Genomic DNA, 65,857 nt, shown 5'->3' with positions numbered 1-65,857 from the left:
GGTAGTTATCGATATGTAAAAAGGTAGTACTTATGTTCTTTTATATTAATTGTCGTAAGAATCTAATGGAGAGTTTAAATATATATATATATATATATGTGTGTGTGTGTGTGTGTGTGTGTGTGTGTGTGTGTGTGTGTGTGTGTAAATATAAAAGAATAATGATTTCTTTATGAGATTTCAAAAATATATGGGGTAAAATTTTTTAAAGTAAATCAAAAAAGTCAAACTCCTTTGGTTTATATATATATATATATATATATATATATATATATATATATATATATATCTAAATATGAAATTTTATCATTTTTAATATTTTATATTATTTTTTCCAAATATGAATTTTGATACGGTAGTTATTAATACATAATTATGGTAATAAAAAAATTATGGCAATAATTCAATGGAGTGTTTATATATATATACATGAGAATAATGACATGTACATTTTTGAGACCTCAACTCATACAAAACCTCACTTTTAGTGGTAGTAAGAGCTTGATCTCTCTTTTTATTTCTCTCTCTAACATTTAATTGATGACATAATTATTGAAATTTGTGGTAGAAGGAGTTACACATGGGGTAACTTAAACAATGTTATACCATATAATAATAACATGTTATTAATTCAATGTTTTGAAAATTTCAAGAATCTTGTAACTCAAACTAGTTGGCCCCTCCTAATGTTTCCAAAGGAGACATCCAAAATTCACCCCAACTATCTAATTAAAAAAAAACACGCAAGTCAAATTTCATACAAATTAGATATTAGTTATCATTCAATCCATAAACCCATTTTTATTCTTAATTTTGAAATATAGAAACTTACATTTAAACATATTATAGATAAGATATTTATTGATCTTAAATTGTCTTGAAATTTTGCAAGTATAGAGAATATAAGAAAAAAAAAATGTAATACAACGATGGATATGTCAAAATTTTCATTCAATAAAAAGATATCTAGTGATATAATATTAATCAAAGTTACACCTAGTGTAGCTTGAATCCAACTTCTATATAATAATAATAATAATAATAATAACATGTGAATTTTTGAGATCTCAACCCGTGCAATGCATGGGAAAGTTTAATTAATTATAATTTTTTTTTCAAGAAAAATGATTCTCTCTCTCTCTCTCTCTCTCTCTCTCTCTCTCTCTCTCTCTTTTATTTTGTATATAAATTTGAAATTTGATAATGACAAAGTTTAACTATAAAATTAGTTGCAGCCTTTTAGCTACAAAAATGGTTGTAATCTTAAGTTACAACCTTACTCAATATTTTTTTATTAGAAGTGAATTTTGACAAATCCACCTGTAGACACTCGATTTTGCATCCATGTACCCAAATAAAATCATAATTACATCACATGCATCATTCTGTTCTTGCATCTCATGCATTAATTTGTCTTTGCATTACATGCATGATGCCATTCTTTACATATCATCATAATGATCTTGAGATTCTAACGTTCGCAATGGTGTTTCCGATTTCTAAATCGGACCATTGGATCAAAAGATACCGCATGATCAAGTTTGCTCGGTCTATATGCATTATATCTAAGAGGAGTCGACCACACACGATTAATTTAAATTAATTCTGATTGGTCAAACAATTAAAATTAATTAAATAATTTTGTGATTGGTTGATAATTAGTATTTAAGATAGAGATGCATGCATAGGAATAAAAGGAATGGTTGGATAACAATAAAATTGTGGATAATCTGAACTTTATCAGGATTTATTTTAAGGGATTTATCCACAAGATAATTGTTCAAGATAATGGTTCTTAAAAAGCCTGAATTATCCAAAAAAGATATATAAAATCATAAACAGATGATGAAAATGTGTCTAGACACAAGGATCGGCCAAAAAACCCTAGAAAAAGAGTGCAATTGGCACTTGAACAAGAAAGCGCGTTCCGATTCCAATAGCCAATTCGGCACTTTTGGAGTGCCAAATGGCACTTTGAAAGTGCTGAATTTTCATGGGTTGGGTTTTGGCCCAACGGCCTTCAAGTGACGATAAAACACACCCTTTTTGACCATTTCGCAAAATGATGTGTCCGGATTCAAACTCTAATCGTCCATACCTATTTTTTAGGGATTTCTGACCTTTATAAATAGAGGCTAAACTGATGGAAAAATGCATGTGCGCAGCAAAAAAATAACAGATTTACTTCATTCATAAAAGTTAACATGTACTACATAAGTTTCAGAATTTAAGAATAAGAGAGTGTACCTTGGAGCGGTGAATTTCAAAACCAAGGATCAGAATCGCTTGGGAACACTTTCAATCTTCACTCCAATTCTACTAACACCCAAGATGTGTGGTCTCTCAATCAGTTCCAAAAGGGAATGTCAAGGAATGTCTGACACTTTTTACACCACTTCACAACAATGTTCTAACTTGATTCTCTATAGAAAATTTTGTATGTTTCTCCCTTTGTGTCTAACCGATTATCTAATTGGGCTGGCCTTTTGGGCCTTTCCAAATGGGCTTAAGTGTGTGGCTTGGAGTGGGACCAAAAGGGAACAATAAGACACTAGCTCTAATGGGCCTTGGGCTTTTCTGTCAACTCTTGACAAGTCCAAAATTACAATTAACTATATTTAATACCACTATATAAATATAATTGTACTGTAGGCCTTATTTATAAATTATATCCTAAGACTTTATTGTACATGCAACCCTTTCATAAAATATTCATAGAACACAAAGTCATGAATGTAGACTGCCACTTTGTAAATTACTATATCTTATCCTTGAGTACCCGGTGTAATCCTTTAAGTTATTCATCATATATTTATGAAATTCAATTTCATAAATATATACTCTAGTAACTATTTACTAAAGTAGTTAAGCCTAACATTCTGAACAACAAACCCATTAAACTTATCTCAAGGGAATATTTTGTATCTCCGTTAAGAGACTATGAATTCCATCTTGAGAATATATATTCCATCAACACTAAATGTGATTGCCTAACATACTGAGATTTTAACCGTTACTCTAGATCTCACTCCTGATATATCAAAGTAACCTACACCTCATGATCAAGTCCATTATTCTCTCAAGATTAAGAGTTCATGCAAATATAAGTTGTGAGTTTATTATTCATTTGACAGTCATTGGAAGAATAATAAATCTCACACAGTCCAGTTCAATGTGTTTTAACTCTTAAAACATATCAACATACCAACTAGAAATCTCTATTTCCATGATCAAGACAAATCATCTTAGTTGATATGTTATAGTCTTCGCAGATGAAATGCCCAATTTTCATCACCGACTATGAACTACATTTTGAGTTTACAAGGAACTTGTAATTTACATCTGCTGTGACTAAATCACATACAATGCATCTCATGAACTATATGATAATGTCCCAATATTCATGTTACCATTATTTTTAGATAATAATAAAACAACTTTATTAAACACAACATTAAGTCATACATAATAAAATACATAATAAAATAGATAACATCATACAATATGATTTAAGGACACTAATCCTAACATGAACCTTATAATTCAGCACATTTATGCTACGCTCTGAGAGGCATACGTTTTAGGCTCTCAAATCACCCATATTTTTTTATCTCTCCTCTGAGTGTTGCTGCTTAAATTAGGGTTTTTAGGTTTCAAAGATAATTGAACAAATTTCTTTGAACCCTTAAACATCCTTTCAAGAACAAAGTGTGCTCATGCAAGAAGTTGTTCTCTAACCCCTTTGCTTTAATGCTTTTCTTTATCATGATGATACATGTTTAATTGTTTTAGATATTCATATGTTACCATGATCAATTTAATTCATGAAAATATGTTCTTGATTTCTTTATTATTGATACAATCTGTTTCTTAATTTTAAAGATCTACATGTAGTCAACCTTTTTTTTAAAAATAAAACGGATATGCATCTTTCTTAGATGCATATCTGAATTTTTCTTAAAATAAAACGGATTTGCATCTTTCTTAGATGTAGATTTGAATTTTTCTTAAAATAAAACGGATCTGCATCTTTCGTAAATGCAGATCTGAATTTTTCTTAAAATAAAACGGATCTGCATCTTTCTTAGATGTAGATCTGAATTTTTCTTCAAAATAAAAGGGAATCCACATATTCCTTAGATGCAGATTTAAATTTTTCAAATCAAAACTGATATGTATCTTTCTCAAGATACAAATCTGAATTTTTAATATATGCAGATCTTTAAAATAAAGGAAAAGATAAAACCTTATTATGTTTGTGTTTGTTGCATAAATTTAAATTATGAGTGAAACTCTCTTCTCAAAAAATCTTTTTCATTCTTATACAACATAAAAACATATCTAATTTTTTATCAAAAAATAGGCGTAAATGCACTTTTAGTCCCTATATTTTGAGTTTTTTCCATTTTGGTCCCTACATTTTATTTTTACCACTTTTAGTCCCTAAACCAATTAACTCATGATATTTAAATCATTTCTGTCATCCAACTAACGGGGAAAGCTGATGTGACTAACGAAGGAATTAAAATATTATTAAAACAGCCACATAAGATAAAATAATAAATTCTAACCTTCTTATTTTTTTAAAAAAAAATTTAAATTAATTTTGTCTCTTTTCTCTTTTTTTTTTTTTTTGAAGAACCCAGAAACTTCTAAGTTCTAACCCGTCAGTCTCTCCTACCTTCAAAGATTCAAAACACCTTCAAAAAACTCAAAATTCTTACACACCTTCATCCAAATTTACAGACGCAATTAGAATCTCTCATTCTCATTACAAACCTAAATTTACAGTCCTTTCATAGTCACATTCTCATTACAAACCCAAATTTACCCAAAATAACAATTGGAATCTCTGAAGCTCTCTCTACAGGCTGACTGAAGATGGGCTCTCTCTTTGAATCCATTGCTGGAACGACGAAGCCATTGGTGGTGAGGTTTGTGAAGTCTGGTGCGATGGGTTTGAGATAGAAAAAAGCTGAGATCGGCTTGATCTGGGTTAGAGAGATGCTGGATCTCCGCCATTCACTTGTACTTCTGTTTCGAGCCATCCTTGATCTTCGCTATCCACATGTACTTCCTGTCAACGCCTTTGACCAACTGATCAAACTGCGACTCCAGTTGGCTCACTCTATCGCTAAGGCTTTGCAAGTAGAGAGGCTCGGCTTCGTGCCCTTGCCTCTCCACCTTTTGGATTCTCCTGTACGATGAAAATGATGGCGTTTCATCAATTCGGACCAGATCAGTCACCGCGTCGAAGAACTCGAACAAACTCAAGCTCAAAAAATCGAGATCGAGATCCTCCTCTAGAAACAAAGGAAAAGTGAAGGTTTTTGGTGCAAAGATCGAGGTTTCTTGGATGAAGAGCAAAGGGGGAGAGTAGTAGCACGATGTAGAAACCCTAACACTCTCTCTCTCTCTCTCACCATCTCTCCTCCAACCCGAGCCTCCTTGGCCAACCATAGTCATCCTGATTCTCTCTCCTTGATCTGAACATACTCAGATCTATCCCCTTTCTCTATCTTCGATCTAGACGGTTAGATTGGGTTTTTGCTATTTGGGTTTGCTTGGGTCCGTAAATTTGGATTAAGGCATGTAAGGACTTTGAGTTTGTTGAAGGTATTTTCAATCCTTGAAGGTCTTTGTGTTTGTAATGGGAATATGAAAGAATGACAAAGTAATTTGTTGAATGTCTTTGTGTTTTGTAAATTTGTGGGCATGTCTTTGTATTTGTAAATCTGACTGATTTTATGAGTTTTGTTACTAAGGAAATACAAGAAAAGAGAAAAAAAAAATTGATTTTTTAAATTTCTAGGCAAGGTTTGCTGGGAAGAAAATGAAGAACATGATTGACGAGGAAGAACACATGTTCTAGATCCTTCATGTTCTTCCCAAAAAAAGAGAAACAAAATTAATTTAATTCTTTTCTTTTCTTTTCTTTTCTTTTTAAAAAAAATAAAAATGTTAGAAACTTTTTATGCTATTTTATCTGATGTGACTTTTTTAATAATATTTTAATTCTTCCGTCAGCCACATCAACTTTTCCTATTAGTTGGGTGATGGAAATGACTTAAATGTCACAGGTTAATTGGTTTAGGGACTAAAAGTGGTAAAAATAAAATATAGGGACCAAAATGGAAAAAAAAATCAAAATGTAGGGACTAAAAGTGCATTTACACTCAAAAAATATCATTTTTTATCATTACAAAACTTATCTGAATTTTATCTCCAAAAACCACTTTTTTATATGCTACAAAACAAATTTGATTTTTTCAAATAAAAATCCATTTTTTTTACCAACTAAAACAAATCTGATTCTTTTCAAAAGAAGAGACTTTACTCATAAATAAATTTGTGATTTATTTTATGTTTATCTTTCACATGTTCAACATAACACTCATGACATGCATAAATTGGTACATTGGTCACAAGAGTTTAGAAGACCAATTGAGAGGCAATTTTGAGAGGCAATTTTCCAGTCTCTCACACCACCATCAGATTACATCTTCTTTTTATATTTTTCATGCTTGTAAAATTTCTAGAAAATTAAAGATCAATAGCTTTGTCATCAATGAATTGTTTAAATTACAAGTTTTGTAGTTTAAAATTATGTATCAAATATAAGCTTACAGATCATATAGTAAATAATATCCAATTGACACAAAATTTGACATGTGTATTAAGAACATAAAGAACATGCAATTTAACTGTTAAATTTTAAAAATATATAGTAATATTTATTTCATCAAAGTTGTATTCTTCGGTTACAACTAATTTTGTAACTAAATTTTTTTCATTTGATAATTATGATAGTTTTTTATAGATATTTATTTTTATTGCATTTGTATGTGATATATTAAATATGATAATTATGGTAGTTATTAATAGGTATTTATAAATAATGATTGTGTTTTTATATTTAACTATTTCATATTAAAATATGGTATTTATTAATAGTATTATATTATTTTAAAAAGGAAGCAACTCATCTCTAGTTTAGAAATCTCATATTTTCTCCCATTTTTAAATAGAGGGTTTGGCTTACCTCTGGTACTTTTTTAACTAGATCAGATATCTCATTTTATTTTAAATACGCAATGGAAAGTGGTAGTGAGTTTTAACTAGAATGTGGCAATTTCTCATTAAAATAAATGGAGATTTCAGTTAAAAAAGTACTGGAAGTAAGCTAAACCCTTAAATAAATGAGAGACACGTGAAAAACAAAAAAAACAAAAAAAGCGACCCATCACTTAGAAAAATGAGCAACGTATGCTTTCAAAAATAAAAGCAAACCTCTTTTGCGATAAAAAGTGGAGGAAGAAGCAAGGACTCCGTCAGACTCGGGCCAACAGTCGACTATGGTAGAAAATTAACCATCATAGCCATCACTAGCGAACAATACCTTACTGAGGCAACGATGGATTTGAGACAGATCTTCATAGCCATTGCCTTGCTCTTCTGTAGATCACCTCTCTCTATTCTCTACACCGCATTTCCCATCGATAATCAACATCGAAGGAACGATGGCCAGAGGCAACCCAAGGCAGGACCAAAAGCTTTGGTCTTTGGTTGAATGGTGGTTTTTCATGTCTAGGTAAGGGTTGCAGACTTGGCGGAATCATGGGTCACAATGGTGGATTTGTGATGTTGGTAATGATTTGTGTTGTGTGGTGGATTTCTGGTCGGTGGCGGTAGGGTGGTTTTAGGTGAAGTTGCAGATCAGTTTGGCTTAAGAGAGGGTAAAGGGAGAGGCAAGAGAGATGAGAAATTTTTGGCTTTTTCTAACTGTTGGATCACTTTCTTTCCACACTTCACTCATCTATTTAAAAATGGGAGGAAACATGAGATTTTTAAACTGGAGGTGAGACGACCCCTTTAGAGAAAACATGATGTATCAAGATTCTAATTGTGATTTTAAATATATAGAATTATTTTGTTAAATATAATAAAATTTTAGTTTATGACATCTATTTCATGATGGTTGCTCTTTATCATCAGGTCAAAACACCAATCAATATTTGGTGTAGGCAGGGTTCGAACTCCAAACCAACGATAAGAAATTTACTAGTTGAGTTAAGTGAAACTCACGTATAGAATAGAGTTTAAACTCAATAAAAAAAAATATACTTATTGGAATATTAACGTGTAAAATTCTAAAACTTCAAAAACTTATGTGAGAAAATATCATTACTTCAATCAAAAGTAATTAATATAATATAATTTTTATCCCCCTTTTATTTATATTTTTCTTTTGTTTAAATATGAAAATTTATAGTTGTAGGGGTATTGGGCCCAATAGTATATGAAGGATGGCCCAACGAAGTATTTTGGGCTGGAAACCCAAATCCGAAGACATTAGAATGATCGTGGACTATTTAAGTATCCAAATACGTCCGAGGAGTAGATTTGTCCTCGGATTACTAGGCCAAGGACATAGGAAGAGAAGTTTAGTATCCCTGGGTTATATTATAAAGAGTCCTACCATTATGGGGATACATGGTATACGTGGAGGATGATAGAAAGAACGGTGAAATGTCTAAAAATAAAGCTGCTACCACCGCCCATACATTAAAAGCTCTGTAAATTGATACGCTGGCTGTTTAGATGGAAGGATGGGACCTGAGCATAGAGCTTGGAACTTGGTCCCTAATCCCAGCGGGCTTTAGGGAAGAATGGATGGGACAAGTATCCAAAAATGAGGATTGCAACGAGAAAGTGGAAGGTGAGGAAGGGAAAGAGAAGGATATAAATAGAGGGGAAGACATACGAAGAAAAGGAGACTGGAGGAGGAGAAGAGATAGAGTCAATAGTAAATGAGAATCAACACTTGTATCCAAACTTGAGAAATATTATAAACCATCCTCGGAAATAATCCGAGGACGATTTCTAAGTCTTACTCTTTGCAAACGATTCTTTGTTTTGTTCCATTAGGGCCCAAAGCCCGTTCTTTTTGTAATTGTCTAAACCATCCTTGAAATCTAAATTACAAACCCACCCTCTACAAATTCATTGTGAAGAAAGGCCTTTCAAGCCCATCTTTCTCCCAGTCGTGGTTTGGGAATTTGAATTGTGTCCTTACAATTGGCGCCGTCTGTGGGAATTTAGTCTTTAGGGAAGTTTAGGACATCATGGTAGGATCAGAACCACAACGCAGCATGGAGTCCGTGGGCTCCCAGCGTGAGGATCACTCCTTGCATCCTGATCATGGAGAGAACCGAGAAGGAAGTATACATACTACACACACCATCAGAAGTGCAAGTCATTCGCAAGGAGGAAGCAGAGTTCCTTACGAAAGAAATGCCAGGGCCATGCAGAAGGAGATTGACGGCCTAAGGAGGAGATTGCGTCACGAGAGGAGAAGGAGAACTCCTCCGGTCTCTGACCCCTCTTCGGAGGGATCCGAGGATGACAATTACAGGCGGAGATCCAAAACTCCCCCAGGTGAACATGTCTCTTCCGAGGAAGACAATCTGCATGGAGGGCGTGGCAGAGACTACCCCCCTAGGAGCTTGGGAAATGACGCAATGGGAAGGGCGTTACACCAAATCTCCAGGTCACCCTTCGCGCGCAGATTGGAAGAAGGGAGGTTACCTCGGCGCTTCACACAACCGGCCTTCACTCTTTACAATGGTCGGACGGATCCTGTGGAGCACGTAAGCCATTTCAGCCAGAGAATGGCAGTGCATTCCAGGAACGAAACTTTGTTATGCAAGATTTTTCCTTCTAGCCTAGGGCCCGTAGCCATGAGATGGTTTGACGGCTTAAGGGCAGGCTCTATTGATTCTTTCAAAGAGCTTACTAGGGCATTTGGTTCTCGCTTCATCACGTGCAGTAGAGTTCCTCGTCCATTGGATTCTTTATTATCCATGGCCATGAGGGAAGGGGAAACCACGAAAACATATTCGACCGGTATTGGGAAATGTTCAACGAAATTGACGGAGACTTTGACGATGTAGCAATAAGGACCTTCAAGGTCGGCCTACCAATGGAGCATGACTTGAGGAAATCCTTAACGAAGAAACTGTCGAAGCGTACGTCGGCCGATGGATCGCATCGATGAGTATAAAAGGGTTGAGGAAGATCGGCCGGCGGGGAAAGGGCAAGGCGAAGGTTATCCCACAAGAAAGGAGGGATTTCGGAGTCGGACCGATACAACAACGGTAGGCTGGCGCGGGATTTTTCCGGGCGGGCGGGTCACATACCCCCACAAGTGGTCAACACCGTTTTCGGGAGCCGGTGCGGCGAGTTGGAGAAAATAAGGCATGAGCCTTTTTTCAAATGGCCAAATAAGATGGCGGGGGACCCTTTGAGACGCAACCAAAATCTCCCTTGCCATTATCACCGGGGAGAGAGGTCATACCACCGAGGAGCCGCACTTTGTGGTATCATACGGAACATTGGTTAAAGAGGAAAGGCCGAAGCCGGTTCGTACCAACCCAACGGGCGGGGAAACCAATCAGGAGTGGCGAACCATGACGGTCCTTCATCCAGACCACCTTAGGTACTATCGAATGTCATTTTTGCGCACCTCGGTAGGATCGGCTCGGCTCCTTTCGGGGTAATGTCGGTTGCTCGAACATTGGCCGAGGAGTCACGGGATCGGCCAAAGAGGATTAAGGCAAGTGTCCCGCGTCTAAGTTTCTGCGAAGAGGACAAGGTGGGGACCATCCAGCCTCGTGATGATGCCTTAGTGGTAACCCTCGGGATAGGGAACTATGATGTAAAGAGGGTAATGGTTGATCAAGGTAGTGGTGCGGATATCATGTACCCCGACCTATTTAGAGGCTTGAAGTTAAAGGTTGAAGATCTTATGCCATATGACTCACCCTTGATAAGCTTCGAAGGGAGAGCTCGTTCCGAAGGGACGATTAGGCTACTGTGCAGGGTCGGAGGTGGTAGACGTAGATTTCATCGTGGTCGATGCTTATTCTCCCTATACGGCTATTATGGCGGAGACCTTGGCTGCATGCGTTAGGGGCTGTTTCCTCAACCTTGCATGTCAAAATCAAGTTTCATTCGGACGGGTGGTGGAGTTACTTGGGAGTCACCGTGGCTCGACGGTGTGTCACGGCCGCCGTCTGCGTCGACCAGAACCAGATTCCCCGGCCTCGGCTAACGGTGAAACATAGCAATCAAAGCCTCTTCCCATAGCCGAGGTAGATGAAGCAGTATGTGAAGAATTGGAGAAAATTATCATAGACAATGATCCTGAGAAGTTCTTCCAGGTTGGAGTTCAATTGCCGCAGGAAGAGAAGACAGAGCTGATTTTATTTTTAAAGAAAAATATGGATGTATTTTCTTGGAACGCGTATGAGGCCCCTGGGGTTGATCCGAACTTCATATGTCATCATTTAAAGGTCAATCCAACTGCAGTGCCGAGGAGGCAACCACCTCGGAGGTCCTCAAAAGAACATTCCGAAGCCGTAAAAGAGGAAGTGCTCAAACTCAAAGAGGCAGGGGCTATCAAAGAAGTGTTTTATCCTGAATGGTTAGCCCATACGGTGGTGGTGAAAAAGAAGAATGGGAAGTGGAGAGTTTGTGTAGACTTCACAGATTTAAACAAAACTTGCCCAAAGGACTCATTCCCGATGCCTCGGATTGATTAATTGGTTGACACTACTGTTGGACATCCTCGGATGAGTTTTCTTGATGCATTCCAAGGTTATCACCAGATACCTTTGGCCGTTGAAGACCAGGAGAAGACTGCATTCGTCACTCCTACGGGAAATTATCATTATAAGGTAATGCCTTTTGGTTTGAAAAACGCAGGGGCTACCTACCAAAGGATGATGACAAGGATGTTTGAGGCACAGCTAGGAAAAACTATTGAGGTATACGTGGACGACATGGTGGTAAAGAGTAAAGAAGTTTCTTCACATCTGGAAGATCTGAGCAACACTTTTCAGAAGCTAAGAGAGTATAAATTGCGGCTCAATGCCTCTAAATGCTCTTTCGGTGTGGGATCGGGCAAGTTTCTAGGATATATGGTGACTCACCGGGGAATTGAAGTGAATCCTGCTCAGGTAAAGGCAATAAATAGCTTACACCCACCTCGGAATCCTAAAGAAGTGCAAAGGCTAACAGGTATGACTGCTGCTCTCAACCGATTTATATCTCGGTCCGCGGACAGATGCGAGCCTTTCTTTCAATTATTAAATAAATGGAAGGGTTTTGAATGGACCGAGGAGTGCGCGGTAGCTTTCCAACAGCCTAAAAGAATATCTCTCCCGACCACCGGTTATGTCTCGACAGAGGTTGATGAGATTCATTTTGCATATATTGCGGTGGCTAACCATCTTGTTAGTTTGGTTCTTATCCGAGATGACAACAACATCCAAGACCGGTTTATTATGTAAGCAAATCTCTGCATGAGGCCGAGCCGAGTTATTTGCCACTAGAAAAAGCTATTTTGGCGGTGGTACATGCTACACGAAGACTTCCCCATTACTTCCAGTCTCATACGGTTGTTGTTCTTACACAACTCCTCTCTTAAATCAATTACGCGAAGTGCAGATTATATGGGAAGAATTGCCAAATGGGGAACTGTCCTAGGAGCTTTCGATATCAAGTATATGCCTCGCACCTCTATAAAGGGACGGGTCATCGCGGACCTTGTGGCGGACTTGGCGAGCCTTCGTTAGAAGACTATCAAGAAGGCATGGGTAAAAAATCAGTAGGCATGATTTCGTGTGAAGGGCCTCCATAATGGAAAGTCCATGTTGATGGAGCGACGAAATCGAGAAGGGATCGGGTATCGGACTAGTTTTAATATCCCCGGAGAGGGAATTACTTTTGAAAAATCTTTGAGATTGGGATTCTCGGCCACCAACAACGGCGAGTATGAAGCCGTCCTCGCGAGGGATGAACATGGTTCATAAAATGGGAGGAAAGACGATGCAGATGTTCTCGGATTCACTATTGGTGGTAGGCCAAGTAGAAGGGAAGCTAGAAGCAAGGGATTCCGAGAATGCGAGAATACCTAACCTGAGTCGGTATATGCAATCTAAATTTGAGTCTTTTCTACTATTGCATGTATCCAGATGTGGCAATACCCATGCCGACTCATTAGCCACGCTCGCGACGTCCTCGGCACAATGTCTACCACGAGTTATCCTCATTGAAGATCTGTTAAAACCCACTGGGACGGATGGTAACTCCACTCAAATTCTTCAAATTAGGACAGGGCCTAGTTGGATGGATCAAATAGTAACATTTCTCAGAAATGACATCCTACACGGAGAAAGTGAAGCGAGATAAGGTTCGCAGAAAAGCCACTCGTTTCTGGTTATCCGAGGACCAAAAATTGTACAAACATTCCTTTTCGGGACCATATTTGCTATGCATCCACCCCGAGGCAACGGAGCTACTTTTGGAAGAGTTACACGAAGGGATTTGCGGAAGTCACATAGGAGGAAGGTCTTTAGCTCACCGGGCCCTTACTTAGGGCTATTGGTGGCCAAATATGCAGAGAGAAGCGCAAGATTATGCAAAGAAATGTGACCAATGTCAAAGGTTCGCTCCAAATATACATCAACCAGGTGGAGTCCTGAATCCCCTATCTAGCCCATGGCCTTTTGCCCAATGGGGCTTGGACATTGTTGGACCCTTCCCCAAAGCAACGGGAAACAGACGGTGGCTTCTCGTGGGAACAGATTACTTCACCAAATGGGTTGAAGCTGAGCCATTGTCAAACATCAGAGACACGGAAGCAAAAAAGTTTGTATGGAAGAATATCGTTACGAGGTTCGGCATCCCTCATACTCTCATTTCAGATAACGGTTTACAATTTGATAGCAAAGCCTTTCGGAAATACTGCTATGATCTGGGCATTACGAATAGATATTCCACTCCGGCTTATCCCCAAGGAAATGGGCAAGCCAAGGCTGTCAACAAAGTAATAGTGAGTGGACTCAAAAAGAGGTTGGGTGACGCCAAGGGGAGGTGGTTGGAAGAACTGCCACATGTATTGTGGACATATAGAACTACACCACGAAGATCCACATGTGAAACACCCTTCGCCATGACTTATGGAGCCGAGTCAGTTATCCCCTTAGAAGCTCGGGTTCCCAACCCCGAAGAAAAGCTCCTTTATTTCAGATAGCAATGATGATCTATTAATGAGAAACTTAGACTTAGTTGAGGAACGGCGAGAAAGCGCCATGGTTCAACTAGCTTATTATCAACATAAGCTCAAGCAGGGATATGATTCTCATGTGAAACTTAGACCTCTTGGACCAAGTGACTTAGTATTAAGGAAAGTTTTGGGCACGATGAAGAATCCTGCGTGGGGAAAATTGGGGCCCAACTGGGAAAGACCTTACCGTATTACTTCGGTCGCAGGAATAGGGGCCTACAATCTGGAAGATTTGGACGAAAATGTTGTACAACGTCCCTGGAATGTAAATAACCTACGAAGGTACTATTACTAAATAAAAGGCACTTCGGCCGTTCTTTGTTGTAAACTACATTATATTCGTTATCTTCATTCGTCTAAGTATCAAACTGAAACTTGGTATGCCTGGATCCTCGGACCACATACCTCGTCTAAATTGATACTCTTTACTAAGTGTTAAACAGATTCTAAGTTACGTCTGGTCCTCAGATCATCTACTTTGGGAAAATTAACATTTTAAATTTATTCGTCTAAGTATCAAGCTGAAACTTGGTATGCCTGGATCCTCGGACCACATACCTCGTCTAAATTGATACTCTTTACTAAGTGTTAAACAGAACCTAAGTTACGTCTGGTCCTCGGATCATCTACTTTGGGAAAATTAACATTTTAAATTTATTCGTCTAAGTATCAAGCTGAAACTTGGGAAGCAGTGAAACTCGGACCACATACCTCGTCTAAATTGATACTCTTTACTAAGTGTTAAGCAGAACCTAAGTTACGTATGGTCCTCGGATCATCTACTTTGGGAAAATTAACATTTTTAAATTTATTCGTCTAAGTATCAAGCTGAAACTTGGTATGCCTGGATCCTCGGACCACATACCTCGTCTAAATTGATACTCTTTACTAAGTGTTAAACAGAACCTAAGTTACGTCTGGTCCTCGGATCATCTACTTTGGGAAAATTAACATTTTTAAATTTATTCGTCTAAGTATCAAGCTGAAACTTGGTATGCCTGGATCCTCGGACCACATACCTCGTCTAAATTGATACTCTTTACTAAGTGTTAAACAGAACCTAAGTTACGTCTGGTCCTCGGATCATCTACTTTGGGAAAATTAACATTTTTAAATTTATTCGTCTAAGTATCAAGCTGAAACTTGGTATGCCTGGATCCTCGGACCACATACCTCATCTAAATTGATACTCTTTACTAAGTGTTAAACAGAACCTAAGTTATGCCTGGATCCTCAGATCATCTACTTTGGGAAAATTAACATTTCGAATTTATTTATCTAAGTACCAAGCTGAAGCTTGGTATGCCTGGATCCTCGGATCATTCACTTGGGAAAAATTAATACTTCTTTTCTTTTTTTTCAAAAACATCAGATATTTGCATAAACCATATGCCTTATCTTTACATAGTTCAAACTAGAGATCCAAAATGAAGAGTCAAATACTCAAAATGCATCACTTAATGCAGTTCCCGGCATAATTAAGCCTTCCTGGAGTATCAATTTTAATTCATGTTGTTGCCAATAACTTGGGTAAAAGACAAAAAGATGATATTTATGGAATGATATGATCAACATAAAACAAAAAATATATATATATATAAAAGTCATCTAAAAACAAACATTCATTCTTATATTAAATTCCAAAATAGTACTTTGGCACCTATACTTAGGTATTACACTTAGAGACAAAATAAATTAAAGATAAAGAAAGGAAAGACAACAAGCAAGTCATTGTTTCAGCTTAATCTTCAGAGGGCCTTTGGGGTCTTGAGGAGATGGAAGCTGAGCCAAGGGCTCAACGGCAATTCCTTTGCCTTTTGGATCATCTATCAAGGTTATTGGGTTAGCTTGATCACCCAACTCATCCTTTGAAGATTCCCGATGATCACTTGAAGGCTGTACGTCTACGAGTGCCTTTTCTTGTGCAGGGTCAAGTTGTTCAGGGGCACCTTCAGGAAGAGTTGAGTCTTCAGCCAAATCACCCCCTTATCCTCGGATGATCCCTGGGCAGCTTCTTGTGCAGCGTCAGGAATGGAAGAAGCGCGGATTGCAGGAGGATAGTAGACACTCTCTGCTTTCCAAAGAGTGGAAGAGGCATCAACCCCAGCTTGGGAAAGTGCCTCATTCCACACTTGGAGGCGCAGTGCCTACATACCTCGGGAACCTGAGCCTTGAAGGTTTCAGTGACCTCCTTCACGCCTATATCATAACCGTCTTGTTCGGCTTGGTCCCTCGAGTTCTCGGCCTCTTCTTTTGCTTTCTCAGCCCTTTTCTTCTCTTCAATGGCTTCTTCTTTGCCCCTGATGGCTTCCTCTTTGGCCTTCTCAGACTCGTTCAGATCTTTCTTAAGGTCCTCTACGAGCCTTCGTGCTACTAAGAGGTTATCCTCAGCTTGGCGAAGCATTAGGCACTGATCCTTGGCCTGTTTAGTCGTCGTTTTCAGATCAGCCTCTAAACCCGCCATAGCACTCTCGGCCCTTAGCCAAATTTGCTGTGACCTCCTGCAGTTTCTTCTTATGAAGGTCCGAGATCTTTTGAGCAGTTTCACGCCTGGACTCCTCGGCCCTCAGAGACTTGTAGGAATTGATGGCAATCTCTTCTGCCCTGTGGGCAGATTGAACAGCCTATGAACAAAACATATAAAACTTAGACATATAGATATATATAGGAAATAAAAATAAAAGTCAAGGTTTTAGAGAAAACTCACCATTGCAAGCTCCTTCTTCAAAGTCATGAAGACGGTGTGGTCCCTTTTCTTTCTCAGCTCAATCATATCCTCGGGGAGTAACGATTCGCTCTAAAGCATACGCGACGCATGCCGCCGTCCCTTCATCGGAATTTCTAATGGACGCATCCACGGTAATGACCTCGTCGTCCATAGAAAGGTCGAGGGAAGCCATACGGGCGCGTACGGCCGCCCGTTGGCTCGGTTCTTCTTTCCGACCTAGTCCGTATGGTGCGGGCCTCGCTTTGCACCCTTTTCCACCTCGGGCTCCTTGGAAACGTAACCCTTTCCTACCTCCACAACTTCCTTCCCTTTCGGCTGATCCCTTTTTCTTTTGAGATCGCCTATGTTGGTGCGTTGAGTTTGGGAGGATGGAGCAGAGGAGGAAGCCTAGCTTCGTGGCGTTTGTCAAGACTTTTCTTGAGTCCGAGGGCGCACCTCTTTTGGAGGTTCTTGGACTCTAGGGTCCTTGTCGCCGCCCTCAAGGACATCTTTCGAGCCGGGCTTAATCTTTCGTTGAATGCCCATAACGTCAAGTTCTTCGCAATAACCTTTGAGATTCGGGGTAGAAGTGCCGAGGGATGGAAGTTGAATCTTCGGGAGAGCAGAGTTGATTAAAAACCTCAAACTCGTCCTCGAATTCGGTACCTCAACTTCTTCTTCTTCTTCTTCCTTTACAAGAAGGTAAGAAGATGCGGCTTCACCCGAGGTTAAATTTGTGGAGAGAGGAATCGCTGGGAATCCCAACCGGAACGAATGGTGGCGGTTGGATTGGTTGGGTGACCAAAGTACCTTGAGGAATGGTAGTCCCCCCGGTAGCAAAAACCCTCCACGGCAACGCTAATCCGAGGAAGACGAGGATCGCGGGCTTTAATCACGCACTTCGGCGCCCGAAAGGCTTTAGATATTGGAGTGTAGCCGAGGATCGACGAGCCGCACGGAGTTGGCCGTCGGTGTGCACGAAGATCTCGGCTTGTAGGATCCTATCCAACCGCCCGAAATCCACAAGGTTAGGGATGACGATCCGCCGCGTGTGGATCCGCAAAGTTATCCAAGTAAAAATGGGTAAGAGTAAGTAAAAGACGAAAGATAATAGTATGTAAAAGAAACTTCACTGAGTCCCTTCCCTTGTCGGACGGGGAGGCCGTCGTGCCAGCTTTCCCGATATGATCGGAAGTCATTTTTTAGGCTCCTTATTTGATTCAAAGCGTACATTGAATTAGCTCGACTTCGGGTGTCTAGACTTTAGGTAATATTCATCTTTTTTGCTTAGGTGATGGAGGTTATAAACCAGTTCACGTCGTGGTGAGCGAGCCACAAGTTCATCTTCTCGTTTAAAGCATCTATGGAACCTAGGATCCTAAAGACATTTGGGGCACATTGGGTGGGAGCCAATCTAAAAGCCCTAAAATAATCCCTAGTCACAGCTTCCTAATGGGATTTTCATTCCCCCTTCGATGAACGCAATCATCGGGATTACAACTTCCCCCGTTTTTTCTTTTTGTATAATACTCTTCCTCGTTACAAGATACCTAATCGATACATCCGAGGGAATTTTGTACTTAACCTTAAACCGCTCTATTTTTTCGTTTGAATCCACCAGACGCAAATCTACCCATTCTTTTTGAAAAAAGGGGGTGTGGAGAGGACTAACTATGCCGAGGATGAAAGACACAAGAAAAGAGAAGATGGGAAAGAAAAGAAACAAAAGAAACAAAAAGCCGATAAGGAGGGGAAGAGTATTGAAGAACTTACTTTTAAAAAGAAGAAAGCACGGTCACCTCGGACGGTGGTACTTGATAGACGAGAGAGAGAGTACGGGGGAGATGAAAAGTGTGGCGGTGTACGTTATGTGGTTTCGTAGTGTGAATAATTTTGAAGAAAATTAGTATTTATATGTCGAAGGTGTTTTCAAGCGGGGGAATTCCCGCCTCAACCCAGGAATCGCTCTCGACCGTTGGATATGTGTCATATTAATAAAACGTGGGGGACATAGAAGCGCCAATAATTAATTCGGGGGCGTTTCGCATACCGAAGCATCGGGAACACGCGATGGGTGATTCAGGAGGTATTTCTGTCAACAATATTGTCAAGATTCTGCAGGGTAAATGGGTCTTTTTAAGTCGAGATTCTATTTTTTCTACCGAGGTGAAAAAATAAAGAAACTCGAGGGGCTTAGTGTAGGTATTGGGCCCAATAGTATATGAAGGATGGCCCAACGAAGTATTTTGGGCTGGAAACCCAAATCCGAAGACATTAGAATGATCATGGACTATTTAAGTATCCAAATACGTCCGAGGAGTAGATTTGTCCTCGGATTACTAGGCCGAGGACATAGGAAGAGAAGTTTAGTATCCCTGGGTTATATTATAAAGAGTCCTACCATTATGGGGATACATGGTATACGTGGAGGACGATAGAAAGAACGGTGGAATGTCTAAAAATAAAGCTGCTACCACCGCCCATACATTAAAAGCTCTGTAAATTGATACGCTGGCTGTTTAGATGGAAGGATGGGACCTGAGCATAGAGCTTGGAACTTGGTCCCTAATCCCAGCGGGCTTTAGGGAAGAATGGATGGGACAAGTATCCAAAAATGAGGATTGCAACGAGAAAGTGGAAGGTGAGGAAGGGAAAGAGAAGGATATAAATAGAGGGGAAGACATACGAAGAAAAGGAGACTGGAGGAGGAGAAGAGATAGAGTCAATAGTAAATGAGAATCAACACTTGTATCCAAACTTGAGAAATATTATAAACCATCCTCAGAAACAATCCGATGACGATTTCTAAGTCTTACTCTTTGCAAACGATTCTTTGTTTTGTTCCATTAGGGCCCAAAGCCCGTTCTTTTTGTAATTGTCTAAACCATCCTTGAAATCTAAATTACAAACCCACCCTCTACAAATTCATTGTGAAGAAAGGCCTTTCAAGCCCATCTTTCTCCCAGTCGTGGTTTGGGAATTTGAATTGTGTCATTACAATAGTTATGATAATTATTAATAGAAATTTATTATTAATAAGTGTGTATATAGAAGTATATATTTTAGCGTACATATATAATCTTTGCTCATGGGGCAATGACACCCATGAGGTTCTAACTAAGATGCATCTATTGCTTGCTGTAAAAACTATATATAGTATATATTAGACATTTATTATGATTTTTTAACATGGAATTATATACATTTCCCACTCCACCTTTCTTTCAGCCTTATCCACCTTTGTTCATATCAAACTATATATATAGCATTAGACATTTTTTATTACAATTTTTTTTTTAACATGGAATAATAAACATTTCCCACTCCACCTTTCTTTCAGCTTTATTTGCCAAGTTTGTTCATGGGTTGTACAAGCTGTTGCAAAACAGTATTTCTAGTTTAAAATGAGTGTTTAAAAAAAAAAAAAAAATTATGAGGAGTTGTTGCAAAATAAAGTTTTGGTTTAAAATTAATGTCCGTAAAAAAAAGTTAACAGAAGTTACAGTTGCAAAACAAAATTTTGAGTTTTAAAAACACGCTTTTAAGTTACCAAAATGCCTAACCAAAACACTATAAATCCCCGCTATTCCAGACTCTAAAATTTTGATACATTATTACAATGGCATCACCTTTCATTCAACTCTCTCTCTCTTTTCTCTTGCTTCTTCTCACTTCACCATTCTCATGTGCAAAACATGCAAACAACCACCATCACTTAGCAGAAAAGCTCATAAGAAGCCTCAACTTGTTCCCTACAGACTCCATTAACATTGCATCCCCTGACCCTTCATTTGTTGCCCCAAAGATTGTAGAGAAATCGTTTTGTTTTCCTTCTCTGAATAATTCTGGCGTTTCAGTTGAAGATCTTGGTCACCATGCTGGTTACTATAGTCTTCCACATTCCAAAGCAGCAAGGTGGGCCTTAAAATGTTGTCCATATAAATTAGTTCCTTGATTGTTATTATATTGGGAATATACATAGTTCCAATATATTTTTTTTTTTAATAATGATTTCGAGGGGTTATTTAATATATGCAGGATGTTTTATTTGTTCTTCGAATCACGGAACAAGAAGAAAGACCCTGTTGTCATATGGTTGACTGGAGGGCCAGGGTGTGGCAGTGAATTGGCTTTGTTCTTTGAAAATGGTCCTTTCCACATTACAAACAACTTGTCTCTAGAGTGGAATAACTATGGCTGGGACATGGTATGTACTGAATATACAATTCAATAAGCAAGAAAATCAGCTAGTATTTTCTTTTGCAGCATAATTTGTACCCGCATTTTGCATAATTTCCTTACAAGTTACAAGAATCTCTTAGACTCATACCATGAAATGTTCCTGGATAGATTTCTGGAAATAAAATATTATTGGAATGTTCTTTAAGCTTTCAGGCAATAGTGAGGAAAAAAGAAAGAAAGAAAGAAAGAAATGGTCTTTATAAGGATCTAATTGATTGGAGTGAAAATAGAAAAAGAAGAGTTAAAATATGAAAGAAAATGGGGCTCTGCCGCTCTGATGGTAATTTCCATTCTGCCCCCACTCCTTCCCCCAGTGTTTAACATTAACTCTCTCTTTCTATATTTTTGTTTCACTTGAGTTAACGTCTGGTATGATTTTTTATACCCAACTCAAGTTTTTTTTCCTAATAAAATATTTATATAAAAAATTATTCAATAAGGAAATGAGAATAAATTTCTACAAACAATATTTTCTATCATAACAAAAGAGTTTTTCATTCTTGCACTTTCCACCTTGGTTCAAACCAAACCCCATGAAAGAAAACTAAAATCTCTTCTAACCCTCTCCTATTTTTTTCCTCTCCCTCATTTTCTATTCTCTTACTTTTCTAACTCTAAAGTCATAAGTATGTTACATCATTATTTTAGTTAAAACAAATCCCAAGCAACAAAGGATAGAAAAAGTTGGAGGAAAGCATGACAACTGATAAAACCATACATGTTTACATTTTGTTATATGACTTATTTAATGAGTTATGTAACTTGTTTAAAATATATATATATATATATATATATATATATATATAATTTTATGAGACAATGCGTAATGTATTGATAAAAAACTTTTTCCCAAAAGGATTATTCTAAAATTAAAAAAAAATAGAATCATCGATCTTTTAAAAGAGAAATTATAGGCCAATTGCACACGCGTGCACATGTATATACATATATTGCAATTATTAGTTGCTACTATATGATGATAGCAAAACTTTGATAAAATTTAAGAATATACTGAAAATTTATAGTCTTTTTATTCAACAAAGTTGATTTAGAGGCTTTCTTAACAATATTTTATTTGGGCAAACGAAAACATCAATTGCTTCATAGCATATTAAAACTTTAAATTTTAACTGACTGGCACTTTTTAGTTTTTCCAATAAAAATACTCAAAGGTTCAAATTCCTCCAACTTCTTGTTAATTTGTAACTAAAAAAAAAAAACTTTAAATTTCATGGTAGTATAACACCTATAGATTCTATACAGTCAGCTTTGTACAAAGCGGGCTTAACATTATGTCAAAACCTTTCCTGATGTACATACTTTTCAAGCTACTCAATAAAATAATAAAAAATTTATTCTCTTTTCTCAGGCATCAAACATTATGTTTGTAGACCAGCCTACAGGAACTGGATTCAGTTACACTGCTAATAATACGAGTGATATTCGCAGTGATGAAGTCGAAATTAGCAATGACTTGTATGACTTTTTGCAGGTCTGTTTTCTTTCCCATGTGTATGTGTGTTTCTTCATGAAAAAAGAAACATGAATCATGCATTCATGCTAGATTACATGTGACTGGAATTTGTCAGGATAGGTTTCTGAGATTAAGATTCACAAAATTTTCTACATTGTTTCAGACATTTTTCAAGGAGCATCCTCAATTTGCTAAAAATAAATTCTACATAACAGGAGAATCATATGCTGGGCACTTCATTCCAGCATTAGCTACTCGGATTCACCAAGGAAACAAAGCGAAGGAAGGAATTCATATAAAGTTGAAGGTAGCTCTCAGATTTAACCAGAGTTACTTGCTTTAGCCCCACTTGATTAGATATTTAACTCATACGCTTCAACAGGGATTTGCTATTGGTAATGGGCTAACCAATCCTGAAATCCAGTACAGATCATACACTGACTATGCACTGGAAATGAAGTTACTTAATAATGATGATTACAATTGGGTTAACAAGATGAAATTGCCACAATGTGAACAGGCGGTAAAAGAGTGTGGTAATTTTTCTAATTCTTAATTTCTAATTACTTCCCATTCTTATTTTCATGTAGATACAACATCATATGACTTTCAAAGATTACTGATTTCTGTAACTTTTATGACCTACAAGCAGATTTAATTAATTTGCAACTACTCTATCATTATCCATTGATCAATCATATGGAACTGCATTGTCAGGCACTTATGGCGGAAAAGCTTGTAATACTTCATTTGACAATTGCGAAGAATTATTGAATCAGATTTTAAGAATCAGCGCTGGTATAAATGTAAGAAGACAAAAAACAACTATCATTTTGTAGCTGTTACGAAATCATTACATTGTGAAAAAAAATATGCATTTTCAACTTTGATGAAAAACTTGTTAAATCTTTGATCTGCAGCCCTATGACATTAGAAAGAAATGCATCGCAACCAATGACGATTGTTATGATTTCCCGACCATGGTGAAATTCCTGAACATGGAGTTAGTTAAGAATGCTCTAGGGGTTGGGAACATAACATTCGTTTCATGCAGTGGTCCAGTATATGAAGCCATGAGAACTGACTGGGCGAAGAATCTTGCAGTAGGTATTCCTGCTCTTCTGGAGGATGGAATCAAGGTGCTTGTGTATGCTGGGGAGTATGACCTCATGTGCAATTGGCTGGGTAAGCCTCTTTGGCTCAACAGAAGTAGGAACTTGAAATAAACACCTCAAGGAATGTAGTGCTTGTTTTTCTTAGTATATCTTATTGATTCCTTTCTCTCTCAACAGGGAATTCGCAATGGGTTCAAGCCCTTGAATGGTCAGGACAGAAACAGTATGAGGCATCCCCAACTGTTCCATTTGTAGTTGATGGTGCAGAAGCAGGATTGCTCAAGAGCCATGGGCCTCTCACTTTCCTCAAGGTCTCTCTCTCTCTCTCTCTCTCTCTCTCTCTCCCTCTCCCTCTCCCTCTCCTAATTTGCCAATCTTGGTTCCATGTTGCAACACATAGGCCCGTGATGCTGGTCATTTGGTTCCGATGGATCAGCCTAATGTATCACTACAAATGCTGAGGAGGTGGATGAAAGGGAAACTAACCAAGTCTAAGGCAAAACATAGGGGTTCTCCCAAGTGATGGCCTCAATGAACCTGGCATACTCTTTCTGAGCTTGTGCCTATGTTTATGGGTTTCTGGAATGGTGTCTGGGTAGGACTAGTAGTGATATGCTTGTCCTCCAGAGACCACAAGGTTGTTATTTTCAACAACTCCTTAAAATATTTTATTGCTAGAATGGAACATAAAGATTCTTTTACACATATGAACGTTCAGTGAATACACGTTTACCAACATATGCTGTATATTAATTTGGGCTATAAATACTGTCATATTCATAATGGGCATAGTTTGCACAAAATGATAACGATTGCTTGATTTTGTGAGATCGTTACGTGGCTATAAAATAAGAGCTTGGAAATTCTGGTGTTATTGGAAGACACATACAATCTGCAACATCAACTTATAGCAGGACCTGTTATAAACAACCTATAGCAGAATTTCAGTTACAATTGATCAAAATTATAAGAAAAATAATAGATGATGCCAAGAGAAAGCCCTTGATTCCATATGGCACAATTATGAATTTGTAGGCATTTAAAAAATGCAAGTTCTCAACTTCAACAAATTGGGAAGAAGACGCCATGGTTCTAGTCATTGATTTACTCTGGCATCTACATTAACAAAAACTCAGTTGAACATGAAATATGGTCTTTGATTGTAATTTGTACAAAGACTGGATCTCATAGGGAGGGGAGAAAATTGTAGTTTTATCATATATGTTTGTATCTCGTCATGATTTGCATCCCAAAGATGAGGTCTCATACATTAGAAACTAATTTGATCACAAAATCATCAACAATCCCAGTCTAAATACCTGTGAGAAACAGGAACTGAGTAAATCTTGCTTCTTTTTTGTTTCTGGCTTTTGTTTTTCTTAAATCCCTCTAAAACTGAGACAATGCATCTAAACCAGCCCTCCCAAGTATAAGACAAAATGACAGAGTCCTTCAACGTTAGATAGGTACATAGAAGTCCCAGTGATAGATACAATAAGCGAAAACAGTTAACAACCAACTCGTTTTCCATATAATTTTCTTAATGTCTCAATTGCTGGCTGAAAACCTGTTCTCAATGGAACAACGGAAACAACTCGCAGATGTTGTGCATTACCATTCCTTGGTTTGGACAGTGTCATTTTAAACATCTCTCCCTCAAGAATTCTACTAGCAGATACAGCTGCATAAAACATTCAAAAAAAAAATTCTGGACATGGTCATGTTTGGTGCACCCCAACTATCAAATAATTCTACCAAGATGGGGCATATGCTAAGGAGGTTAAATCTCATGGAGACTTTTATGGAAGACTAAACTTCTAAAGTGCACAAATGAATTCCAGGTGATGATAGCAAAGCAACTTGCTTGAATATACAGCAAAATATGATCCATGGGAAAACTAAAAACCAATTGTCCAAGACACCGCAACTAAGTAATTTACTGATTCTTTGAAACACTAAGCCTGCATCTCCTCACTTAAACAAGACTAGGCTTTTGTGGCTATATTAGGAACCCAATTTACCTTCGATTTCAACAAGCTATCTACCAACACCCAAGGCACTTACTGCAAAAAGACCAAAACAGAAAAAGAAAAATATACAAAATAAAGGCATTATATGTTTCACCATGATTTCATAAACATGTACTAGATAAAACTATTCATGCGGCTACTTGCTAGTTGCTAAATAGTGAAGACATTATTTTATCTTAAAATTGCTTTAATGATGAACATTTCAGTGAGGAAATGAGGTTACCAGCAAAAGGATGAAGCTTGGCAAAGTCAAAGAACTCATCAGCAGAGCACCCAAAAATAACTTTAGCCATTCTGTCAAAGCATATCACCGTGAACACCTTTGTATCTGATGCTATTGACATCTACCAAACCAATCCAACAAAACCCAACATTTTGTTATTAAAAAAAGGAAATTCTTGAAACCCCATTTCCAAAAATTGAAATTTTTTCCAAGAAAGCATTAAATCGATATATTTTATTCTGTAGAAACAAACACAATTCTCTTGGAACCCCATTTCCACAAAATAGAAACTAATTTTCTGGAGAAAGTAATTTCAATGGAAACAAGGAGGAAATTGGTTTGGGAAGTGACTTACAAGGACACGGAAGAGGCGTTTGGAAGCAGAGGAGACGGAGTTGAAGGCATTGAAGTTGCAGAATTTGCACAGAGAAGTGGGATCGTTGTCAGGGAGAGTCCTCTCACAGACAGCGCAGACACTGTAGCATAAGTTAGTGTGGTTTATGGCTAACACTGTGCACACTAGCGTTTTTGGTTTCTCACCTTCCATTGCTTCTTTTTTTGGATGGGTTTCTACCTCTCAAACTCAAAGGATTTGTTGAAACTTGAAACTTGGAACTCTCTATGGAAAACGAACAAGGAAATATGGACTGGTACTAGGTTTGGGCCTCTTGTCTTGGCCATTAGAAGTAACCATTTCTTACCAAAAAATAAAAAGGTAACCCATTTATTTTTCCCGCCTCTTTTATTCCAAACATACACGACTCCACTCGTATAAATTGTTCATTTTTGGTGCTTTAAAAGTTCTGAAATTTTTTTCATTTTAGGTTATCAAGTCTGATTTTTTTTTTTCTTTTAAAGAAAGTTTGATTTTATTTTTAAATTGGTCTTTCTATCCGTCTATGCAATTGATCTAACCGTTAAGTGCCAACAAAACAACGTTATTGCTCTTTCTTAACTGTCCTGTCAGTCATAGTCATGGACATAAATAGAATTACAACTTTAAAAACATAATCAAACTTGGTGAACCAAAATAAAAAATCTAAACTTAAGAGATCAAAATCAAAACAATCATAAACTTTAGGGATCAAATATTTAATTAGTCTGCTTTTATGGTAATAAACAACAAGATTAAAGGATTTTTTTTTTAAAAAAAAATTAAACTCTTTGTTTGATGAATGATGATACTCAACTTGTGATTTACACAATAAAACAATTATATAATAGAAGAATGGTAAAATTTGGGTACATTACTTATTTATTATTCCTTAGATTCCCTTCTTAAAATTTAGCCATGTGGCTGTACTTAACTAAAAATGCACTTTCCATCATATAAGAAAAAAGCCACATCGCTAATTTTTTTTTTTTTAATCAAGGTTGAATTTTAATAACATGACCTAAGGATCACCACCTAAATACTGTACCTAAATTTTGTCCATAAAAAAAATATATTTTGTTAATGAAGTTACATTTAGACCCCTTACATACAGCTTACGAATAGTGATGGTGAACTAAAATAATCTGACTATCTTCAATTCGTCCATAGTGTCGTCCAGAGGCAAAAATATTAACCCAATGTAAGAAGGTCGTCCACACTCAGGAGGTCGTCCATGAGTATGAAAGTCACCTATTAAGGAAGCCATTAATGGACGACCCCTCGACACTTAGAAATTTTCGAAATAAGTTTATATCTAAAAACTTATAATTTAGACCCCATTCTACTATTCTGAATTATAAGCGGAATCCTCATTTATCGCTATAACTTCCTACTAACTACTTAGCTTCCAATGGCAGTTACAGAAGATAAGATTGAACATTCTAACTTCTATAGCAGTTGTGGAAGTTAAGTCTGAACTTTCTAACTTCTACAAATATCGGGAAAGTTACTAAACAAGTAACCACTCCAAAACTCACCATAAAAAGACTTATCCACATCAAATGAAAGTAAGTTTTCACTATTCCTAAAAAGTTGAAATTCTTGAGTTCTAGAGAAAAAACTAATTTCAGCATTGGAGAGTTCTTGGCCGGCTCAACCCGGTCTCCTTTGATCTTGTGTCTTTTTCTTTTCAGGTCTTCCAAGCAATCACTAGCCCATTGAAGTCTGGGGCATTCAGCCTACTGATTTTCTGTGCATCATAAGTTGGCACTGTTTGTGGGAAAGTTAAATTCGTACTTCACAATTTATCTTTCTTAGACAAAAGGTTGTATGGTTCAGACAAGGTCAATGGCCACTAGTCCAGGCCATCAGGAAAGTGGAAACGCTTCTAGTCATCCTAACCGTGATCGCCAGTCAGCGCCTGTCATACAACCGTCTTCCATTCAACAAATGCAATCCATGGCAGCTGTCGTGGCGAAGTTAACCCACCAGAATCAGGAGTTAACTAGGGAGATTAATCTGAGACAACGACATGAAAGATGCGTGGAAGAACAAACCCAAAGTCAAGGAGTTAGGGAAGGAGAAAATGTTGAGCATGAGAGTCACTCAAGGGGTACTGCTTCACGAAGGGTGCCACGCTTGGAAAGGGAAATGGATCAAATAAGGAAGTTCATGGATAGATAAGGGAGAATTTGAGAAGAGTGAATCATGTAAAAGACTTGGTTCATCAAACTGATTCCCTCTTCATAGCTTCCATCAACAGTCATCCTTTGCCTTTCAAGTTCAAGATGCCTTCTTTAGACTCTTATAATGGAACGCACGATCCATGTGACCACATTGCAACTTTCAAGACCACAATGCATCTTCAAGGAGTTCCTGATGAGATAATGTGTAAGGCCTTCCCAACCACCCTTAAGGGGCCAGCACGAGTGTGATTCAGCAAAATACCTCTGAATACTGTTGGTTCTTTTGAGGAGTTGAGTAAGTTGTTCATCAACAACTTTATCAGAGGACAAAGGCATAAACGCTCCTTGTCTAGCCTGTTGACCATAGAGTAAGGGGACAATGAAAGCTTGTGGTCCTTCATTACTTGTTTCAACAGGGAAGCCTTGACGGTAGATGAAATGGACGACAAGCTGTTATTAGCAGCCTTCTACAATGGAGTTAGTGCAAACTTATTCATTCACAAGCTTTATGAACAAGAACCACAAACTATGGCTGAACTCGTCCATTTAGCCTAAAGCTTTATGAATGTAGAAGACGCAATCATCGCCAAGAAGAGGAAGAAAGAAAGCAAAACGAATGGAAGCAGAGTTCCCTCCTTATCCGAAACAAGGCCTTCGTCCAAAGAAGGCCAAGATGGGAGAGAAAAAAGATTGAGATAATAAGAAGGTAGGATCATCCTTAAGAAGGAATCAGCATTATACGCCCCTTGATACGCCACTTGATCAAGTACTTATGCAAATCAAGGATGAATCACTCTTGAAATGGCCAAAGAAGATGAAAGGAGACCCCAATAAGCGTAATAAGAATAAGTATTGTCGCTTCCATAGAGATCATAGGCACGATACAGACGAGTGTTATGACTTAAAGTAGCAAATAAAGAATCTTATTAGACAAGGAAAGTTGAGACATTTTGTTGGACGAGACCATAAAGACAAGAAGTTGAAAGAAAAGGTAGAAGAGCCATCACGACCCCCACTTGGAGAAATAAGAGTTATTATAGGTGGAACTTCAACAGGGAAGTCTTCCAAGTCAAGGAAGACTTACTTGAAAGTGGTGCAGAACATACAACTCTCTGGACGGGTTCCAAGGATGAGGGGGGCAGATGAGCAAGTCATTACTTTCACAGACAAAGACGTTGGTATGGTCCATTATCCACATGACGGTGCAATCGTCATTACTTTACTCATTGTAGATTACACGACTAGAAGGGTGTTGGTAGATAATGGGAGTTCAACAGATATTCTATATTACCCCGCCTTCCAACAGATGAAACTTGGACAAGATCAACTTCGTCCAGTGAATTCACCCTTAGTTAGATTTGGTGGAATGAAGGTACAACCTGTGGGTACTATTACATTACCTATAGTGATGGGAGTATATCCACAATAGATAACCAAGGAAGTGAATTTCCTCATGTTGGACTGTTCGTCTTCCTATAATGCCATCATTGGAAGACCAACTTTAAACAGTTGGAAGGTATTAACATATACCTACCATCTATCTGTCAAATTCCCAACAAACTATGGGATAGGACAAGTGCAAGGAGATCAATTAGCCACTAGAGAATGCTACCTAGCCATGTTGGCTGTGGACGAACATGTGCAAACCATGAGCATAGAGGAGAGAAAAGTTGTTGCATAGCCCATTGAAGTTCTAGAAGACATCCTTCTAAAAGAGAGTAATCCTAAGGAGTTCACTAAAATTGGAACAAGTATGAAGGAAAAGACGAAGCAAGATCTTGTCCAATTCTTAAAGAAGAGCGTTGATGTTTTTGCATAGAGTCATGATTGAATGTGCACCCATCTTCCAAGCCTGTTTATTAGAAGAAAAGGGTTTTCACTCCAAAACGAGACAATGCAATTAAAGAAGAGGTTCAGAAGTTAACCACGGCAAAATTTATTTGGGAAGTTTATTACCCGGATTGGTTAGCTAACGTGGTGGTGGTCAAGAAGGCAAATGGCAAGTAGAGGATGTGTGTAGACTTCACTGATTTGAAGAAAGCTTACCCCAAGGATAGTTATCCTTTGCCATGCATTGATTAGTTGGTGGATTCAACAGTAGGTCATCAGTTACTAAGCTTCATGGACACCTTCTTAGAGTATAATCAGATAAACATGGACAAGGCAAATCAAAAGAAAACATCCTTTATTACCAGTCAAGGTTTATTTTGCTATAAGGTGATGCCCTTTAGTTTAAAGAATGCAGGGGCAACGTATCAGAGGTTAGTTAATCACATGTTTCGTCCACAAGTAGGACGGAATATAAAGGTTTATGTGGATGATATGCTGGTAAAGAGCTTGGACTAGGAGAAACATCTGAACGACCTACGAGAGACCTTTGACATACTTAGACAATATAATATGAAGCTGAATCTAAGTAAGTGTGCCTTCGGAGTTTCATTAGGAAAGTTTCTAGGATTCATGGTTTCACAAAGGGGAATTGAACTGAATATTGATAAGATCCAAGCCATACTGAACATGGAGCCACCAAAGAATGTCAAGGAAGTCCAATCCCTTACTAAATGAGTTGCAGCTCTAAACAAGTTTGTTTCAAAAGCTATAGATAAATGTTTACCCTTTTTCAAATTTCTCAGGAAGGCATTTGAATGGACGAACGAGTACCAAAAGGGTTTCCAGGATCTTAAAGTCTATCTTACCACCACTCCCCTGCTAAGTCCATCCATACCAAGTGAGGAGTTATATTTATACTTAGCAGTATCCCCACATGTGGTAAGTTCAGCATTAATCAGAGAAGAAGGGAAGGTGCAAAAGCCTATGTATTATACAAACCTAGCGCTGAAGGGAGTAAAAGGACGAGATCCAATGATGGAAAAGTTGGCTTTTGCATTAGGCTTCCAAAAAACTGAGGCATTACTTCCAAGCTCATGTCATTAATGTCATGATAGATCATCCGCTAAAGAAGGTGATGAAAAAGTTGGAAGCTGTAGGACAACTGATCCAATGGGCCTTTGAACTTAGTGAGTTTGATATCAGGTACCAATCAAGAAATGCAAGAAAAGCTCAAGCTCTAGCAGATTTCATTGTAGAATTCACTCTAAGTCATGGTGATTTAGACAGGGTGGAAGAGGTTAAAAAATAGGTCGCCCATATGGATGGGTCGTCTACACTATATGCAGGAGGAATAGGAATTGTGTTGCAGTCTCCAAAAGGAGATAAGTTAAAGTATAAGATTTTTTTATAGTATCAAACAAGCAACAATGAAGTTGGGTATGAAGCCCTTCTTAAAGGGCTAGAATTGGTTAAGTCCTTAGAGGTAGAGTCAATAGTCGTCTAGGGAGACTCTCAGTTGGTTATAGGTCAAGTGCATGGAATATGTGAAGCTAAAGAAGAACGGATGAAGAAATATTTTAATGAGGTGAGACACCTTGTTAAGAAATTTAAGGATGCTAGTTTCATTCAAGTCCCAAGGGAAGAAAACATAGAAGTGGACACCTTAGCCAAGGAAGCATCGGCAGATGGAACGGTCGACGAGTTTGATGAAGTCCAATACATGCTAAGCATAGATCTTCTAGAAGTACAGCAGATAGAAGATGAAGGAAATTGGATGACCTCAATAGTCACCTACCTAAAAGATGGAAGGCTTCTAGAAGAAAGGGACAAGGTCGAGAAGCTAAGGATCAGATCAACAAAGTACGTCCTTATAGATGGGGTGCTATACAAAAGAGGCTTCTCTCAACCTTACCTAAGGTGTTTAGCTCCAGACGAAGCAAACTATGTATTGAGAGAAGTCCATGAGGGAGCATGTGGCAACCATTTGGGAGCAAGAGTACTCATGCACAAGGTCGTCCGTGCAGGCTATTACTGGCCAACCATTCAAGCAGATGCTAAGGCTTATGTGAAGGTGTGAGATCAATATTAGCGATTCAGTAACATCCCTAAACAACCGTCAGAATACCTTACCTCAATAATGGTCCCATGGCCTTTTGCATAATAGGGATTGCATATTTTGGGTCATTTTCTAATTGGAACCAAGTAGATGAAGTTTTTGGTGGTGAAGATTGATTATTTCACTAAGTGGGTGAAAGCTACTTGGCAAAAATTACACAAAAAAATGTCAAAAATTTTGTCTGGAAGAGCATTGTATGCAGGTTTGGGGTACCTAGAATACTAATTTCAGACAATGGACGATAGTTTGATAACACGTCCTTTAGAGAATTTTGTGAGCAACTAAAAATCAAGAATCATTATTCCTCACCCTCCCACCCACAAGCAAATGGACAAGCCGAAGTAACAAACCGATTCTTATTAAAGATCATTAAGACTCAGCTTGAGGGGGTAAACGGAGTATGGCTAGGCAAGCTACCAGGTGTACTATAGGCTTATAGGACGATCATGAGAACCCCCACAGGGGAAACTCCTTTCAAGTTAGCCTATGGGAGTGAAGTAGTCATACCAACGGAAGTGCACATGGCCAACCACAAGCTTATGAGGTATCAGAACAAGGAGAATGAAGAACAACTTTGTCTTAACCTTGATCTTATAAATGAGGTAAGGATGGACGCAGAGCAAAGGACGACGAGATACAAGAGTCTTATGGTTAGGCAATATGATGTAATGGTAAAACCTAGGCACTTCAACATTGGGGACCTCGTCCTTAAAAGAGTCTCCTTGGCAACCAGAAATCCAGCCCATGGAAAGGTAGGACCTAATTGGGAAGGACCTTATAGGGTAATCAACTACAAAAGGCAAGAGTCATACTACTTAGAAGCCTTAGATGTATGGAAGCTAGAACACCCTTGGAATGTTGAGCATCTAAGAAGATACTATCAATGAAGGGTCAGCCTGGACGAGCATCATGGACGAAGTTAAAGTTATGTGTTGTTTTCCTCATATTTGCTTATGTTTATTACTATTACTACATGTTTTTAAATATTTTGATTCCCTAAAAGTGTATTAGTTTCTAACTTTTGCGCTATCTATGGACGAATTTGTGATGGATGAAGTTATGTACTTAGTCTATCTGTTTGTATATAAGTATTTTTCATCCCCTAAGACATTAGCTTCTAAGCATGTGTCATGCTTATGGACGATGTTGATGTTATATATTTACAGTTTGGATTCCCAATATATATAATGTTGTGTGAATTTTTAATTCTCATGTTATCTTCATTCAAACTAGTCCATAAGATGGTTAAAGGCTTAAGATGAGTAAAATCTCTGGACGCAGGGATATAACGTCTATAAGTTTTCCTTAAAATAAGGATGAAGCAAAGAAAAACAACCAAGGTATATTCGTCTAAGCACTAGATGAGGTAAAACCTAAGTCATATTTGTCTAATCAATTGACGAGGAAAAACGTGCACGTAAAAATATTTCAAAGTCCATGAATGAATTTAACCAGCCAAATAGTCCAGTCTTTGGATGAGTAAATGCTGGAAATGTCTTGACTAAAAGATGAATAAAGGATCGTCCAACTTATGGACGAAGAATAATGCAGGCTATAAGTCAGATATATGGACGAATAAAGCTAGCAAAAGGAACACCATTCACAAACAAGTTATACTTGTGAAATTTAAGGAATGGTAAAAGTGTTGAACATAAAAATGTTATTCTAACATGGATGAGCTAAATGCCTTCATGAGTGGACAGACCTCATTTAAAAACCATAGAAATAATATGGACGATGTAAACAAAATTCGTTCATTAAGCATATAATATGTTCAACACCAAGTGAGAAATAAAAGCAGACATTCATTCATAAAATTAAAGAAAGGTAGACGACCACTGTCCAAAAACCCTTGAGTTATGTAAAGCCAAAGAAGGCAATTATATTTGTTCCCCGTCCATAAACTTGGACAAGAGAATTGTACTTAAAATAATTTTGAAATGAAACCTAAAACAATGGGCATCCTTAACAAATGAAAATAAACAAATTTTCTAAAAAAGTAATGAATTACTGGGATAAACCACTAGAAGCATCACCCCTAGACTTTGGGTCGTCCTTGTTGGTAGCAGAGGCGTCCTTGGCAGGCTCTGTTGAAATGTCATCTACAATATTGACATCCTCAGAGCTCGTTGGAAGTAAAGAACTCTTAGTGGCAGTGGGAATCTTGAAGGAGTCAAAATCAATCTCAGGGTAAGTCTCCTTGGCATCAGCACGGAAGTCCTCATAGCTAGCAGCATAGTAGCGGTCTAGACGAGTGGTAAAGTCATTTGACTTCATGAAGGCTGCAATGACTTCCTCCTTAGCCTTCTTTAGAGACGAGGTAAGTTCTTGGACTTTCACCTCAAGATGACCTATATGAGACTCCTTCTCAACACAATCTGCCTTGAGCTCTTCCACCTCATTTTTTTAGTTTCGTCTCAACTGTCTACCTGATTACCTCCCCCTTCTTCAAGAGGATCTCATTAGATAGCTCCTTATTCTTCTCCTTAGCAGCCTTAGCATCAGCACAAAGCTCCTTGGCTTAGGAGGACCAGTGTAAAACTTCGACATGGCCTGAAAAGTGGATAAACAAGGGAGAGTTAGAAATTTTCTCTAAATTTCTTAGAAAAGGAACTAAAGATAATGAAAAGCTACTTACCTTAAAAAGGTCATGGATGGTAGAATGTTCAAAGTCCTTCACTGACATGTTGTAACAAGAGTTCACCTCATTTTCAGTGACGAGTCCTTTGAACGACCTCTAGGCATAACCCTCGTCCAACACCAAGTTAGAAGGACGCTTCGCTAGTTCTGAAGGATGAGTCATATGAGGAGCTTTGGTTGAAGGAGGAGAAAGGTTTTCAAACTGGACGTGTGGAGCGGTCTGGATAGACACCACGTTCGTTGTCGGGTCGTCTTGGTCTACCATCAAGGGAGTAAAATTTGGAACCTTGGGAGGAGTCTTGTGAAACTTTTGCTTCTTGGAGCCTCGACGACTTGGAAAGTCACCAAGGTCCACTAAGCTAGATATGCCTTCCTCTTCCCCGCCTGGACGACGGTCTTTTAAATAGCAGGAGTAGTATTGTCCTGAACCTAGATGTCCTCATCACCACTTATAATAGTCTTCTCTCTGTTCTCCTTCACGGTAGCCAACCCTATGACGAAGAAAACAAAATTAGTTAAAAAAAAGGGAGGATGGATGATACTTACTTCAACGAGTGGTCTTCTCGTGTGCAAGGTTCTCTACAAATGGCTCTGGACCAAGCCCCCAAGCAGCTAGACGACTGAAAGTTACTAAGCTATGGAAAGATCTCTTAGGGAAGGCACGAACTTGGTCAATACGGTTCAAATAGAATTTGTCCAAACGTGGATGAGCAACAGCTACACCAATACAAAAAGAAGGTTAGACGAGTAAAAAAGAGTTAGAAAAAATAAAATAAAAAATGGAAGGAAGATATACCCTCAGGATGGAAACGACCTAGGGGCCGGTAAAAGGAGGAAAGGGGGCACTATTCACCTTAACTAGGTCGCTAACCCAATTTTTAGAAATAATAAAAAATTCTTTCTTTCAAAGCCTGTCAAAATAACTACGTCACCTAATCAAACTAAATTGGGGACCCCTGGATGAGAACTGGTAAAAACCAACAGATTATTTAATCTCTGAGGGCTTATAGCAATAAAGGAACTCATCCACTATGATTGGACGATTCCCTTCAAGCGCCTCACACCATAAAACTTGCATGGCTACTATTGTCCTCCATCCATTAGGATTGAGTTGGTTTGGTCTAATATCCACCCTATGAAGAAGACCTTTATAAAAAGAATTTAAAGGAAACCTAAGACCTGCTGGGAGATAGGAGGTATAAACACCAAGACCAGAAGAAGGAGAACAACACCATTCCCCCTCTTCTGTTAGATGAGGTCTAGATTCATTAGGAATTTGGTATCTACCTACAAAGGTCTTCAACCTACTTGCATCCAGAGTAGACGCTACTTCGGGGGCACAACTATAAAATATATTTTCTTCCTCCTCTTCTTCCTCCCCTTCGTCTTGAAGAGGACTAGAAGATCTTTTGGGCGAGCTAGCCCCTTTCCCAGAAGCCATCCTATGTTGCATTTCCTGGAATTCCTCTAAAGAAAAACCAGGAACCTTAGACGAGTAATGCTCGTCTGAGGAACTACTATCACTACTATTGCTGGTACTACCCTTACCACTCTCATAACTACTACCACCACTTCCACAGGACACGTCCTGGTACTCGTCTATCTCACTTTCTAGACTACTACTAGATGCAGACATAATTGGAAGAAAGAATAAAGACGGAAGCCTAAGAGAGGAAGGAAATACCTAACGAAACTAGAAGACAAGGAGGACTAGACGAGGCTCTTGGACGAGATGGCAAAAAAGAATTATGAGAAAAGTGAAGAGTAAGAGAGAGAATGCACATATTTATTGGGCCCAAAGCTCACTATAAAAGGGCTCATTCACATAAAATGAAAGTAAGTTTTCACTACTCCTAAAAAGTTGGAATTCTTGAGTTTTAGAGAAAAAAAAACTAACTTAAGCATTGGAGGGTTCTTGGCTGGTTCAATCTGGTCTCCTTGGATCTTGTGTCTTTTTCTTTTCAGGCCTTCCAAGAAATCGCTAGCCCAATGAAGCCCGGAGCATTTAACTTACTGATTTTTTGTGCATCATCAACTAGTATTATCAAATTCGCAATCAGTTATACAAGTAGTTATCATGCATGATATGGACAAACGATAAATCGGAATCAAACCACAACTCATGTGTCTAAACATGATGAATTGTTTATAAAGCAAAAATCTAAACGGGAAAAACACTTTAAGGCCACGCTCAATTGGCCAAATCCACTAAAAAGATAATTGTGTGTGATACAATACAAATTACAAAACCTCTTGTATAGGTATTACACTTGTATCTAAGCTCCTTGATCATGCTACAACAACGCTACACAAGCCGATTCTCTTCAAAGCAATCTAATGCCATAGGTCTATCGCCAACTGCAAAGCCTATCTCTTTGCTTCTTGAAGATTTGTAATTGCCTCTATGGTTTCTAGCAATAATCCAATACACAATTAATGATCAAGGTGTTTTGATGGAATCTCCTCTCAAGAGTGAATCAAATTGGAAAGGTTTAAGGTAAGCAAGTTACGTAGGTTTTCTCTCAATGGAAATAGATAGTCTTAGCCTCTATAATGATTTTAGGTTTTTGATTTTGTTCATTTAAGTGTCACAATTGAGGCTTGATTGACTATAAATTAATTGTGAAAACGATAGAAATAGACTTCCCTTAACATACTTGGCCGACGGAGTTCCATACAAAACTTTGTGTACTTGATTTTTGGCATCTATCAAACTCTCTTGATAGCTTGTTTGACAAGGCAAACTCACTCAATTGAAATTCATTTTTTTAAGCACTTTGGAGAGCTTTTAGCTGAACATTATCCTTAATAACACCGTACAATTACAATTGAAATCGAAATATTATTACAATGACATTATTCAATTACAACTAAAAATTATTATACGGAATTTAGCCTAACACTAAACATCCTAACAGTCATGATCTAGTTAGCTAAACTAAATTTTGACTTTCTAATCCAAAAACATTGGCCTAACTTGTAACTAGCCAAAACAATTGCTAGTTACAGCGACAAAGGTGACTCTAACTACCATATAGCTTAGCAAAATGAGTTTTTTTTTTTTTTCCTCTCATAATCGTTGTTTAATCCAACAATTTTTTTTTTGGGAGGGGGGGTTTGCATTATGCACTTTGTCTCAATGTCTTTCTCTCTTACCAGAGCAACACAAGGATCAATGGATTGTTGTCATTATTGAGCGGCCGAGATTAGGCGTGGGGTGGTCGATTTGGTTGTTTAGTGACCAACTTTAATTGCTTGGGCATTGAGTGGTTGATCTAAGTTTTGGGGTGACTAATCTTATAATTATAAATGAACTAAGTTTTTTATAATTAGCTTGGACTCAATATGGGGAAAAAAAATGTTTTTATCCATTTATTTAGTAAAATAGTCAAATTCAAATATAATAACATTTTCCTAATCAATCTCATGAGCATAAGGCTTGATTTAAAAATCTATAATATTATGTGTTCATATTTATAAAAATGTACTCAAATAAATTTAATTTGGATTGCATAAATTTGTAAATAAATAAATAAGATATTAGATCAATATTCCTACATTATTGATAATACAAAAAATGCATTTTGAAGTAAAAATTATATAATTTTTTAAAATACAAGTTTGGTGAACCTGACATTCATAAGTTCATAAATAAATGAAAATTACTCTATCATTTTAACATTAATAAGGATATAATTTTAATTATAAGTAAAAATAAATTAATTTAATAGCTCATAAACCAACCTGAGCTGATTTGGCGAGAAAACTAACAAATATATCCGTTAAATATAATACATAAAAAATAAAAAATAAAAAAGAAGGAGGAGAATGGGGTGGATGTGAAAAATAGGCTAGTTAAAAAAATTAATTAAAATGAAAAACAGGGCAATTTAAAAAAAAAAAAAGTATTTTAATTAAACTTTACCTAAAATTTTAAAGAGACCCATTTTTCATTTTACAATTTAGCGACTTATTTACACACCCTTTCCTGCTCTGTGAGAAGGTGGCAAGCACAATCTCCCACAGAGTTTATTCAGACCCATTTCAGGTTAGCTCTTAAGCTATTCGTTTTTCATTTTTCTTTCTATACTCTAATCTTCTTCTTCTTCTTCTTCTTCTTCTTCTCGTTTCATTACTTCTTTTTGTTAAATGGGTAAAGATTAATTCTTTTTCTTGTTAATTTCGTTTTCTAAGTCGATTTAATTTGTGGGTATTTTTTGTTTTTTGTTGGAGTGTAGGTGTGTTTGAAATCTAACTATTGAGGTGTATGCACCTTGTGACTTGGGGTTGGATCAATGAATAAAATTGCAGTATATTCTTTGATCTTTGTAATTTGGATTTTGGTGTGCATTTTTTATTTTTCTAACTGATTAACGAATGCAAGTTTTACTTTTTATCTGAATATAGAATATTCTTAGTGTTTCTTATGTGCTATGGTCTGAATGTAACACAGTACAGACAAGAATGATGCTTATTGTCGGTGTGTGGATTAAGGTTTGAGGATTAATTACTTAATTAAAAATAAATAAAAACTAGAAGTAGCATTAATATGCTATAAGTAAAGATAACTGTAAGCAGCAATAGGATTTTTTCTTGAAGGGAAAAGTAGAGGCACTGTGTGAGTTTAAAATAATAATAAAAAACCCATTAATGATGGAAATTGATGGGTCCAGTTGTGTCAATTTATTTTGACAATTCAATAGTTACAATGATGAGGAGGAGGGATTCAGATACCGGTTCTTCTTATAAAGGAGAGTAGGCAATGCCACTGAGATACACTGCCCTTAGTTGATTTAATCTTTAGAATTAGCTATAGGGTGAATGAAGTATTATGCAAGTAAAATACAACTTTGCAGTGGAGTAAAGTACCTTCTTCTATTATGCTCCAATAATTGAGTAGAAAATGTTCTATGCCAATCTACTTTAGCTACTTTGCGCTTTGGGGTATGTATGTTTGTGAGTGATTTTGCATGCATGATCACGTGTCTGGAATTTGTTTTAGTTTTTACATTGAAAAAAATGATGTGGATTTTGAGTGATTAATATTGGGTAGATTGCATCCAGGTTGTAAGCGATTAATATTGAATATTTGAACGAACGTTTATTTTCAAGATATGTTTACATCTTCTATGTAAATGCCATAGCCTTGTTTACTGCTTTAACTGATGTGTTTGGGTTATACACACTTGCAGCCACATATATGTGTGTTTTGGGAGTTTCTTTTCTTAGGAAAACATAACACATGGACTCAAAAGAAAAAATTCACATAACATTTGCAATCAGATGATCACAAATTATTGATATTGCATCTCTATTCAAGCATCAACATTGTCAACAAGTATAAATTCTACTCACTATATTCTAATGCCTCTAGTTATGGCTGTTGATGAATATTTGATATAATTATTTTATTTGTTCTGCATTTCTCTACTTAATTTACCCTCTTTCTGTCTCTCATGTTACAGCAAATTAGCTCAGATCAAGAGGTTTCCTTAGCATTTAAGGCTTTTTGAGTCTAGTACAGTATTAATCTCAGTTTGCTTCAAGGAACAGCATTCAAATGGAGCCTGACAGGTATTTTACATATTTTGTTCCAGTTAGTAATATTTAAAGGAGAATGATATTCAACTCTTCACGGTCAAATTGCAACCTGATTCTATGTTTATGTGCAAGTAATAATTTTTTGCTTTAAAAGATTATCTACTTCATCAGTTGTCCTCTCCCCTCCACCCCTGCTGCGGCGGGGGTGGGTTGCTGTGTTAGGACTTAGTACGCAGACTAAGTTCCTTTAGATCTAAATTAAGGTCTTCCATTTTTGTTTGCTCACTAGTTTCTGATGTCATCCCACCCATTTTCTCCAATTTGCTGCCTCAGGCTAAACAAATATTCTATTAGATCTGATTTCTTGGAGAGACAGAATAGAGATGTGTTGTTCTAAGTTCTTCAGCACTTCAATGGTTGTTTGATTCTTATTCTGTCTCTAAGTTATATATATACCTATGTTAAAAATCACATGAGGTTTTTGCTTCTAAGATTTAGGATTTGTGATGAAAATACTGCTTCTCAAGTTTAAATGATGAATTAATCAGGCATTTTATCGTAGACTGCTAGCTTTTAAGAAAATTTTCCAGACATTTAATCTGGCCTAAGCAATTACAGGTATTGACTTACCCCCAAAATGTGTAAACAATTGTACCAAAACTGTAATAATTTTTTAAGGGTGGGGGGGAGGGGCTACTTTCTTAAACCTCCAACATTGGCGTTGCTAATATTTTTGGTCTTTGAAGTTCCAAGTTAAGAAAACTCGAGCCTCTGACATTGCTAGAGCTCATAAACCAACCCCAAGGTTAGAGTATTGCAAATGTAGTTTGACCTCCTAAAAAATTGTGGAAAGTGCTTTTATTTCTCAATATCAATTTATCTGGTCAAGATCCTAATCATCCTATATATACTTATTAGGGACTCTTGATTATTTTCCTTCACATATAAGATGAGTCTTTGAACTTTGACTTCTCTTATTTGACACATGAGACATATTTCCATGTGTCAACATAGTTCTTTATGTTTTGTGACTAAAGAAAATCTGCTGTATTTAGAAAATTTTAAACTCATCATCTATAGAGTTGTTCTGTCTACAGTATGAAGCCTTCCTGAGTTTTACAACTTTTACTCTCTACTCTATGTTGAATCATTCCTTCCCATGTCTACATATCATACAATAAGGTTATGATTTTTATTAAGTCTGACAACCTTTGTGTTTCACTCCTTTCTAACATGATGAAATACTGCTATGGCCTCTGGGTATGACTGAGTGGTAGTGTGGTGAATATTGACACTATATATGGACTGTGGATACATATGATATCATGTGACCATACTTGGTTGATTTTGTGCAACGTCTTACATCACATATTTCTTTGAAGAATGGTTTTAATGCTGTATGATTTTCTTCATCAGGTTAAATTCTCCAGCGACTTTTTCAATGCCACTTGAGGTTTTAGGCCATGAATTGCAGTTCTTGCAGGTATGGATTTTGCTTTTATGTTATTTGTTATATGCAGAACATTTTTCTCTTTTTTGAGAAAAGGGGGGGGGGGGGGGGGCTAGAGTAGAGTATTGACCTTTGCAATTTCATGCCTTCTGAAATTCAACTTACAATACACCACATGAAGGATTGCCTATGAGGCGATAATAAACTAGTTTTTTATTTGTCTTTGTAAGAGAGATTTTAAAGTACGCATTTCCCTAAAGTTTGGAAAGCACGGAAAACTAGTCAATTCAGTATTTGCTAATAACAGATTGGAGAATATTCATTTCATGAATCTATTTTTACAAGAGAAATTTTTGTTTCTTATTTGCAATCTGATTGAAATTATGTTTAAATCTGCACTCTACATTTTTATCAGTTATCAAATACCATGGCTTTGCCTTTTCTATATTTGTTGCTTCGGTTACCATGTATAAAAGTTTGTCACTTTAGGAACACTAATTTTGTCTACATCTCTTAGTATTTGGTTACGTTGATTCTCTTGAATTTCTCTTAATAAGTTCCCAACACTGACAAAACTTGTTATCATTGTGGTAGGATCCAAATTCCAAGCATTTAGGAACGACAGTTTGGGATGCGTCACTTGTGTTTGTCAAATTTCTGGTATGGTCTATTATCCCTTCGTATGCTTTAAAAACATTGTTGGTACCTTTTGTTCCTCATGTTCTGTGTTCTTAATCAGTTGGTATGTCATAGCTTTCTTTTGTTTATATAGGTGTAGGTGAGTGGGATTTAACTTTGCCAAGTTTAGTCAAGTTGAATGCAGTATGGGAAGTATAAGCATTGATCAGGTTAATTTTTTTTCACTGTTCCTTAATCTAGGATAGAGACAAAAAAAAAAAAAAAGAAAAAAAAAGCAGACATGGCGCCTAAGATATTATAAAGCCTTAAAACTGATTTTTCCATGAGATTCTGCTTATACTTTCCAAAAAATTGCTATATAATCCAATGAGGAGAATACTGATTCTGTTCGGAAGTAATCATTAATGTTTGGTCCTTGATGGTGTATTCCATTCAGTCTTATTACTTTGGTTCTTAGATTTAACCTTGTTTTCCGAAAAGCTTTACAATTAATTACTACATTTAATTTTGAAGGGAAACCCTGTTCCTCAAGCAAGTCTCATGTTATTAATACAACAAATTCCTTTTACTGTAGAGACAATATCACAATATTCAATTAATCAGATCTTTTCAAGCAGAGTGGGAGCTAGAATTTCCTTTATATTCGTTTAAAGATAGGAGTGGCCCCTATTGATGGAAAGATGAGGGAGAGTCACTTTAGATGGTTTGGTCATGTTTAGAGGAGAGCAATTAATGCACCGGTAAGAAAGAGTAAGTTAATTCAAGTTGAGGGAACGGAAAAAAAGGTAAAGAATGATCAAAAATAACATTAGTAGAAGTAGTAAAAAATGACTTGTCAATTAAGGAAGTAAAAGAGGAGTGTGACCTAAGGTAGAATGGAATGGAGGAAAAGAATACATATGACCGACTCTAATTAATCTGTTGAGCATCCATAGCCGAACCCATGATTTTAGGGATTGGGGCTTTGTTGTTGTTGATGTATTTGTTTTCTTCAAAGGTCATGCACTGCAAACCCACTTTACATTTATTTGAAAATTTGTATGTTTCTAAATCTTTTGAGACACCTTTGTTTTTTCTTTTCAGGAGAAAAATTGCAGAAAGGGAAGGTTCTGCCCTTCTAAACTAAAAGGGAAACGTGTTATTGAACTTGGGGCAGGTTGTGGAGTAGCTGGCTTTGGTGAGTATCTATTTCTGATTTCTTAAATAGAATTAATCTATTCAGTGTTGTACATTGTGCACTTTTTTTTTCCTGCTTGAAGAGGGTCTAGCTTTTTGATGTAGGTCCTACTTAGTCTGATCTGGACTGCTCTTTTCAGGCATGGCTTTGCTGGGATGTGATGTAGTGGCAACAGACCAAGTTGAAGTTTTGCCATTGCTTATGAGAAATATTGAACGTAATACCTCAAGAATTCTACAGATGAATCCTGGTTCTGGTGTGCTCTTCAACCTTGAAACAATTTTCATTGCCTTTTGCATATTACAGTTTCAGTATATGTCTTTTTCCCCTCTCCTTTTTAACCATTGCTCCATGGTAGTGCCAAATTCTATGTAAAACTGTCATATTGAGTTTGACCATATTTTGTACTTGGAATGGATCAGTGATAGGAGTGATAACTCTAACTACTCTAGTTATAGAATTGTTTGGCAAATTAGGGTAATTATTTTTTTAGAGAGTTTTGAGTAGCAGTATGACTTGTATCTTACCTGAATCTTTATGTTCTTTGTAGATTCATTTGGTTCAATTCAGGTTGCAGAGTTAGATTGGGGAAATGATGATCATATTAGGGCTGTTGGTCCACCGTTTGACTACATCATTGGCACTGATGTTGTAAGTTTATGAAATGTTAAACATTTTTTCTGCACTGATAAAAGAAAAAAAAGGAACTGAGTTATCTCCATTAAAGACTGTTCCCAGATTAAGAAACAAATAATTTCTTAATTATGTTTCTTATGTATCAGATGTTATCATACACACATAAATGGAATTTGGGATTTCTCATGATTAAACTTGGTTTTGCAAATTCTGTTTGCTGCCTATGTGCTTATGATTGTGAAATCCCTTGTGATTTTCTGAGGGGAATGAAGTGCATGCTTTCTCCTTTACTTAAAAGTTCATTACCAAGTGTTGGTCCTACCAAAGTAAGGTTTTGAGAGTGGAGATCTGAATACATTTTAATACTTGAACCCTTTTACATAAACTGACAGCTCCCTAGCCCAGAATTAGACCCATGTGCTTGTGTTTGACAGTCATACACTTTTGAGGTTTGCGCCGAAAAAATTGCCCCTTTACTTCAAAAAATTGCCTCTTTTACTTAAAAAACAGATATTGTTTCAAAACCTTTATGGTGGCACCGTGTTCCTTTTGTATAACACGGATGCAATGATACTCTGATTTTTGGGAAAATATGCTTAACGTTAGATGATACATCACTGATAAATGACGATCGTGGTTGATGCTTCTCAGATATAATCTTTTCTTGATTTAGATTAATTTTTTCTGGTGCATGTTCATTCCCTGAGAATGGAGGTCTCTAGTTTTGGGAATGGGGACCTAAAAATATTCAACTCTTGGTTTGGAACTTCGGCGTGTTTTCAGTATATTAAGTCATAAATTCAAGGTGCAAAGAGCAACATGTGAAGGACATGGAGGGGTTTATTTTGGGCAGTAGACCATGCTGCGGTTTAAAATTTTCCCTAGATTTGGGTTATTGTAGTGCTTACCTATAAGTTATTGTTTTGACTTTGCAATTTTGGTAGCTTTGGTTTATTCAAACTTTATTGTTGCCTACCCAACTAAATTGTTTAACAACAAAACAACAGTAATACAAGCCTTAGTCCTGAATTTAAATTACCCCACTAAATGGTTTTGCAAATTTAAATTTTACTTGGTAAGTGACAGACACATGAAGTTTCCAACCTTCTTCCAAAGAAATTTAAATATTGAAAATCTTGCTAATTGATTGATTTGCTGCTACTTCAGCATTTCTGTGATGAATGTGATCTAGTAAATTTCTAATTTCTTTGGATTTAAGGTTTATGCAGAGCGTCTATTGGAACCACTATTGCAAACAATAACTGCATTATCAGGACCTAAAACTACAATTTTGGTATGGTATTGGATAGTCCTTGTTTTAATATTTTCTTCAAGAACCTTTTCATTGAAACACTTACTTATTTCTGATTCTTTCATGAAGTTGGGGTATGAGATCCGTTCTACAAATGTCCATGAGCAAATGCTTCAGATGTGGAGAAGAAACTTTGATGTTAAAATTGTTCCACAATCTAAGGTATGCATAGTGTTTTATGCAAATTCTCTACTCTTAAGTACTTTGGTCCTCTTTTTTAACAGTGTATACCTTCTAAATGTAATTTAAAGTTCAGAACCCAATATTCTGCAAGAAGAAATACTACCACTTCACTCACTAACTCTTTGGACTCTACTAACCACTCATTCTATGCAGATGCACCCCACATTCCAGCATCCAAGTATTCAACTGTTCATCATGGGATCAAAACCTCCACAGAGGAATACAGAAAACACAGATCAGGGGAGTGGTCAAGAAAGTGACAAGGTTGAAACAAGTACGGAGGAGAATGATGGGAGAAGCAGTGAGGAAAAAGTGACCGATTCTGTTGGTGATTTGGTGGAGGAAGGGTGTGAGCTAGTGGAAAAACTCCCAAATGAGAAACTAAATGATTTTGAAACTAGAAGATGTGGCTCAATGGCTGCTCGACTTCTGCGAGATGTCAAGATAGCTTAAATTTACGGGGCATGCCTTTTGTGAAGTCAACCAAAGGGTACTTTGCCTCCTTTTTTTTCTTCCCCCAAGTTATTTTTCATATAATTTAATTAATATATATTTTTTGGATTTTGTAAATTGTGGGTGTAGATGGATCCAAAGTTCTGAAGAAATCAGAGGTATGCAAGGATGCACAACAAAAGTCTTGCATCTGCTACCGAGGAAAAGTAGAGGGATGGATAGACAGAAAGACAATATAAATGAACTTGTTTTTTGTTTTAAGATCTATGGTTTACTTTACGTTTTAGATAGGGATTTGATGGTACTTTTTTTTTTTTTGTTGAGGGGGGGTGGTTATTTTCAATTCCTAACTAGAGCAGTACTTCTCACACCTTGTTACTGATGTTTGTTTAAGGATGCTTTAAGTTTAAAGGTATTAATTAAGCATTTGTTTGGAGCCTATGGTCTTTATTTGTGCTTTTTTTGGAATTGATTATTGTGGTTGAAATTTGTGAAGTTGATGAATGATTATGCTTGAAAATATAAAGGAAATATATATTTTCTGATTTAAGAAATAAATTGGAATTACATGAGAGCTTGTATTCTGTTTTATACCTTGGTTAAGATTGTTTGCTAAGGATTTGAACGAGGGTTCACGTTACATTAGATTATTATTGGATAGTAGATGATTTTAGTGATGATGAGTGATGTATATTTATAATTTATTGACCATGTTAAGAGACAAAGTTGTTCTTGGGAAGATTATTGGATAGTGGATGATTTTAGTGATGACGAGCGATGTATATTTATATATTAGTGTTGGTTTGGATTGCGCTGAAACGGTTTTCAGCGCATTTGTGCTTTAAACAGTGGGTTTGTGTACTGTTCACGGACCCAAAAGTACGGAATTCAGCAAAATTTTCATTAAAATTGGATTTCATAGCACTATTCACAAATTTAAAAATTATTTTGCTACAGCGTTTCTAGTTTTCAATTTTTAGTAATAAGCGGTATAAAAATAGACCTTTATTAGGCATGTTAAGAGACAAAGTTGTTATTGAGATGATCCTCAATAATTAGAAGTCTTACTAGTTTAGCTAACTATAATTGACTTATATTACTATATATAAAAAGATATTCATGTCCAAATTTGATTCACTTATATTACTATATATAAAAAGATATTCATGTCCAAATTTGATTTTACGATAGGACATTACTTGCTTGTGATTGATTGCGAATGATCCTCAATCTTAATAAGCAGAGGGAATATTTGGATTATTCGCGCACAAAATTTTAGGATAGATCCCAGTCCCACAATATTATAAACTTGAAGCAATCCATTACATAATGGTTAAGACGCTTAAGTGTCAACTAGGGGTGTGCATGGTAAAGATTGAAGCATTTTATTTATTTATTTATTTATTTTTCAATCTAACCTAACTCTGTCATGATGAAAAATTCCCAGCAAAATCTAGCCATTGTATGTGTAGAAATCAACAACTCCATGGATTAAGTCGATGGGTTATACTTGAGCTCAAAAATGTTTATGACTTCTAAAAAATCTTGCTTTTATAATTTATCTAAGAACTATTTTGTCAAAAAATTATTACACTTCATATAATATACCTAAATTATTTTCCAAATTTTCAGATCCATTGAAACTAATTCATATTTAAAAAATGTTAAAATAAGGGTAATTATATTAGATTAGGTTGGGACAAATGAGTTGAAAAAAATATCAATTTGAGCTTGACCCAATTCAAGACTAAAATAAAAATTTCGACCCAATTCAAGACTAAAATAAAAATTTCAACCCAAATCAAACCAAACACCAATCCACAAAAACCCAGAGACATAAGGTTTGATTGGATTCGGTATGGCAGTGAGTTGGAAGCACACCCCTGGTGAACGTTGCAAGGATGTGATCTCAAAATCCTTTTTAAATAAAAGGACTAAGTAACTTGGAGTAGAAAATGCAATGCTAATCTATAAGGCCAAGCAAAGTGAAAAGATAGACGAGTTTTGTATACGAATTACCAAATAAAAAGAACACAAAATATATTATAACATCATAGTTGGAATTGAATAATCGCAAATGTCGACAACAACAAGTTTTGCGATTTATTACGTTACAAAATAGGCCTAGTTCTTAGCGATCCAACATTCTTAGCCTTATATGGGGGGCAATGGGGGAGTACCCGGAGATGTTCCACGACTAGGCCCAGATGGAGGAACAGGACCTCTAGGCAACATCCCAAAATTAATACTCTCAAATTTAGGTCCCAAGTTTGCACTCTCAGCCCTTAGAATGGGGTGAAATGTTGGGGGAAATGGGGGTGTTGAAGGTGATGGAGGAGAACTCTGAGACATTCTGCGGCTAGGTCTAGATGTAAGAGTCTGGGGCAATGGGGGAGTACCCGGAGATGTTCCACTGCTAGGCCCAGATGGAGGAACAGGAACACCTCTAGGCAACATCCCAAAATTAATACTCTCAAATTTAGGACCTAAGTGTACACTCTCAGCCCTCAGAATGGGATGAAATATTGGTGGAAATGGGGGTGTTGAAGGTGATGGAGGAGAACTCTGAGACAATCTGCGGCTAAGTCTAGATGTAAGAGTCGGGCCTTTATTTTCATTCTCAACAAGCACCAAGTTGGAAGAAGCCTTTGTTGAAAGCCTTCTGGCTTCTGTAGGAAAAGCAAAAGCTAGGACAAGCAGGGCAAATGCCACCAAGAACAACATATTTTGATTGGTTATCACCATCTTGACAAGCTTTTGAGTTTTGGTACAACACAAGCCTAATCCAGACCTCATATATATATGTGATGAGACCATGAATCTAGCTACGTACCCTTCATTAGTTACCTTATTTGAACGAGACCATGAATCTTGCTACGTAACCTTCGTTAGTTACCTTATTTGATAGATATAGATCTTTAGCTACGCACCCATCATTACTTACCTTATTTGATAGATATAGATCATTATACATACATGCACTAGTAGTTTACTGTAGCAAGAAGGCAACAAATTTACCTTTGGCTTCACCGATGTTGGGCACTATATTAGAGTTTGAGGTGGTAAAATAGCTAAAAAGCTATTTTATCAGCACCAATGGTGATGCTAGTATTAATCCTACGGTTACTTTATCTACTCAAAGACACGTAATCCTATTGTATTTGGAAATCATATACTCCCATCACCCAAGCTTAGCAACTATCAAATTTTAAGATCACATTAGAATGGAAGAGATTTGTTAACATCTGGCTTTGTAAATGCCACATTCCTTGTTCTTTCTTTTTCTTTTCTTTTTTCTCCTTTTTTGTTGTTTCATTTGTGGATAGTAACCTTTTTGGAAAGCTAGAGGTTTGAGATTTTACTACTAATATGTAATGTCACATAAACTTTTAAGGTTTCATGATTTTATACATCAATATTTTAATGTATATTTTTTACTGAGTTAGCATTATTTTATATATTTAAATGCTTTAACTAGAATCTTGTCGTATCATTTTTTTTTTAAGATCAAGACTTAGGTACAGTACTGTTCCTTAAGTTACCTTCTTAAAATTCTACTATATGGATATTTTCTCATGGAATGAAAGTGTATTTTCTAGTTAAGTAGCCACGTGCCTAAATTTTAAGAAGAGAACCTGAGGAATAGCACTTAAAGTACTGTACTTAAGTTTTGTCTTTTTAATTTTTTTTTTAATTAGTATAATAGATAGTTTTATATTCAAACATAATCATTAAAAAATATATCTATTAATATTTACCATAATTACATATAATTAAAAATAATGGTACAAATCTATTATTTATTACAATAATTATCATAATAAATATCCATAAAAGCATAATCATAATATACCTATTTTCAATAACTACCATAATTATCGAATTTCATATTTAATATTTTCAATAACTACCATAATTATCAAAATAAATGTATATTAATACCTACATATTAGGGTTGAATTTGAATTTGGGCCTAATTAAAATAAAACTCCCCCCCCCCCCCCCCCAACACACACACACAACGCACACACAATCTTGCTTAAATAACATTACAAATCAGACCAAAAAACCACATACCAGCCCAAACAAACATAGATCATTGGCCCAAAGTATTTAACAAAAAATTGTTACAAACAAATGAAATTGCAGACAAGAAATGAATTATCTGGACTTAAAACTACAATTTTGGTATGGTATGGGATGGTTTTGTTTCAATATTTTCTTCAAGAATTGTTATATTGAAGTGCCTATTTGTTTTTGATATTTTCATGAAGGTGGGGCATGAGATCCATTCTATGAATGTGCATGAGCAAATGCTTCAGTTGTGTAGAAGAAACTTTGATGTAAAAATTATTCCGCAATCTAAACCGTATGCTAATGAAAAACTCCTGAATGAAAAAATTAATGAATTTGAAGCTAAAAGATATGGCTCAATGGCAGCTCTGACTTCTGCAACATATCAAGATCCCTTAAATTTACAGGGTGTGCCTTTGTGATGTCAACCAAAGGGGTACTTCGCTTTTTTCTTTTTCTTTTTTTCGAAATTATTATGCATATAATTTAATCTTTAAAAAAAATCAATTATTTTTTGGGTTTCTGTAAATTGTAGGTGTAGAATGGAATTTTTAAAGTTCTGAAGAAAACAGAGGTACGCGAGGAAGCACAACAGCAAGAGTATTGAGTCTGCTACTGAGGAAGAGTAGAGGAATGGACAAACACAAAGACAATCAGACATGAACTCGTTATTTGCGCTTAAGCCTTGATGCTGGAAAATAATGAGTATTTATATATTTTTTAATTTAAGAAATAAAATGAAATTAGATGAGGGATTGCTTTATAGGTTGGTCAAGAATGTTTTTTGAGGAGTTGAATTGTGGAATCCCGAATGGGATTTCACGTGAGATTATAGGCATTTTGTATGGATGGTGATTTTAGTGATGAAAAATATATATTTAAAATTTACTCGGCAAGTTAGTGAGACCTAAATCTTATTTTCTTTAAATGTTTTTTTATTTGTTTGTGAGGTGGATTATAGCTGCATAATGGAGCCAAGTTTCAATGGATAAAGTGACACTTTTGAAGTCACCTCTAGGGAACCTAAAACTAGCCTAAACAATAGGTAGATAAAATGTAATTCACCCTTATATATGTATTATTTTGCTGCTAGAAAGAAGGTAGCTTGTTGGGTGGTTGAATTTTTTTTTTTTTTTTGGGATTTAGGGGGTTATCGTCTTATCGACTTGATTGGGAATGATCCTCAATCTAATGAGCAAAGAGAATATTTGGATTATTCACACTTAAAATTATAGCATAATTCCTGCAATCAAGGTTTTGAAACCCGAACAGGATCGTACGGTCCGACCGGAAAAATCTTGAACTGTTCATTTTTGCAGTTTTTTTAGTCTTAAGAACCGCTCTATGGGAAAAAAGTAGGGACCCGTGTGAACCGCAGTTGGACCTCACAATTCTGAGAACCGTGATTAGACCGCTTCTCACTGTTCCCTACTTCCCTTTGAATCTGAACCTTAAAAAAAAAAAAAAACAGAAGAACAAGCTTTAAATCATAGCGTTCTCTTGGGTGAAGCAATCTTTCATCGTCGAGAGGGTCATCTTGTTCGCTAGAAGCCGAAAGTAGCAGATCTTGTTCGCTAAATTGATGTTTTGGGGGAGATTTGCTCGGATCTGTTTTGGAAGAAAGGGAGAAGAGTTTGTCACGTCCTTCATCTTCGTCTTCTGCTTCTATTTCTTCTTCTTTCTTCTTTTTCTCCTTCTCTTCTTTCTTTTTTTTCTCCTTCTCTTATTTCTTCTTTCCGTCTCCACTGCTATGGTTTTTGAGTTTCTCACCTTCTCTCTATTTGGTGTTTGTGCTTGTTTTCAATTTTTATTATTTTATTATTTTTTATGTTTCCAAAGCCCTCCGCGTGACTTGCTTTGGGAAAGATGGAAACTTTTGATTTTTGAATTAGTTTCAGCCGTTAGATCTTTGAGCCCATATTGTGACACTAGCCACTTCTTTGTATTTTTCCCAATAATGGTACAATGAACAGAGAAAACATGCCCTTTTTTTTTATGCTGCAAGGCTGGTACACTGTGGACATTACTACACAGTGCATAAGATGGCCAATACTAACGGAGTGTTTTGAGTTTTGACCCTTCAAACTTTGCTACATGATAATTGGGACAAAAAAATTGTGAAATATTTTGTAACACTAGATTTTCTCATTTTAAAAAAATTGTAAATATTAATTAAAAGTACATATAATATTTTATTTGTTATATTTTTTGTATGTGTTTTAATAAGTATTACTGTTTACTCAAAAAAAGTTTGAATGGTAGAGAAAAAATAGTAAGTCAACAAATACAATTAAGTATATAATAATTATTTTAATTTAAAATTACTAAGTGTCCTTCTAATTCATATATTATTACAATATTACTATCACGAGTTTAACTAATCAACATATAAACAAATAAAGAAATATTATATCTATGTACGCTTAGGATATGATATTTCTTATTTGTCCTGTGAAAGTTATGATATAAAAAAATAGATTTGAAAGATAGATTTCTATATTTAATTGGGTCATTTAATTTAATTTTTCTATTTATACTAATTTAATATATTTATTTGTATTTAAATCATTATTAAATTAATTATGACATCATCACGGTTCGACCTCAGTTCAACCTCAGTTTGACTTTAAAAACCTTGAACCTTTCCTTTTTACAGTTCAATGAATGGTCCAGGTCTGAAAACCTAATATCAGAAATTTGAAGTAACCCTTTACAAGATTATTAAGTGTCACTGTCAACAAGGGGTGTACATGGGTAAGATTGAAGTGTTTTCAATCCAACTTGACTTTGTCATGATGAAAATTCTTCAACCAAACCCAACCATGGCATTGTGTAGAAACCGACACCACTTTGGATTTAGTCTACAAGTTGTATTTGTGCTTAAATGTTTATACCTTGTGAAAAACGGGGTTTTAGAAATTATCTGAGAACCTTTTTGTCAATAAATTATTACCCTTCACATAATATCCCAAAATTATTTTCCAAATTTCCAGATTCATTAATATTAATTCTCAAAATATCAAAATAAATCAAACTAAATGCATTAAAATGAGGGTAATAAAATAAAAATATATATGTTAGATTGGGTTAGACCAAGATTCATGATTGGTTTCACTATTTTAGTGGGATGGATGCACACCCCTAGTCATAGTGTCAACATTGCAAGGATGTGATCTCATGTTCGCATTTATATTAAACTAAGCAGCATGGAGTAGAAAGTGCAATGCTAATCTATGAGGCGACGTAAACTTGAGAATAGGCAAAGTGAAAAGATGGATAAATTATGTAGAAGACTAACATATAAAAAGAATAAAAAATATATTATTACATCATCGTTGGAATAAGGCAATAATTGCAAAAGTTTTATGATTTATTACATTAAACCATAATGAGTCCAAATCTTCTGTCCCACTTTTCCTGCTCCACTCTATACTCCACCAATAAAAACTTGTCACGTGTTCATCTAATTAATTAAATACTACTATTAATTAATAACTGTAGCATTAATAAGTCAACAATGAAAAAATTAAGCAATTTAAATATATTTTAAGAATTTAAACTTACCCTAATATGGATGTAATTGTATATGTTTATTTCCTTTTTTTTTTTTTTTTTAAATTGAAATTGAAGTTTACTTACAAATGATGAAGTAGAGATAGCTTTGAAGCAAATGGCCCCTTTGAAAGCCCTGGGCTCAGATGGAATGTCACCAATTTTCTTCCAACATTATTGGGAGAGTATAGGGGACAATGTAGTTAGTGCCGTTTTATCTTGTCTAAACTCAAACTCAATAGCGGCAGGTTTGAATCATACTTTTTTCACTCTAATTCCCAAGTGAAGAGTCCTGAATTTGTTACTGAATTCCGCGCCATAGCCCTTTGTAATATTTTATATAAACTTGTTTCAAAAGTGTTGGTAAACAGGTTGAAGAAATTTTTACCCAAGATTATTTTTGAATCTCAAAGTGCCTTTCAATCAGATAAAGCTATTTCTGATATTATCTTAGTGGCTTTTGAGACTTTACATCATATGAAGCTGAAAAAAAGAAGAACGGAAAATTGGGCATATGGCTTTAAAATTAGATATGAGTAAAGCTTATGATCACTTGGAATGGGTGTTTCTTCAAAGGATCATGGAAAAGGTGGGTTTTCATTCGACTTGGGTAGCTTGGATTTTGGAGTGCATAAAATCTGTGACATATTCTAGTCAATGACGAGCCAAAAGGCCATATTGTTCCTACTCAAGGTATTCTTGAGGGAGATCCTCTTTCCCCTTATCTTTTCCTATAATGCTTTGAAGGTCTAAATGGTTTAATTGAACATGCAGTGGATGGTAAACATACTGAAGGCGTTTCTCTTTGTAGAAATGGCCCAAAGATATCTCACCCCTTTTTTGCAGATGATAGCCATTTATTTTGCCGAGCAAGAGTGGAGGATGTTGAAAAAATTTAGGAGATTTTTTGGAAAATATGAGCGGGCATCTAGACAAAAAATAAATTCGAACAAGGCTACTCTCTTTTTCAACAACGACTCCTCTAATACTATGAATGAACAAATAAAAAATCTGCTTGGGGTGTCCAAAATAAAGGAGTACGGAAGATACTTAGGCTTGCCTGCAGTGGTTGGAAGGAAAAAAAAAATGCGAGCTTGAAGAGAAAATTTTGTTGCAAGTTGGCAAGGAAGTTCTATTGAAGGCGGTGGTTCAAGCCATCCCCACGTTTTTCATGAGCTGTTTTCAATTGCCAATTGGTCTTTGCCAAGATATTGAGATGCTCATTCGAAAATTTTGGTGGGGACGAAGGGGAGATAGAAGAAAAATTCATTGGGCAAAATAGGAGGTCTTGTGTCAACCAAAAAGCAAGGGGGGATTAGGCTTTAAAGATCTTTGCAAATTCAATAAAGTCATGTTAGCTAAATAGGTGTGGAGGTTGATACACAATACGGATTCTCTATTTTTATAGTGTTTAAGGTGAAGTATTTCCCAAACTGTTCAATTTTTTAAGCAAACCCCTCTACCGGCTCCTTCGCATGGAAAAGTATTCTTTGGTCTAGGGATTTAATTGACAAAGGATCAACCTAGAAAATTGGTAGTGGTGAATCTGTCTGTATATATCAAGATGCCTGGTTGCCAAAACCTAAAGGCAGAATCAATTCTCCTGCATCGCACCTAGCACCTGATTCCACAATAGATTCTTTGATACATGCTGCAACGGGTTGGTGGAACATTAGTCTGATTGATTTATGCTTTTACCCACCCGAAGCTCAACTTATCAAGTCTCTGCGTTTGTGTTCTATCCCACAACCCGATACTTTGATTTGGAAAGTAGAAAAATCAGGCAGCTACTCAGTGAAGTCAGGATATAAAATTCTTTGTGAGCTTCATGATCTTGACACGAATAGATCACAAGCTTCGGAATCACGGAGGGGTTTCTGGAAAAGCATTTGGAAGTTGAAGGTTACAGGTAAGATAAAACATTTTCTTTGGAAGGCATGCAATAACTCACTACCCACAAAAGAAAATTTACTGAAGCGAAAAATTCTTCGAGAATCAGTCTGTCATCGTTGCTCTAGAGAATTGAAGAGTGTAGTGCATGCTTTGTGGAGATGTGAATGCATAAAATGTAAAGCCACAGTAGGCTTAGTGTGGACAGAGGAGTTAAGTGCAGCAATTGAGTCACGTGACTATAGCTTAGTGAGTGTTAGTTTTGGTATGACACGTGTTTGGTACTAGTTGAATGCTAAAGATTCAGTTACTCCAGGAGTGTTTTCCACTGTGTTAGTTAGGGATTAGTTAGAGTTTGTTAGGAAAAGTCTCTTGTATAAATATCTCATTAGCTGTAACTTTATATCATTGAATTGAATAATATTTTTCAGATACATTGACTCTAGACTTTTTCTCTCTAGCATAGCTTAGTTTCTCATGGTATCAGAGCCATTAATGGCGTCTTCTGCGAGTGCAAGTTCAACCTTTGCTACTTCAAGTTCTAATAGTTCTACTAGTTCTAATCATGGCATCAATCCATCACTGTTGCTTCTCTCTAATATGGCGAGTATGGTAACTGTAAAGCTGGATTTTAATAACTACTTGGTTTGGAGGCACCAGATCGAAGTAATCTTGGAGGCCTATTCTTTGATCAACTTCATTGATGATTCCAATGGAGCTCCTGATCCATTCATGAAGGATAGCTCAGGGAATTATACCACTGAAGCAAATCCTGATTATGTTCACTGGAAAAATCGTGAACAAGCACTGTTCACGTTTCTAAATTCCACTCTTTCTCCATCAATTCTTGCTTTAACAGTGGGGCAGAAATCAGGGAGAGGAGTATGGAAGATTCTTGAGAAACGTTTTGCCTCTATCTCTCGTTCTCACATTCTTGGCTTGAGGGATGAGCTAATGAGTATCAAGAAAGGACCTGAAACAATTGATACTTTCTTTCAGAGGATTAAAGAAATTCGTGACAAATTGAGTGCTGTTGCTGTTTGTGTAGATGAAGAGGAGTTGATTCATCTAACACTTGAAGCACTTCCTACTGAATATGATGCTTTCTGTTCAGCAATTAGGACCAGAAATGATGTGCTATGTCTTGAAGAGTTGAATACTCTTTTGAATTCTGAAGAAAGATCCATCAAGAAGCGGTCTGCTTACAAGGAATCTATATCTCTAGCCATGTCTATGAATCATTTTAATGGTGGTTCCAGTAATTTCAATAATCGTGGCAGAGGCAAGAACAATGGTAACAGAGGTTGTGGTAATGGTAGAGGTAATGGTTATGCTCAGTTTCATGGAAATTCTTCCTCTGGTGGTGGTGGTCAAGTCTATGGATCTTTTGGCAATAGTCAAGGTTCATTTTTTGGATCTCCTGGTAGTTCTTCTTCATCACAGTTTTAGCCTAAGTCTGGTCCTCAACCATCACAGAATCAACGACCAACTTGTCAAATCGTGGCAAGAATGGTCATACGCCCTTGATTGTTATCATAGAATGAATTTTGCATATCGGGGAGAGACATGCTCACCAAGCTTGCTTCAATGGCTGCAAGTTCTATGGCTGGCCTGCTAATGTTCCTCGAATGCACATTGGCTTGCGATGCGGGGCATCGATCATGTTACTCCCGACTTGGCTCGGCTTTCTCTTCATCGTGACCAACTATTGGTAATGATTCAGTAACAGTGGGCAATGGGCAAGAATTACCAGTCACTCATATTGGCAATGGTAAGCTTGTTACTCCCTCTCATGATTTCAAGCTTGATAATATTCTTTGTGTTCCTCATCTTGCATCAAACTTACTTTCTGTTCATAAATTGTGCCTTCAAAATAATGCCTTTTGTTATTTTGATGCCTACAAGTTCTCAATTCAGGATTTACCTACGGGGAAAATTATTTACCAAGGATTGAGTAAAGATGGGGTATATCCTATTCCACCTATGTCCAGCCTTTCTCCTTCATCACTCAGCTCCACTGGTTTTGTTGCTGTCTCTGATCAAGCTTTGCTTTGGCATAAAAGGCTTGGTCATCCTTGCTCCAGAATACTTCATTCTGCTTTATCTGATTTTCATTCTGTCCATGTGTCTGTAAATAATGACATTTGTTCTCAATGTCCAGCCTGTATAAGTGCTAAAATGCACAAGGTTTTTGTTCCTAAACATGTAACTGAGTCTACATTTCCTTTAGAATTGATCCATTCTGATGTATGGGGTCCTGCTCCTATTGTTTCTGAACTTGGACACAGGTTTTATGTCATTTTTGTGGATGATTTTACTCGTTTCACATGGATGTTTTTGCTTCAACATAAATCTGATGTGTTCAATGTTTTTGTTCATTTCAAATCCCTTGTTGAGAATCAATTTAATACTACTATCAAGGTTTTGAGGTCTGATAGGGGTGGTGAGTATGATAATCATAAATTCAAGTCTTTCTGTTTGTCTAATGGGATTCAGCACCAATTTTCCTGTCCATATACACCTCATCAGAATGGTGTTGCTGAGAGGAAACATAGGCATCTAGTTGAAAGTGGTCTTGCTATGCTTTATCAGTCTCATCTTCCTTTGTCTTTCTGGTCTTATGCATTTAGCACTGCTGTTTTCTTGATTAATAGGATTCCTTCTTCAGTCTTGAATTTTGTCTCCCCATGGGAAAAGCTTTTTTACAAGAAACCACCCTTACAGGCTTTAAAATCCTTTGGTTGTGCCTGCTATCCTTTACTTAGGTCTTACCCTTCTCATAAACTTTATCCTAAGTCTACTCAATGCATTTTCCTAGGTTATCCTCCTATGTCCAAAGGCTATATTTGTTTAGATGTTGCTTCTCTAGTCAGGCTATTTTTCATGAGTCCATTTATCCTTCTTATCCTTCTGTCTCAGCTTCTTCAAACTCTTCTATGCCTTCTTCAGTTCCTCACTCTACTGATGGTTGGTTCAATTCTTTGCTTTCTTTTCCTGCTGAGTTTGCTGTCACTACCTTACCTACTTCTGCATCTATGGTCTCTGATAGTCCTGTCATGGCTGGTAGTCACATTTCTGTTGTTCCTCCTATGCCTAGTCCTCCTCTCACTAATCTTCCTTCTCTGGCTTCTGATTCTGTCTCTTCTTCTTCCTCTTCACATTCTTTACAACCCTCTTCTGTTCCTGTGCCTGCTTCTCCTACTGTCAATATGCATCCTATGGTGACCAGGTCCAAAAATGGTATATTTAAGCCCAAGGCTCTTCTCACATTTACGATTACTCTACCATTGAGCCTTCTTCATTTTCTGTGGCTTCCAAGCACAAACATTGGGTTGAAGCTATGGATTCTGAGTTCAGTAGTTTGTTGCAACAAAATACTTGGTCCTTGGTTCCTTTGCCTTGGTAAGAATGCGGTAGGTTTGTAAGTGGGTGTTTAAAATCAAGAGACACGGTGATGGCGATCAGCTAGAGTACAAGGCTCGGTTGGTTGCTAAAGGTTATCTTCGGCGGTATGGATTGGATTATGGAGAAACGTTTAGTCTGTTGTTAAACCCACTACCGTAGGGATTATTTTAGCTTTGTTGTTCAATTTGGATGGTCTTTAAGGCAATTAGATGTTTCTAATGCCTTTTTACATGGTGTTTTGCAAGAGGAGGTTTACATGGCTCAACCTCCTGGCTATAGAGATCAGTCAAGGCCTAATCATGTGTGTCTCCTTCATAAGGCAATCTATGGTCTTAAGCAAGCTCCAAGGGCTTGGTTTAATAGTTTTACCACTCACTTATTTCATCTTGGCTTTCATGCTTAAGAATTTGACAGTAACTTGTTCATTCTCATCCACTCTTCTTGTGTGGTTTACCTTTTACTCTATGTTGATGATATTATCATTACTGGCAGCAATTCTTCTTTTGTTTCTGCCATTATTCATCAGCTTGGTGCAGCCTTTGCTCTTAAGGATCTTGGTCCTTTGAGTTATTTTCTTGGTCTACAGTTTGAATATACTCCTACTGGTATTTTTGTCCATCAATCCAAGTATGCTCAGGACCTTCTTCACAAGTTCAAGATGCTTGATTGTAAACCTTGCTCCAATCCTTGTTCTTCTTCTCACCATTTGATTCTTGACAGCAGCCCTTTATTATCTGATCCTACTATTTACAGAAGTTTGGTTGGGGCTCTTCAGTATATGACTTTTACTCGACCATATCTTTCTTATGCTGTTCAACAAGCATGTCAATTTATGAGCCATCCTACCTCTCATCATCTTGTTGCTGCCAAACGAATTTTGCGATATATCAAAGGGTCTTTGCATCTTGGCATTCATTTTCAACAAGGTTCTCTTGCATTATCTGCCTATAGTGATGCTGATTGGGCAGGGGACCCTATTGACAGGAGGTCTATCACTGGCATGGTTGTGTTCTTGGGTAATTCTCCCATTACTTGGTCAGCAAAGAAACAACCTACTGTTTCTAGGAGTTCTACAGAGCCGAATATAGAGCTCTTCTTTGTCACCGCCGCTTCTTGAGCTCTCGGTTGAGGATGCTTTTGAAGGATTTGGGTGTCTATTTGTATCATCCTCCAATCTTATGGTGTGACAATGTCTCAGCTCTTTCTTTGGCCTCTAATCCTGTTTTTCATGCTCGGTCCAAACACATCAAGGTGGACTACCATTTTGTGCGTGAGAAGGTTGTTAATAAGGATATGCTTGTTAAGTTTATTTCTACACATGATCAGCTGGCTGACCTGTTTACTAAGGCTCTCCCTTCTCCTCGGTTTCATGCTCTACTCACCAATCTAATGGGAGTTCCTCCCCTTAGCTTGAGGGGGGATGTAAAGCCACAGTAGGCTTAGTGTGGACAGAGGAGTTAAGTGCAGCAATTGAGTCACGTGACTATAGCTTAGTGAGTGTTAGTTTTGGTATGACACGTGTTTGGTACTAGTTGAATGCTAAAGATTCAGTTACTCCAGGAGTGTTTCCCACTGTGTTAGTTAGGGATTAGTTAGAGTTTGTTAGGAAAAGTCTCTTGTATAAATATCTCATTAGCTGTAACTTTATATCATTGAATTGAATAATTTTTTTCAGATACATTGACTCTAGACTTTTTCTCTCTAGCATAGCTTAGTTTCTCATAAAAGTGGTCTAGGATAATGATTTTGGCTGGGTGGATAGGAGCTCAGTGGGCTCAGACTCATTCTCAGATTTATTACAAAAAATTCGAGCCAAACCTGCATTATTTCCTCTGTTTGCAGCAACAGACTGGTCACTTAGGCATCAATGAAATAAATCTCGCCTCCAAAAAAATTCCTTGCCGCTACGCAATATTGTAGGTTTTGCAAAGGACTATCTCCGCAAATTCAAGGACTTGGAAAGCACCTCCACCCACAGACGTCTAGCTATTCCTCGAAGGTAGCTTCCTCCTGCAGTGGGTTTGGTGAAGACAAACTATGATGGAGCCATGTACAGGGAGTCAGATAAGGCTGGAATAGGTGTAGTAATCCGGAAGAGTGAAGGCCAAGTGCTGGCTGCCCTATCAGAGTAGATTGTGAAACCTCCAACAGTGGAAATCCTTGAGCTTCTTGCTGCTAGGCAAGCAGTAAAATTGACTGCAAAATCGGGCTATGCAGAGTTTGTCTGTGAAGGTGAATCTGAATCTGTCATAAACTCGCTAAGGGGTAAAGGCATGGAAAACTCTTAGGGAGGGCATCTCATCAAGGACATTATGTCCTAATCAAACTCTTTTCTGAGTATTTCTTTCACTCATGTAGGTTTACAAGACAATGCAGTTGCACATACTTTACCCAGAGAGCGGGACAATCTTTTCAATCTCAAATCTAGTTGGAGTGTGTTTCAGTGGATATTATGTCTTTTGTTTTGATTGATTTTCTAAATTCCTAATTATTAATATAGCAAGTATTCCTTTCTCAAAAAAAAAAAAAAAAAACCAACCTTACAATCAGTATGCTTTTTTTGATAACTTTTGACTCTTTTGCAAAATGAATCAGTGATAACAAAAATTGGGTAAAACCGGTCTCTTAAATTTGCTCCGTGAGCACAATTGGTCCCTCAAATTTTAGATAAGCACTATTGATCCCTCAAATTCAAAACATAAGCATTGTTAGTCATTTTTTTAACTGCTGTAAATGTTATTGTCTATGTGGCTAAAGAAACAATAATGTGGCATCTTTTTACTACTAGTACCTTACAAAACTGACATGGCAGTTTTAAAATATTTATATATTAAAAAAAAAACTTTTAGAAGTCATGTTTTAGTTTTTTTTTAAGATTTAAAATAAAAACTTTTTTTTTTTTTAGAGAAAAGACAAATCGACATAAATTAAGAAAGACCAGTTAAATTTGCCTGAAGTACAAAAAAAAAAAAAATTGTGGTGGAAACCTAAAAGAGTTAAAAACACCAAAACATCAGAATTCCCAAATGTAAGTCAACTATTTATCTACATTCTGTCTACTTCACCACATTACGGAACATCCATTTTGCCATAAGTTATTTGCTTTATTTGAGATTTATTGATTTTTTTTTTTCCGTTGGTTTTTTGTTTGAGGTTTTTTTTGTTTTTTTTGTTTCATACCAGTCTAAGGGAGTACATCAGATACAAAAAACTGGATTAAATTAGGTACTGTTCATGGCATTACAGTTGCCTTCTTAGCTATATACCGGACAGAATTAACCCCTAAAGGAGGCACACAAAGCACATTACAGTTCAGACCTTGAAAGATAAGAGAATTCAAGTCAGCCAGTCTGATGATATCAAGTCAATCTATTGCCTTTTCCTTCTTAAAGACCTGGACTACATTCCTACTATCAGTCAAAAACAAAAGATGGTGAAATCCATGATCCTTAGCTGTGATACTAGCAGCAACCATAGCTTCTAACAGGGCCCTCGTGGATGAAGTTGCCAAAGTACTAGCTACACCAGAAAAGACACAAACTCCCTCTATATTACTGGCATTATAGGCAAAAGTTCGTCTTTGATTTCTTCGACCCTTGGCACCAGCAATCTTGATGATTAAATCCCATGGTCCCATTGGAAATTGTTGATGGGCTGCTGTTGTCCGTGGCACAAAGGTTGTTGGTGCTGCATCTCTGAGGTCCTGAGCAGGATTGGAGAATGTGCTTCTGTACCTACACGATAATGATTGAGCCATTAGTATAACCTCTAAAGGGTTAGGACAGATTCCTTGGTGGATCACCTTGTTCCTATAGGTCCAAATGGACCATAATGTAGTGAAAATAGCTTGAAGATAGGCCCTTGAAATGTCATCCTTCCCTTTGTGATTAAAGATTACAGATTTTAGCCACTGATGGATGGATAAATTGCTCAAGTCAGAAGTGTGTATGGCTAGGGTTGAACCATGCCGAATGGCTCTAGCAAAAGGACACAACAGAAATAGGTGGGTTGAAGATTCCTTCTCTGCATTTCACAAAGGGCATGAACTATCTGTAGTGATGCCTCTGATTTTTAAGGCAAGCATGGTTGGCAAGCTGTCCTTAAGAAGTTTCCACACAAAGGTATTAATTTTTAAGGAACCTGCACCTTCCACAAGATATTCCAAACTCCCCTCTGATCTTGCTCATTATGAGATGTACCTTGCCCCTCCTTTAGCAGCAACTCAAAGGCTAATTTGACTTGGTACTCCCCATTCTTAGCATGCTTCCATAGAACTTTGTCTTGAACAGAGCTAGTCTTGGATGATGGGATTTGTAAGATCTTCATTGCTTGTTGATGAGGGTAAGTATTTCTAATTAAATCCACTTTCCAAGACATGGTGTTGTGATCAATCGAGTCCCCCACTGACCACTGTACCTGTAGGGAACCTCGGGTTGTTCAAATCCAGGTTGGGTGTATGGAACCAATCAGGATGATTGAGAGGGATGTTATATCCATCTCCTACACACCATTTGCCTTCTCTCAAAACTTTACTCCCATGATTCCTAATATTGTTCCAAAACCAGGAATGATGTGGCTTAGCTGAATGTTCTTGTATTGAGCAAGTAGGATGATATTTAGCTTTGTAGGTTCTTGCCAACAAAGAATTAGGATGCTGGTTGATTCTCCAATATTGCTTAGCCAACATAGCTTGGTTCATAGGATGAAACTTTTTGTTTGAGGTTGAAGAGGGCGAGAGTGGGTTTATTGACAACGTTGCTTTTCTTTTGGGTTATTATTGCGTTGGACACAAAACCAAGAGTGAGTCTTTGTTTTTTTTTGGTGTTTTTGAACTTTCATATACCGAATATGCGTGTTTAGTATTTGAACTTTCATATAGGTTTAGTATTTGAACTTTCAAACACCATTCCTGGTTTCCTATCTTAGTTTTTTTTTTTTTTTGGTTGAAGCAACTGTATCCAAAATAATTGTGGTCCTTTTAAGTACAAATAGGATCTGAATTTGGTTGTATATGCCTATATGGAGCTCTTGCTCCTTTTTTCCATATGGTTTCATCATGTCTTGTGAACACATAGATTTGGATTTGAGAAGAAAATCAACGTTAGATTTAGATTAGAAACCCAGTGATATTGAAACTAAAGGGGAGACTTCTATTAAATTCAAATTTGAGAAGAAGAAATTTTGAAATTGAAACAATTGGATTCATTGCTGACTCAAAAGGTACTCTAGTTTTGTGCGAATTAACCAGCCAGATTAGAGTTTGATTTTAGGTATTGCTTGCAGATGGCAGAGGAAGAAGGGGAGAAAGAGATAAGGGAGACTTATTGAGTTGTTATTTTTAAGTTTTTAACAAAATGATGAATTAATTAATTAATTAAAACGTGTAAGTGTAAATTTATTAATTTTTTTTGAGGGGGTTATTTAAAAGTTAATTGTGGCATAATACATGTAAAATTTATTTTTCTTCCTTTTAATAAAAAGAAATGTCACGCTAATAAAAAAAAATTATGTCATGCCATTGTTCTGTTAGTCTCTTAAGTAATAACACTAACGGCAATTAATAAAAAGAGATGGGTTACAGCTGCATAATGAAGCCAAGCTTAGATGGATACAGTGACACTTTTGAAGTCACAAGTAATAGAGTATCAACATCAGTGGTGCCAAAAATTTAGCAATTTAGCACCACAAAAAGCTATTTTATCTATTTTACCACTCACTTTACAAAACACCAATCATTAGTAGTTTTATTTTAGCATTCAACTCAATAAAATAATATATTTATTACAATAAACAACTACCACCACCAACATAATAAAATAATATATCTTTTAATAATTTTTTTTACCATCTTAATTAGCTACAATGCACCGCCAAAAAAAGCAACAAAAAAAAAAAAGGGCTTTTACTCCACTAATGCAATAGCCTTTTGTTCCACTTTTGTTATATTTAGTTGCTAAATATAGCATTTTACCTATTTGCTTCCACCAATACTAATGCTCTTAGGCAACCTAAAACTAGCCTAAACAATAGGAGGGTAAATTGAAATTGACCCTTGTATGTATTATCTTGTAACTAGTATGTTTGGTGGTTGAAAGCCTTTTTCTTTTTCTTTTTTTCTTTTTTGGGATTTGGGGGGTTATCTGCGATTGATTGGGAACGATCCTCGATCTAATGAGCAAAGGTAATATCTAGATTATTCACACATAAAATTCTAGTATAGATCCTGCAATATCAGAAATTTGAATCAACCCTTTACATGATGGTTAAGCGTCAACTAGGGGTGTACAACCCCACTATTGCATGGGTAGAAACCAATACACTTTGCACTAAGTTGACGGGTTGTGCATGTGCTTGAATGTCTATGCCTCGTGAAAAGTTTGGCTTTTATAAATTATCTAAGAACTTTTTTGTCAACAAATCATTATGCTTCACATAATATGCCTAAATTATTATCTGAATTTCTAGATTCATTAAAACT

The 65,857-nt window shown here is 36.7% G+C and overlaps 4 protein-coding genes across 9 annotated transcripts; 3 read left to right on the top strand and 1 right to left on the bottom strand.

Moving 5' to 3' along the window:
* Positions 1 to 20,457: 20,457 nt before the first annotated feature.
* LOC142607905 (serine carboxypeptidase-like) lies at positions 20,458 to 24,192 on the top strand. The gene is made up of 9 exons (XM_075779566.1): positions 20,458 to 20,753; positions 20,877 to 21,045; positions 22,450 to 22,572; positions 22,718 to 22,861; positions 22,937 to 23,090; positions 23,272 to 23,360; positions 23,475 to 23,739; positions 23,847 to 23,980; positions 24,070 to 24,192. Exons 1-9 carry the CDS (start codon positions 20,458 to 20,460, stop codon positions 24,190 to 24,192), a joined length of 1,497 nt encoding a protein of 498 aa, XP_075635681.1.
* On the bottom strand, positions 22,810 to 26,608 carry LOC142607906 (uncharacterized). 3 transcript variants are annotated; one of them, XM_075779568.1, is made up of 3 exons: positions 26,278 to 26,608; positions 25,923 to 26,043; positions 22,810 to 22,967 (listed from the first exon to the last, which is right to left on the bottom strand). In XM_075779568.1, the coding sequence occupies exons 1-3, from the start codon at positions 26,467 to 26,469 to the stop codon at positions 22,930 to 22,932; spliced, it is 351 nt and encodes a 116-aa protein (XP_075635683.1). In that variant the 5' UTR covers positions 26,470 to 26,608; the 3' UTR covers positions 22,810 to 22,929. The 3 variants fall into 3 exon arrangements, with proteins under 3 accessions (XP_075635683.1, XP_075635682.1, XP_075635685.1); XM_075779567.1 differs by lacking the exon at positions 22,810 to 22,967 and adding an exon at positions 24,806 to 25,350; XM_075779570.1 differs by lacking the exon at positions 22,810 to 22,967 and adding an exon at positions 25,373 to 25,732.
* A 5,267-nt stretch (positions 26,609 to 31,875) lies between these two features.
* Positions 31,876 to 32,388, top strand: LOC142606352 (uncharacterized). The gene has a single exon (XM_075777718.1). The coding sequence runs from the start codon at positions 31,876 to 31,878 to the stop codon at positions 32,386 to 32,388; it is 513 nt and encodes a 170-aa protein (XP_075633833.1).
* A 6,588-nt stretch (positions 32,389 to 38,976) lies between these two features.
* On the top strand, positions 38,977 to 46,897 carry LOC142606640 (uncharacterized). Of its 4 annotated transcripts, none has more exons than XM_075777959.1 (11): positions 38,977 to 39,115; positions 40,533 to 40,641; positions 42,025 to 42,091; positions 42,653 to 42,718; positions 43,781 to 43,874; positions 44,014 to 44,130; positions 44,425 to 44,525; positions 45,730 to 45,804; positions 45,892 to 45,984; positions 46,159 to 46,495; positions 46,588 to 46,897. In XM_075777959.1, exons 2-10 carry the CDS (start codon positions 40,628 to 40,630, stop codon positions 46,456 to 46,458), a joined length of 927 nt encoding a protein of 308 aa, XP_075634074.1. In that variant the 5' UTR covers positions 38,977 to 39,115; positions 40,533 to 40,627; the 3' UTR covers positions 46,459 to 46,495; positions 46,588 to 46,897. The 4 variants fall into 4 exon arrangements, with proteins under 4 accessions (XP_075634074.1, XP_075634075.1, XP_075634077.1 ...); XM_075777960.1 differs by lacking the exon at positions 38,977 to 39,115 and adding an exon at positions 39,325 to 39,377; XM_075777962.1 differs by lacking the exon at positions 38,977 to 39,115 and adding an exon at positions 40,269 to 40,405.
* Positions 46,898 to 65,857: the final 18,960 nt, after the last annotated feature.

The sequence above is a fragment of the Castanea sativa genome, chromosome 8 (assembly GCF_040712315.1).
Source record: "Castanea sativa cultivar Marrone di Chiusa Pesio chromosome 8, ASM4071231v1".
In the NCBI taxonomy this organism is placed as follows: Eukaryota; Viridiplantae; Streptophyta; class Magnoliopsida; order Fagales; family Fagaceae; genus Castanea; species Castanea sativa.
Note: the sequence above shows the minus strand (reverse complement) of the source record. Positions and strands in the feature narration are given on the sequence as shown.

Coding starts and splice junctions, on each gene's coding strand:
- LOC142606640 (XM_075777959.1), top strand. Junction 42,092..42,652: donor ATGAATTGCAGTTCTTGCAG/GTATGGATTTTG, acceptor TCATTGTGGTAG/GATCCAAATTCCAAGCATTT. Junction 43,875..44,013: donor TTGTGGAGTAGCTGGCTTTG/GTGAGTATCTAT, acceptor TGCTCTTTTCAG/GCATGGCTTTGCTGGGATGT.
- LOC142607906 (XM_075779567.1), bottom strand. CDS start 26,469: ATGGAAGGTGAGAAACCAAAAACGCTAGTGTGCACAGTGTTAGCCATA. Junction 26,044..26,277: donor AACGCCTCTTCCGTGTCCTT/GTAAGTCACTTC, acceptor TTGGTTTGGTAG/ATGTCAATAGCATCAGATAC. Junction 25,351..25,922: donor CAAGCTTCATCCTTTTGCTG/GTAACCTCATTT, acceptor TGTTTTATGCAG/CTGTATCTGCTAGTAGAATT.
- LOC142607905 (XM_075779566.1), top strand. CDS start 20,458: ATGGCATCACCTTTCATTCAACTCTCTCTCTCTTTTCTCTTGCTTCTT. Junction 20,754..20,876: donor CCACATTCCAAAGCAGCAAG/GTGGGCCTTAAA, acceptor TAATATATGCAG/GATGTTTTATTTGTTCTTCG. Junction 23,361..23,474: donor GAATCAGCGCTGGTATAAAT/GTAAGAAGACAA, acceptor TTTGATCTGCAG/CCCTATGACATTAGAAAGAA.
- LOC142606352 (XM_075777718.1), top strand. CDS start 31,876: ATGAAGAAATATTTTAATGAGGTGAGACACCTTGTTAAGAAATTTAAG.